Source organism: Akebia trifoliata, chromosome 11, assembly GCF_017979445.1.
Source record: "Akebia trifoliata isolate Shusen 1 chromosome 11, ASM1797944v1, whole genome shotgun sequence".
NCBI classification, from domain to species: Eukaryota; Viridiplantae; Streptophyta; class Magnoliopsida; order Ranunculales; family Lardizabalaceae; genus Akebia; species Akebia trifoliata.
The window spans coordinates 48,787,519-48,839,124 of record NC_141385.1 but is presented as its reverse complement, the minus strand read 5'-3'; the positions used below and the strand labels follow the sequence as shown (position 1 = coordinate 48,839,124).

General features: G+C 33.8%; 2 protein-coding genes across 4 annotated transcripts; one reads left to right on the top strand and one right to left on the bottom strand.

Moving 5' to 3' along the window:
• The first annotated feature begins 25,187 nt into the window (after positions 1-25,187).
• On the top strand, positions 25,188-30,243 carry LOC147392336 (putative alpha,alpha-trehalose-phosphate synthase [UDP-forming] 7). 2 transcript variants are annotated; one of them, XR_015182582.1, is made up of 4 exons: positions 25,188-27,677; positions 27,766-28,039; positions 28,592-29,410; positions 30,011-30,243. XR_015182582.1 is itself a non-coding variant. In XM_086457601.1 (3 exons), exons 1-3 carry the CDS (start codon positions 25,696-25,698, stop codon positions 28,907-28,909), a joined length of 2,574 nt encoding a protein of 857 aa, XP_086313727.1. In that variant the 5' UTR covers positions 25,188-25,695; the 3' UTR covers positions 28,910-29,522. The 2 variants fall into 2 exon arrangements, 1 of the variants encoding a protein (XP_086313727.1); XM_086457601.1 differs by lacking the exon at positions 30,011-30,243 and having other exon boundaries at positions 28,592-29,522.
• A 14,085-nt stretch (positions 30,244-44,328) lies between these two features.
• On the bottom strand, positions 44,329-47,752 carry LOC147392335 (protein GRAVITROPIC IN THE LIGHT 1-like). 2 transcript variants are annotated; one of them, XM_086459673.1, is made up of 4 exons: positions 47,414-47,752; positions 47,165-47,226; positions 46,920-47,070; positions 44,329-45,979 (listed from the first exon to the last, which is right to left on the bottom strand). In XM_086459673.1, the coding sequence occupies exon 4, from the start codon at positions 45,977-45,979 to the stop codon at positions 44,648-44,650; it is 1,332 nt and encodes a 443-aa protein (XP_086315799.1). In that variant the 5' UTR covers positions 46,920-47,070; positions 47,165-47,226; positions 47,414-47,752; the 3' UTR covers positions 44,329-44,647. The 2 variants fall into 2 exon arrangements, with proteins under 2 accessions (XP_086315799.1, XP_086315798.1); XM_086459672.1 differs by having other exon boundaries at positions 46,920-47,031.
• Positions 47,753-51,606: the final 3,854 nt, after the last annotated feature.

Sequence of the window (51,606 nt, the reverse complement as noted above, 5' to 3'; positions counted from 1 at the left end):
TGAGGATGATCTCTGTGGTGAGGGGATCATCTTTGCAAAAAATCATTCCATTCCAAAACTTCTAATCCCATCAAAGTGATTTACAAAAATTGGACGGTCTAAAAATTTTCAACTTGTAAACATGGGGCTAGAAGCTTCATAATGGGCTGACTTTTGACAAGGATGATCTCCCCCACCATAGAGATCATCCTCACAAAAAATCAGTCTATTCCAAACATTTTTGCCCATATAAGACAAAACACGTTGTAGTTTTATGAATAGCTTTATGTGTATACGGATCCTAATCCATTAAATATAAGTTGTCCGACTAGATCGTTGACAAACTTAGCTCCCAAGAGTATGCCTTCCTATGCCAATATGGGCCAAGTAACACTTCCCAAACTTTATGTCGGATCAGACAACCCCATGAGCTAATACCTTGACATATATAGGTCTCCATAGCCATGATCAAATGTCTAGATCGAAACCTGACGAATTTTAATCCGAAAACGAGATGAGGCCTCCATAAGACAAGGTGAACCTCTCATCCGATGAAATAGACTATCCAAATCCATTGTTCCTTGAGACTTATTATAGATGTTTAGTGGTCCCAATAGATAATATATAACTCAGAGAGAACATGAGGGACACTTTCGGCCATGCCAGGACAAATAAATTAGTGTCCCAAATGAGACACCTAAGTGGTTGACATGGAGAATTATTCATGAAATCTTGTACACATCTCAGCAGGCAAAAGTCCCTTTTGTGGTAGACCAATCATGCCCGACACATTCTTCAAATTGATCTCTCATTCATTAGCCTCTCAAATCAAAATCGATTTGTCTTCCAACATAAAACCCTCTCCCCACATCTCATAATTTTTCTAAAGTTCAGCATAAAATTAAATTTTTTTTGGATTATTTGGATGCTCGGTTATGTCATGTAAAATTACCAGAAATTTCAATATTTTAAGAACTAAATCATTACAACAACATATAATTATAAAATGTCTTATCCCGAAAATTCATGCTCGCTTAATGAACCCTTCATTCTATTATGTCTAAAGTCAATACCAATTATTATAGAAAAAAAGTTTACATTTAATTTTGTTAGATCGATTTGTATTTCTTAAAATTAATTAACTCTTTAATCACATTATATTTTAATTTTTTCCTTAGGCATCTAAGGTTTGAAAATTATTTTATGTCCTTGAGCTAGATTACATATTCATATTAAGGATTTCTACCTTAAATTATTTATTTTAATTTATTAAAATCATTATTGTCTCATCAAAGTCTTATATAAAATTTTTAATTTATTTTCATACAAGAATAGTATTAAATCTATATTATTAAGAGCTGGTTGTTAAAAAAATATTTCTTTTATGGAAATATATAGTTTGCTATCCCAAAAGTCCTATCATGAAAAAAATGAATGAAATTAAAATTTTTTTTTTGTTAAAAATTTGATGATTATTTCAAAAAATTCAATTGTATTTAAACGAATTTTGTCTCATTTTTATAATTAAAACTACAAAATTTTGTCAAACAGTTGATTAATCTCCATCAAACTCAAATAATCAGCAAAGTTTTGCATGCCTCGTGATTGACGTTAAAATTTCAGATAAAACTTTGCCAAAACAGATCAAAGTTGGTGACACATGCAAAAGTTTGCAACACTATACGTGGCAAAGCATGCCTACCATGTTTTCTTGAGATGGTCAAAGAGGCCCTGGAGTCTACATTTGCCAACTACGATTGTTTATTTTTAAGGAACAAGAGGGGCCCACAGTGGTGATTAGGTTTGTTGACTTCTGATCGATCAATCAGATGGCCATTTCTGTGTTTATCAAACGTCACAAAGAAAGAAATATATTAATATAAAAGAATCAAATGGGTACCTACGAAATCCGAAAAGGAGAACAAACATATAAAGATAATACCCCTTCAGGTTGTGGTGAATATTTGAGATACCCTTTATGTTTTGAAACAGAGAACATGCCCCCTTGACTTCCATCTTTTTAGAAGGACTAGTAGAAACTGACTTAAATGGCCTCATCTTCAACTTCTAACCCAAAAAATCTTTGATTTTTCTCCTAAAACTCCATTATTTTAAGCTCTTTCAACCTCAAGAGTAAATTATTTTAACTTATACGACCTTGCCTTCACTCCATCATCTTTAATTTCTTGAAGAAAATTGTTTATTTTCCTTGTCATGTTTGAAGGTGTGAGGTAGGGCTTAATTTTTTTTTTTTTTTACTTTAAAGATTGACAAAAACTAATTTTGAATAGAAAAATCAAAGGTTTTTTTTTTTTTTTTTTTTTTGAGATTGAAGATAGAAGCAGTTTAGGTCATTTTCTAGTAATCTCTAAGAGAAGATGGAGGTCAAGGAGTGTATCATTGGTTTGAAAACATAAGGAGATATCTCAAATATTAGCCATAACGTGGAGGGGCATGTCGAAATCACCATTTTTTTCATTGAATGATAAAATGGGCATGCAAATGTTGATTGGTTGAAGCATTTGGTTGACTTTCTTTCGATAAAATAGATCCATTAGAAGCATGCCCAAAAAAAAATATTATGAAATAAGAGCCTTTGTGTAATATGTGCGCGGTAGGCTTACGTACATGCTAAGTTAAAAAATTGTGATTAATTAGATACTTTTCTTCTTCGTCTTCTCTTTTTTTTTTTTTTTTTTTTTTTTCCCTAATGGATATTTTATTTAAATTCTCTTACTCAAGGCGGCAATTTTTGTGATTTCTTTAGAAAAAATAAAATAGAAGACCATGTGTTATTAAATTATGCTAATCGAAGAGTCAAGTTTCTTTGCCCCACTACTCAAGACAAGTTATATGGCCAACGACAAGTATTTCAATCTAACTTTCGTGCTTCGGATATTGCGCTACTCCTTTCCAATACGAGTTCTTGCTTGTTTTTAGATATCCTCTCCTTGTTTGTTTTTTCTCCCATCTTTCGCAATTATGAATTCTTTGTCAAAATTTCCCATTGTTAGAGTACACGTAATCGCTAACCCAACTCGGAAGAATTTAGGACTTTTCTCTAGAACCATTTGATGGTTGCAAATGGAGCTCTTGACTTGTCAGGATGATCCAAGTCAACTCTTTTTTTCTATATTCAAGGGCCAGAGTTTAGAAATGTAATTTTTACTCATATCTCAACGTAACATGTGTCAACAATAGATATTTTATATTTAATTGACAGGGACAGATCCTATGTAGTTCTTTTTTCCTATAATTATCTGTATTGAATTTTGATAGATGAAAGACTGCCACATCATATAAAAAGAATATTCCACTCATAAAAAATTGGAAGTTTGGAGACCGTCCATTTCAAAGCCTTGGATCGTGCTTAACAAATCTTTTTTTATTCTCATTTTTTTAAAGATCTGATCTACAACATAATCTTTACACAACTGTGATGTTAGATCTCCTTTTCAACATCTCATTCTCTGTTATTTTAAATTAACTATAGATAACTGCAAGAAAAAGTACTACAGAGGATCCACTCTCTTAATTGACACCACAACACTTATATTACTATATTAAGGCGTTTTGTAATTTTAGGGTGAAACCTTGATAATGTACAATAGGGAAAATTATCGTTTTCAGTTTCTTTCTGTCGACATGCTCATTCACTCGATTAAATTAAATCTAATGAAGAGCCCATGTTACGTGGACCCTTTCGGCTTACTTAATATGTAGTGTCTAATACTTAAATAAGATCTTTGACTAAAAGAATATATTCAATAATAATAATGAATTGCTATGTTGAGAGTTGATTTATTTTATTAATTATAATTCAACTTAAACTTGAAACTAGCCCACTTAAAAGTCAATGGTTTTTCTTTAATTTTCATTTTTTTAATTTAGACTTTTAGTTTAGGTCCTAGATTTGGAGATTTGAACATTTTGTGCCTTTGGTTGGGTATTCATTAGTAGTTTAATATAAGCTTTTAAACTGTTGAATATGAGTATTCGATAACCCAATCTTGCAAGCCCACTGCCCATGTGAGCTTGGCCCACTCTTTTGGCTGAAATGGATTTGATTAATGATTCCTAGTTGTTGGATTTAACATAGAGTTGAAAATCACCAATCAGTCTGATTTTGGTTTGTGGGACCAGCAAAGGTTGAAGGTGATGAATCAGTCTGAATTACATATCAATGCTTGATGTTAGAGGTGACCCACTAATGGAGGGTACAGATCTATGGCACCACTAATGCTAGGTATTAGGTAAGGCCTATCTGAATGAATTATTTTTAAAGAAAAAATAATAATAAATTAGGGATTATATGGCTCTTGTGCAGTTTTGAATCAAATATAAGCAAAGAAAGAAGGGGATGTATTAGTCAACTCTCCCAACTGACCTAAATGCATGCTTATGTTATTAAACAGTTAAATGGGATTTTTCGATTGTGAGAGTTCATCTGACATTATAAAAAATAAAAAATAAATAAAAAATACTTGAAATCACGTCGACGTTTTTGTCTTTTAGAGGAATGTTTCAATTAATTTTTCCACGACTTGTTACCAATTAATATTATCTTTTATAGTTCTTTATTTCTCTATCATCATTTTCTTCATCTTTACTATATTTTAGTTATGAAAATGTTTCTTGTTAGCTACTCATATTCAGCTCTAAAAAACACATATGTAATCTATAATCACACATTTAAAAAATATATATATTTATCAGTAACTTTAACCATATTTATAATTCTATTCCATCAACCGTTAACTATTCATCCACGTACCTATGATAGCTTTTGCTTTATTTAAACGTCATGGGACAATGCATCACGTTGCGTTGATTGGCATTCTTTGTTTCCATAGAAACAAACAGATCGATCTACGTTATGGTCTTGTCCATCATATCTTGCTTAGCTTACAATTATAGTATTAATTCAAGATATTTTCATAAGACATACATTGAAATACTTTTCATATTGACAAGGTTTAATATGAAACTTATATTTAATCGATAACTTTTATGTATATATTTTGATAAAATTTATGATTCATTTTGTAAAATATTTTATTGAAAATATTTCAACAAAATGTACAATTTATCAAAACATTATTTGTTTAAAAAAAGAAAAAAAAAAAAAAAAAAACCCTCTCTTGGTGTGTTGGTGAATATATATTTTAGAACTAAAAAAATCTCCATGTTGATTGCAATCTTCTCTTGGAGACTAATAAAAAATCAGTTTAAATATCCTTATTATGAACTACTAACAAAAGCCCTTGATTTTTATATGCAAAATTCATTATCTTCAACTTTATGCAGAACATCTAGATTCAATCTCCTTCGATCTTCAAAATTCAATAGGATTTTTTGGAAAATTGAAATTGATGGATTTTAAACAAAAGATTGAAGAGGAGATTGAAGGTGAGATCTAAAAAGTTAAAAAATTACCTAAGAATTTTTTTTGGTAACCCAGGAAGTATGCCCACCTTAGGTGAGACTAGTCTATCTTGGACTGCACGCTCCAACACATCCAGTACGTGTTACGATAAATAATCTGTCACATTTCTATGGAGGAGCATATTGAGACTCAAAGACACAACTTAAGGAGCACACCCAATAGTGTCTTACCAACTCAGCTGATGGGTTATCTTAAAGGTTTCATTAATTATCTATGTTGATTGAGATATTTTTATTTTTAAATGGAATAGACATCGAAATCAAAATTCAAAACCTCATGTTCATGAATCGAACCGAAATATCAATAGTTGACTTTGATTATATAAATCTATGAAAAGGAGACCAAATATTGATTTTGATAGATTAATGGACTCTTAAGAGTTTGGTAGTCCTGGCGGCATTTTGGGTATTTGGTCCTCCATTTGAACATTCTCCTTGAATTTCTCACAGAAAACTAAAATACGAAGAATTGTCTAGATTACAAGAACGCAAACTTTTGGCCGAGACGGCATGGAAAATAAGGAGTAGAAATAGGTCAAATATTCCTAAACAGATGGGACAAATCTGAGAAACCTAACAGACCAAACGGACGTTTGACGGCAAAAGCAATTGCCAAACTTTTTAAATTTCAACGACCATTTAAGTGTCGGTTGGACCGTTTCGGGATATTCCTCGAGATATACAGTGCTAATCACGAGGGACGTCAAACAAGCGACGGCAACGTGTCTTAAGTATTCAAACTTCGTCCCTTTTATCTCGCCCGAGATCGAGCTTCCGGATTTCGTGCTTTGACTTTATCTACTTAAAATCGTTTTCGCTTTATGATTCGCTCGAAATTACCAAAATATCCCTAATTGGAAATCAAACTTCGTTGTATGGCTCTTGTTCTATAGACAAAATGCCAGAGATCATCCTTTTGGGTCCACACTGATCTATTAAATTTTAAAAATAAAATAAAAAAAGTTTCTAAACTCTTAATATATATATATATATTATTTGAACTTCTCTTTGGTGAATTATAACAACCAATGTATTAAGCTTTGCCTTTCTATTGTTGAATCTTAGGATCTAAAATGGCACAAATATTCTTATATTCCTATAAATTGTTGAAAACTTAGGATTTATAAATCTAAATCGAGTCTCGTGGCATGGAATGAACCTCCGAGTACTTAATTCTAGGTTTTAACACATAAAATATATTCAAGTGATTCAAGGCATCCATTGGGGTTTTTATGCCAATAATTAAGTATGGGAAGTCATAATAAATGAGTTAGTCCCAAAACTAATGTATTTTTTGTTCAAATTACATGGATTCATTAGGAGGGAAATTATATGTTTAAGGGGTATTTTAAATATTTTACAAAACATCAAGTGACTCAACCTATTTTCTTCTTATTCGGAATAGATTCATTTCGATGCAATGTTTAAAGGTATTTTACCATACACTTTTAACGGAAGTTAAAACAAAATTCTTGAAAGAAAAACTTTTTGGAAAGTGGCCCTTATATGGTCCAAACTTTCAAATGGAAGACATTTTAGTCAATATTTTTTAAAATGTTATCTTTGTGATCATTTTTGGTACAAATTTCTTAGGACTTTTTAATTCAATATCCTGTATGAGCATTAATTACTTAGGGGCCATCCGTGAAGGTGTGCCCTCACTTACCAGGTGCGCATGATGTGCGGGTGTTGCACATGCCTCAAGACTAGTCATTGGATAAGAACATGGTCTATGGAATCGGCAAAGCTCAGATACATGCGTGGTCAACTATACAAGGATACCCGATTTAAAAAATAATAATAATAACCATTATAATGTCTTTGCGGTCATTTTTCAAAAATTAAAAGTCAAATCCTATACTAGGTTTACAAATATGGGAGCATGACTATAAGAATGGATTCTAGAATATTTTCCTATACAACTTAGATCCCAACTCCGAAGAAGATTTTAAAAAGCCACAAACCCTCCTAAAAATTAAGCAATGCTTTCAAACAATAACACCTCATCTCTAACGCCAAAGAAGATCAAGCGTAGAAGTTCCATTTTCCTTTAAATAATGCTTCTAATAATATGGACAGTAATCTAAAATAATAATCACTAGTGGCAAACAAAACCATGGTAAGCTCCTCAAGAAGAGTAAGTCAAGTGTTCAAAATCCCACGAAGCTATGAATTTCTTGGGGCCACCTTTCAAGATTCAGTTGATCCTTAATTCAATTTGTTGTACATTAGACTTTTCGAGAAGGCGGTGTGTGTGACCATGGGATTAGTCCCACCTGAAGGGTGGGGATACTTACAATACATAAAAAAAAAAATGTCAAATTACCTTTATAAACAATACATTTTGTTAACGTGAGCTCTAAGGGAAAATGTTAAGTTGCATTAAATACACCTTGTAGATAGGCATTTGAGGGTGTTTTTGTGTAGAAAAAAAAATTGAAGGTATTTTAGATAGTAAATTTTTTCCCTAGGCGTATTCAATGCATCTTAACGTGTGCCCTAACTACACCCATAAACAATATCAAAGCAAAAGATTCATTGGCAAAGTGTGTCTCCATTGAACAGTAGCATAGTGCTCGTTTGAGAAGCAAATTGCTTCAATGATGACATATTGCTGAGGATGAAAAGTAAAGAAGAATGGCGGAAGGTAAAAGCAGTTAAAAATAGAAATTATTAACCATTATAACTAAAACACTTATACAGTAGGAATCGTTTGGACATTTTTTTTAAACCATATTTGATGATGTGATGAAAAGTGGAGACAAAACACTTATTCATGATATGGAGGAAGGCAAAACAATAAATGGCTCAATAATAATATTGTTGGAGGACCTACCCATCATCTTGGCTAGTAATAATTCACTTCAACATTGGCGAAATTTACTTCATTTGGGCTCAATCACTTAAAACAAGGCGAGCTTTATTATAATTCAAAGTAAATTCTAAGGTCTAACTTCGATGGATATTCGGTATTCAACGAGTGGTTGAGATGGAAAGATATTCTACATGTAATCCTTGGGCCACAAATCCCAGCAAATTTCTATTAATCCTGAAAACATTTCTTGAACTCTTTGTGTCCACCATCGTTGTACCCTAAAAATTAAAATGGTAAAAAATATGTATTAAGGTTATGTTTGGTAATACTTCTAAAGTTGTCTGAAAATTAAAAATCAGACTTCATAAGTTAAATTCAGTGTCCCCCATTGTTGGTTCAAAACTTCTGAATCTTAATTTTGAAGTCTGAAATCTGAAACAAAATAAACGAAAATAAAACTTTTGAAGTCCAAATTTTAAAATTGGATTATCTCCATTCAGACTTCACAAGTGTTACCAAACACTGACTAATTAAGTTGTTAACTCAAAGGTGGACTGTGGCCACGTGCCCACTAAAATTATATCTTACAAGAAAAAAACGGTTATGTAAAAACGTGGCATCTTTCTAATGGTTTAATAGCTTAATATCATAATTTGATAAACAGCAAATGCCCACTGGTGGTGAAAGATAGAAGCAAGAACCAAGAAACCCGGCGGGCGGCTTAGATCACTAACACCTAGTTAGCTTCCACGAGGCGTACCCACCATCGCTCTTCTCCCACTAATTTTCAAAACATTTGACTTAGCCACCTAACTTCTTCCCCACGCCTCTCTCTCTCACGCGTTCTGTATAAAAATACTCGTTTTCTCTACATCTCTAGTCTATATATATCCCCACACCCCCAAAACTTCTCACTTACAAACCCCAAATTTGATTTTTTTTTTCCTCTCCAACAACAACAAAACCCAAATCTTAAAAACCCAAAAATCACATTTCCATCACTCATATGGCTTTCTTGAGGTCTTTCTTGGTTATATTCTTGGTGGGTTTGCTCTGTTTTTCACCTTCTTTAGATGCTAGAAAGCTTTTAAGTATGGAGAAGGTAAGAAAGGTAGCTTCTTTGGAAGACAAATTGGTTCTAAATGTTCTTCCTAAAGGCACTATACCATCGTCTTCACCAAGTAAGAAGGGTCACGCCACGGTTGTTGATCAAAAGCTCTTCTCTGTTCATCTTGCAAGTATAGATCGGGTTTTACAGTCTGTTCCAAGCCCTGGTGTCGGCCACTGATCTTCTTCATTTTCTTCAATTTTGTCCTCTCTTTTTTTTTTTTTTTTTTGGGTATAATTCTTTTGGTGGAGTTTGCTTACATTTGACGATTCCATATGTATGATGAAATGTACAGAGTACAGACATTATAATTAGAGGACTACTTTTATAATTTTTTCCATCTTTGAGGAAAAAAAAAAAGTATTATAAGAATTAATGAGAAATGTCATACTGTATTATTAAATACAGGAAAATAAAGAATTTTATGATATTTGAGATTTATCAGTGTTATTTTGTTTTTATGTATATAGTTTTTTGTTTTTTTATTTTAATGTCTAGCCTCAAACCTCGTGTGACGTTCTTCATCAAACGTAGGGTTGAGATGGAAGGAAATCTGTGTTCGTTTTCTTTCCATCTCAACCATTAACTCTGATTCTGTGGATCAAAGTTAGAAAAATAGAGTTTCTATCCCTACACCAATTTTTACTAAGAGCACCTCAAGATGTGTGATAATTTCATAAGAATTGTGGTGCTCTTAACAACAGTTGATGTGGTAATATAATCTCTCTAGAAAATCCTTTTTATGTTTTGGTATATAGTGTTCAAAACCAAGTCTATCCCTCAAACCTCGTGTGACGTTCTTCATCAAACGTAGGGTTGAGATGGAAGGAAATCTGTGTTTATTTTCTTTCCATCTCAACCATTAACTCTGATTCTGTGGATTAAAGTTAGAAAAATAGAGTTTCTATTCCTACACCAATTTTTACTAAGAGCACCTCAAGATGTGTGATAATTTCCTAAGAATTGTGGTGCTCTTAACAACAGTTGATGGGGTAATATAATCTCTCTAGAAAATCCTTTTTTCTGTTTTGGTATATAGTGTTGAAAACCAAGTCTATTGGCAGAACCCATTTCACAGCCAATTGGACCCTCTCCACTTGGAATTTAAAAGCTCCAAAACGCGTTTGGATCACAAGAAATCTGTTCTTTTTGTGGACTTTTTAGTCTCAAACAATGTTGGAGACAGAGCATCAAACGTGCAGGAGGAATAAACACAGATTACTCCAACTATGGTTAACATTTTCATTTGCTTAAATCTTAAATTGCTGTAAATTTCGTGCGCCTCACCTTTTTTTCACTCTAAAAATTAGTACAAAAGTTTTCCATAATAAAAAAGAGCTGCAAAAGTGTACGATGTTTTTGTGCCACGTATCAATAGTTTAAGTGGTACGATGTAGATTCTCTACCTGAGGAGTGGGAAGGGGTAAAAATCCCCTACTCCACATCTCATTTTTGGCTATGCACTACGTTTTTGGGCCCACTAAAGCACTTATGAGATCCAATCAATCAAACCATCTAATCTAATCTCTGCCTGTCTATTTGATCTTGTGGCATAGTGTGATGCCATTGTACATTATTTTCTAAAACTGATATTGTTTACTTGTACACTCATATAAGTCCCTTGGAAGTGAGATTATCATGATAAACTCCTTAAATTGCTTACTCTATCTAGTTTTTAAATTATTTTATTAAGTCAGTTTTTTATTTTATAAATTCACAAGTCTGAAAATCTTATTTCTCGAATGAGGTAACAAGATGAATAATTCAATTCATCTCGATATCGTCTTGAATATAGTTTTAAAACTCGTTTTGATGTCTTGTCTTGTCCATCAACGATACCAAGCTGTCTTGGATGAGTTTTTTGATTTATTCAACCCGTTTTGTTCAACAATGATTCGATGAGATAATGAATTGACTTAAATTAGTGACTTTTGAAAATGATTTCACCATTTGAGATGACTTGTCTATACATATCGTTTATGGCTGATACCAAGATGAATCAGACGAGTCATCTTGGTCTCAAACGAGATTTAAAACCACGTTCGTGAAAGAGATGAGATAGATGAGACACAAATCCAAAATTAGAAACCATGGAAAGAAACCCATTTAAATTAGGATTAATGTTTGATTAATAATGCGCAGAATGGCAAGTATATCATGCATGGATTACGTGTGCATCTCATCAGTCTTAGTCACTCTCAACTCTCAACTGTCAAGAGCATATTTTTACTCTACTCCAAACTTGGTAGTATAGTAATGGGAAACTGCCTAAGGCTCATCTCATACGTTAGAAAGATAAGCACTAAGAGCCAAGTTTGCATAGTTCATGAAACTTGTACCCTTTCTTCACGCCAGCTATGATGGTGGAAAAATGATGGTCTCCCACTTAACAAAATATAAGAAATTAAGCCTGTCACGTAAACCAAATTCATAGTTGGTTTGGGAGAATTGCATCATTGAAACTGGGTTTTGTTTGTTTGGCTCACATATATGGGTATATGGTTCATGGGTTATTATTTTGGGTTGAGTCCGACTAGCCTTAATAAGTAAGGGTTTCACCCTCACTAATTTGGGCTCAACTTGTGACATACAAAAACATGATCCAATGCTTCACGCTTGTTGATGATAAAAAATTTTGAACTTTGAAAAAAAAAATTCAAAAAAAAAAAAAAAAAAATATATATATATATATATATATATATATATATATATATATATATAGGGGACGGTTCAGCAACCCTAAAGTTTGCCAAGTTTGGTGTCAAACATTTTTCAAAACATGGGTTAAAAGCTTTGGAATGAGCTGATTTTTTGTGAGGATGATCTTTATGATGAGGAGATCATTCTCACCAAAAATCAGTTTATTCCAAAACTTCTAACCCCATCAAAAGTGATTTGCAAAAATTGGACGGTCCACGATTCTTCAACTTGTAAACTAGGGTTAGAAGTTTCAAAATGAGCTGATTTTTTGTGAGGATGATCTCTTCACAGTAGAGATCATCCTCACAAAAAATCAGCATATTCCAAAACTTCTAACCCCATCAAAAGTGATTTACAAAAAATGTTTGGCACCAAACTTGGCAAACTTTAGAGCTGCCAAACCGCTCCCATATATATATCATTGTTGAATTTCAATTTTAAATTTGAGAGTTATGTAGAAGTTCAGTAGCCGTCCATTGTCAAAACCTTGAATGAAGTTAAAAAAAATTGTCTTTTCAAATTATTTTTTTTTTATCTAAGTTTTTCGAATCAACTTAAAGGGCTGTGGTGTTGGATTGTTGAGGTGGTAATCTATTCGAGCAGAATGACCCTTAGTAAGGCTCAAATATTTACAAAGTTAGTTAGGAAAATGCTTCTCTTGTGGGCTGTAATTGTGGTTGAATAACATACTAGACTCCATGAAGTATTGGATCTACACTCTCAGTCAACAAAAGGACACCATCACCTTTCAAAAAAGCAAAGTGGTTGATTGGAAGGATGAGAAAAACCTATCTCTCCAACTTTTTAGTTAGGTGGAGAATTATATTTGATGGTCCACATCAAATTCAGAGCAGTCTCATACCATTCTTTTTTATTACGAATTGATTCTTAACCATGTTTAGACAAATAATAATAGATTCTATTGACACTGTAACCTGTTAGGGATGTGCTACACTGATCTGATGTATCTAATGCATTGTATCATATTACATTTTTTTATATATATAACTGGGGGTGTCCAGACTCACGTCCAACCAGGGGGACCGGATGAGCCAAGGATGGAACCAAGGCATATGGGATCCTCTCCCAGACACGTGCAACACCCACACATCACATGCACTAGGTAAGTGAGAGAACACCCTCTCAGGTGGCCCCGAGAAAATATTGCTCATACTAAGTATCGAGCACACAACCTACACGCTCTCACCGCATATTACAGCTTACTATGACAAAATCATTTGTGGTTTGGACCAATCCCATTATCTTTTGACCCAGTCTAAGGCTAACCTTACCACATTATCACTTCCTTTATCTTTGGAAATTCTTTAAAGATATCTTATTATATTGGAGAATAATGTTCTTTCAAGATATTTAGGAAAGTTAGCATATTCTGAAAATAATGAAATTTTTCCTAGAAAGAAAGGCTACAATTTCAAGATCAATAATATATTGAAAGGATTGAGAAAGACAACTTGGAAGAAGAATTCTCCCTTTTGATCATATAAGAAACATCTATGTAGGGTTATCGATGGGACGGGTTTGGTCTGGCCCGTCATGAGTTGGGTTTGGTAATGTTACTAGGTTGGTCTAGTAATCAGGCCTGCTCAAGTTAGGCCCAATTCATGTTTAGAGAAGGTTTAGTCTTGAGAGCTAGACCCATCAAGTGGCTCAATCCAATGATCCTTCCCAATATCTTACATTATAATTTTATTTATAATATATCATATAAAAATAATACACATCTTAGAGATCTTTATTTCAAAGTTAAATCCCGATCATTAGATTTCGTAGTTACATGGTCACGATATATCATGTGTTCATCACATAAGTCATTCTCCACTAGTCACGGGAAGCTAACTCATACATGTAGAATATGTTTTAAATCACGAATTGTAAATAGATTTGATTACTTCAAAGTCGGCATCTAACTACCACTGAATCATTTATGCTCGGTGCATTGACAACCCTGCTCATGTTGGAAGCATAGCCGAAAGGGGTGATCCTAATTTGAGAAAATCTTCATCTTTTCACTAGCGACTTTAAACAACGGTTGGTGAAGCTTACTTTGTGTGGTAAGTGTTGTTATATATAATATGGAAGCTTATATTGGTGTTATATAAATGCAACAAACAACAAGAATCGAACATAAAATGACGGTAAACCTAACCAAACATTGAATATTAATCAGACACACAAGGGCCCAACAAACCGTCCCTTATCACTAAGAACAAATGAAAAAGCACATAGTAGACACTAAAAAGTAAAAAAAAAACGCCTATCTTTTGAACAGAGAATATTAGGTACTCATCACTCATGACGACCGACCAAATCTTGACTGGTGAATCTGGAATTTATTAACTACAACTACCTTTAGTGTACTATTGTGTAACATATAGGGGCACGTGTGTCATTCATGCACAAATGTGAATGCCAATGCATCCAATTTTCTAACTTACACTGTTTCCAATATTTTTCATTAACTCTTAACATGGTCTGTTTGTGTTTTTTTGGACAGTCAGCATGAATCTCTCTTAAGTTTACAGCCACACGTGTACTTTTTTCACCAGCTTATACTCCATGATGAAATAATAGGAGTCCTAATGATAAGACTCGCCAGGTGGTATGGTCAATTGACTCCCTCACATGAACAATTTCGAAATTATAGATTTGTACATCTTGGGATACATGATTCTCTTGGGATACACTTTTTTATGAAAAAGTGCAATTATGTCTCTCAAAATGTATAAATCTACAATTCTCGAACTTTTCCATGTTAGGGAGTCGATTGAGTATATCACCTGACGAGTCATATTATCACGACCCAAATAATAGACACAAATATTTGAAGAGTTGTCATAATATGATTTCTCGTGACATGCTCAATTGACTCCCTGACATGGGTGTGTCAGAATCATAGACTTTATGTCTTGGGACACACATCCCCATAAATCGGTACAATTGTGTATGTGGAGATGTACAATGTGTATCCCGATGCATAAAGATTATGGTTCTGTCACACCTGCGTCAGGGAGTCAATTGAGTATGTCTGGTGGGGGAGTCATATTATCATCACTCATATTTGAAACATTTGTTTTCATTTAATTTCCACTCTTGTTGAGGCTTCTTTGAGTTTTGACTACCAATTTGGTTGGCTAGAGAGATCTAATGGCATAGACATGTGTGCGTGAAGTGAAGGGAACTTCAAATTTGACACGCCTTCTCTCTAGTCTTTGTAGGTTGGCGGGAAGTAATCAATGGTAAGAATATTAGGGAATTTTCAAAGCCAATAGTTTGGTCTTAGCCGTCTCCTGACTCTACTGCAACTCGTCAACAGTCAAAATTCTCCAATTTTTTTCAAAATATTCTCCGAACAAGGGACCAGTCAATTAAATTGCAGAATATATCAATGAATTAGTTGACCATTATCAATTAGTCATCGAATATGATAAAATTTCTAGCCCCTCAAGCTCAAATTTTATCTTCTTTCAACCTTCAAATCTCAAGAACAAGATGATATTTTTGTATTTTTAGAGAGGTTTATAGATGATGCGTTTTGGGAAGAAATCTTAAAAAATCTAAACTTTTCCAAATTTTTATGAAATTTTCTCAAACTTATCTGAACTGATTGAACTAAACCTTCACCAAATAATTGTTGAATCCAAACTTGGTTACTATGCTCGTCAGTATTATATATATACAATGTTTGGCTCTCTTTCGGGCCTCCCAACGCTTCCCCTATACATATATTTGGCTACACAAGCAAGGGGTTAGTGGTCAGTGTGAACATGGGTTCAAATTGCCATGATTGGACACATTCCAAAATATGTACTAAATCAAGTTTTATATGTTTTGGAAATTAATTATTTATTTTTTAATGGCAAGATAACAATTTTTCATCTGAGATTATCTCACCAAGAACAATCCTCTAAGGGTCACATTTTATTTTTTTTTGAAAATTGAGGTATCTGATTCATTTAGATCACTTGACTAAAGTACCTCTAACAATCCTGTAAGGGTTATAGTTTTTTCCGAAAATTGAGGTATCCAAGTCTCTTAGAACACTTAACTAATCATAGAAGTACATGCAGTCTCCCGCCTCCTCTCACACACATACACGCACCTGATAATTTTTGGGATAAATCCCTAAGAGGGGATTCGAACTCAAGACCTCCACTTTGTGAGGTGTGGTCTTTGGCCATCTCACCAACCATTAAATGGTTCTCTAAGAGTTCCATTGTTCATCCAATAACAACTAGTCAAACCTCTCGAACAAATAACAACTAACTAAGGACTTCATTAATTGTACCAATTATCTATTTAAATAAATGGTTAGGGGACACATAAATATCTTGTATTACAATATGGAAATTATTCAAAACTCTAAACTTGACTTGACTTAGATGTCCATCGAGTTAAGTCAACTCAAAGACTTGCTTGTCAACTCATTTGATTTTATTCATTAGTATTAAAAATAATATTTTAAATTTCATAATCACATGTATTGCCGTGTTTTTTGACAAAGAACATCAAATGTACATAATGAAGATCAAAAGGATTACCAAGTTAGATGTAATTTGGTCAACTTTCGAAGTCGATTCCTAGTTGATCAGGTCAATTGACCCTTTTCGATTATGTATGCTAAGTTACTTTGAAATTATACAAATTGAGTTGAATAAACTCAGTGGAGTTTCAAGGCATCTTGAAAGTTTTAGACTCAACTCTTTAAATCATTGTGACGTTGGTATTAATATGGGATGGATCAAGCTTTGCTTGATCGATAACTTGCTAAGCCCAGCAAGCCCAACACAGAGCATGAAGTTTCAAAAAAATCCAGGCCCAATCTGGGTATAACTAGAAAAGTAATTAGGTTTGAACCTAGTCCAGTATTATTTACGAAAAAACCCCAAACTAAGTTAAATATGAGTTGGGCCTTAAATTTTAGGCAATATAGATACAGGCCCAATGGCCAACATGGCTCATTAACCCTTTTTTCATACCACCATACGATAGAGAGATTAGCCCCATAAAACTGATTTCTACTATGAAGTTCCAACAGTAAGGGATGGACCAATGGTGTTAGTGAATCCATAAGGGAAAATCACTCTGCATTTTAGGGGGTAAGTTGGAATTTTTTTGCACACACCTCGAGATTTGGGCTATGATCTCGTTCTCCATGCAAGGAAAGGTTTCCTATATATCGATCAAACTCCGACGCTCAAGTCAGTAAGATCACATGAAAATAATTCATGTCGAAAACTAACTGAGATCACTGCCCCCTCCTTTTTCTCTTTTACTCATATTCGTCTAATTTCTCATTTAATTCTCGTGGGACATTCTTTGGTATTCTCATATAATTTCAACCTTTTCATCCAACTTTTTTTTTTTATTTTTTTTTTTTAAATTTATTTATTGAACAGCTGCAAAAAAAAATTTCACGATTTTAAAGATATGATTTAATCCATCTCCATTATAATTTGGAAAAATCTATTTTCCTTTGAATAACGAGAAACGTTCACCAATTAATTGCAGAGTCCATCCCAACAATAAAAGTTTGTTATTTCGGGGCAAAACCAACTAGCCAACTACGTTATATGACGACTGGGTCACATATTACTATCATGACCATGGCATCCCAAAACTCCCATGTAGCATTTTGGGACCATTCACAGTACGAATGTTTGGCCCTTTTTTATGTGTAGATGCAAATTTAGTATAATTAGTATTTTTTTATATTATTTTTTGTCTTTTAATTTTTAGCATTTTTCATAATGTTCTTGTAAGAAGTGTTCAAGTTTAATAACTATTTGTGTAAGCCCATTGGAGAATGCACCCAAAATACTAAGCTAAAGATGTAACCTGAGCCCACCCAATTTATATATGTCGTTACGTGCAAGCCCGATCTAGCCTAAACTCAAAATGAAATATGGCCTGCCTCGCATTGGTGGGAATGAAAGGGAGCTCGTGGGATCAAAACACAATAATTGGGACTAGTCGGGGTGGTGAATCAAAACTTGTCAAATGTGTTGTATATGTGAGAACACCTTTGTGAAGCTCACTTAGTAATTTGATCAAATACCTTATATGACGCACCTTTCAAGATCTTGTTTGATAATGACAATGAAAGATAAACTCTAATAATAATAATTATTACAAAGAAGATAAACAATCATACAAAAAAAAGAGTAAGAACACTATACCCATAATACGAGATTTTACATGGTTCACCCATAGGTTATGTCTACGGTTACAATGAAGAAAATGGGGCAAATCAATTCATGGAATCACCTTTATCACTTACCTTCACCTATATCTAAATCTCAATTTTCCTAAATCTCTCAATCTCTTATCTTCTAAGTTTTTTTTTTCTTCAGAAAAGACTTACTATGCGTTTGGATAGAGCTTCTTAACAACTTCTACTCCTGTGAGGAGCTAGCAAACGTTTGGATAGTTTTTTGCTCTTTGTTGAGAAGTTCCAAGAACTTGCTCTTTCACGGAGAGGTTTTTTGCTCTTGCAGGAGAGATGGAGTTTTTGCTCTTGCGCGAAGAGGTGTATCCACACAGGGCCTTAGATTTAAAAAAATAATAATGATTTTCTAACTAGAAAGTCTTTACTCAGTCAATACTCGGCTTATGTGTTACGAACATGGAACCAAAGATCTATTTCCTTGGGATACACAAATGCAAATCCCCATAAAAGATGTGCATTTGTGTATCACAAGAAGAAAAAAAATCTACGATTTCTTAGAAGTACCACAAAGTGGGTCACTTGCATAAGTTACAAACCAAACCCAAACTACCTTAGACCGGTTTAAAACAAAACATACTTGGACTGGGCCTAATTAGTTTTTGAGCCGTACTTCAACAAAATGTACTCGTCCCACTTGTTATTGGCAAGTGGGTCGGACATGGTCTTGGCAATGACTCACATTGACACCCTTTTCAACAATACACAAGACGATTCCTATCATGTTGCCCAGCTCTAGATGATTATTTTAGAAAGTTTTTTTTGAAAAAGAAAAAAAAACTTATGAGTTGGGCCATTTAAATTGGATTTGGGTATCTGATTCTCTGTTTATATAAAAAGTTTACCAAATAAAAATAAAAATAAATAAAAGGGTTCATTCTAGAACCTAGAATGTAGATCTAGATTTGGTTGAGCATTCTTGAAATGGGATATGGATTTTGGTTCACTTCACATGGACTGTCACATTGGGCCCATATATACTGATGTACTTGGTACAATTGTGTTCTTTTGCTCCAGCTAGTTAATGGTACATGTTGGAGCACGGCTGTTCTATTTTGGTGAACAATAAATAATGTGGGTTCTTAAGTGGATAGCTGTCTGTTGGTATACTAACCATTACCAAAACCATTTTTGCTAAATAACTTACTTACCAACCAAATTCTATCTAATACTAGTTGGGTGGCATGTACAATTACAAAAATTAATATTGGTGGCCAACTCTTGTACGGCTGAAGACGAACATGACTCGATGGTAACTACAAAGTCTCCAGAAGGATCGTAACTTATTACTAGCGCACTATGACTTTTCGGCCCCACTTGTTGGGATGAAGCTTTGATGGTGAAAGAGAGTGCCAAGGGATTGAACAACTTAACATGCTTTGATCCAACAATGTGGTAACATTGCTAGGCATATACTATGCTCCTCGAGATTTACATTGGTGTAGAGGGAGCATTAGTGTTCCCAAACCCTGAGGATAAGGGATGGGATAAAGTGGTACCATATACTTGGTAGGAATTTGAAATGCATTTGTTAGAGAAAATGACTCAAATACTTAGAAAGAGCCAAACCTAACAAATCCAAACTGAAAATAACATCACGATCAAACGTATCACATCGACATATAATTGAACGTGTGATTCATAAAAATAAATAATTATGAATATTGAAAATCAAGGAAAATGTTGGAGCACAATTAAAATGGAAAAAGAAGCAGATATAGATGTTTTTAAAATAAAAATAAAACAATTAAAATTATTAATATATATATATATATATATATCAAGGGACATATGAAAAAACATATGTAAAAACAATGTAACATTAATAAATTTTCAAAATATGGGTTAGAAGTTTCGGATTGAGCTGATTTTTTGCGAAGATGATTTCTATGATGGGAAGATCATCCGGAAAAAAAAAAAAATCAGTCCAATCTGAAACTTCTAACCCCATTAAAAGTGATTTAGAATGTGGACCGTCAATTTTTTATCAATTTTTGTCAATAATTTGTAAATCACTTTTGATGGATTTAGAAGTTTCAGATTGAGCTAATTTTTTGTGAGGATGATCTTCTCATCATAGTGACCATCATCGCAAAAAATCAGCTCAATCCAAAACCTCTAACCCATATTTTGAAAAATCATTATTTTTACATATGTTTTTACATATGTTTCTTGATATATATATGAATTTTATTTTATTATCTAAGTCTCATTAACAGATACCACATCGATTTTTAAAAATGAAGAAAAATAGAAAAATAGAAACATGAACTAATCATATTATAGATCTCGAGGTGTTGGCTTTACTAATTATTAATATAAGTGCAAAGAAGAAACCCTTTGAAAAGCTTGTGTGAAAGCACAAGGGACATGTGAGTCATACTTCAAAAAAAGGAAAAAAAAAAACAAAAAAAGCAAAGTTCCATAGCATTTATATCTACACACCTTATCTTCTCTTCATTTATTGCCTTTTCCTTCTTTGTCTCTTTTTTATCCAAATGGATGCGTTGTCCTTGTACTATTCTTTGTTGCTCGCTTTAAAGCATTTACCTAATCAACTTTCTATCCACTCCCAATTCAATCCTTAACTTATATTAAAATGGCGAAATTATCGGCACTATTAGCGAATAATTTTTTTATATGAGAACTACTATTGACACTCCAACTTTTATTTATTGTATTCTAATTTATTAAATTATTTATTACATCATAATAAAGATTAAAATATACTATTCAGACGTGAGAAATTTACCTGGCAGACCTAACTGTTGTATTTTTATTACTCCCTTCGAGTTTTGACCACTCCAAGGGAATTTTATTTTATGAAATTTGTTACCCACCAAACCTCACTTTATCAAGTTTGTTACCTAACAAATCTTGGAGTGGGGATCTATGTCATAAAATTCAAATTTATACTATTAATTTATTACTTAACATACCTCGAAATGGATTTTAACTGCATTAATTTGTGGCATCCAAAAACATGATCTAGTGTCACAAGATTATAAAGGACAAAATTTTAAGAACGATGAAAATAAATTTAAAAAAAAAATTAATTTTCACAATTGAATTTTATTTTTAAATTTGGGAGTTCGATAAACATCCATTATCAGCACCTACGATCAAGTTCAAAAAGACTTTTTTTTTATCTGAAATTTTAATTTATTGCATACCAACTTTTACTAGTGCCACACCAATTCCTATATAAATTACCAAAGAATCGCACAGTTGGTGTGGCGTTAGTAACTCTTTTTTTATTTATTGAATATAAAAAATATCTAAAACATCGTGTATTCATGCCCCAAACACGTGCATAAATCAAATAAAGCTTGAATACGTACACGTGTCACATCAACTGCTCCTAAACATCAAACGTACAGAAAAAAGCATGCAGTATGCATAGCCCTAAGATTGAATTGGTGGGCCATAGGTACACCATGCAAGAACATGATTTTATTTATTTATTTATTTATTTTAACATCAATCATCAGTGACCTAACATAATTGGCTGTTTAGGGTCTTCAAGAAGATCCAAATTCAATTCAATAATAGTTGGATATGGATGACGAATTAGATTAGATATATAAAAATTTAAAATAAAATTCATGTATTTAACTAAAATATATTATATAATTTTATATATTCTCTCACATTTTATCAAGGAGGGTCCCTATCACATTAGAACATGATCTAAAATCAATCTGATAAGATATTGAATTAAAATTTTATTAGATAAGTTATTTATCGGAATCTAAATCCCTAATCTGGATTCGAAGTAATTTGATAACAAGCCCCTTGATCTCGATCTTATCTTCAAATTATTCTACCTCTATAATATCATTTGAATCTAATCAACTTTATCTTCAATCCATTCATTTGCAGTATTGCATTAATCCTTCAAAAAATAGATATATATATATATATTTTAATGACAAGGGTATCCGAACTTACCTTCGACTAGTAGAATCGAAAGAGCCAAAGGCTAAGCTAAGGCATGTGAGCTCCTTCTCTCAGGTATGTGCACGCTTGCACATCACATGCATCGGGGTTACGGGTGGTCCCGTGGAATTAATACTCATACTGGGTATCGAACTTATGACCTAAGGACTTTCAACATTTATCGATTTAAAATGGCATCTCTTTAAAAAAAAAAAAATTATCTTTATTCTTAAGCTTTGAAGGTTGAAACAAATATAATGTAAGGTTGAAGATGAAGATAAAAAAGTTATAGAATCTCAATCTTGCGCAGAGTCTCAATCCTATAGGTATATAAGTTGTTTACATGGCATATTTTTATTGGATAATAAAGACATTGGACTACATGCCGCATAAAGAACAACTTGATTTGGAGCGAGATGTATTTTAAACTCAAACTAAAACATGCCGAGTAGGTAGTGTTTTTATTCCAAATTAGGGATCCTCATTCAAAGTTTCATGCCAAAAGGTCAAAGATGGCTAAATTTAAAAAGAAAAATTAAGAGGTTTTTTTTTTTTTTTACTCATTTATAAATTAGGGGCATTTAAGTCATTTTACATTAAATAGATATATTCTAGTTTAAAAACACATGGTTATCCAAATATAAAGAAAAACTTGAAGGGTTATGTCTAAATCACTATTCATCGATTGGTGCCCCTTTGACTTTGATGAACTTTTTATTGACTGGTCCATTTTTGGCTTTTGTAAGATTACACCTTAATTGCTCACTTGCAACATTTTTCTCACTCCAAACAACCGACAATCCCAAATTTTTTTTTTTTTTTTTTTCTAACATGACCAACTAAAGTAGTTAAATTCATGAAAAAAAAAGGAGATAAAAAAAATCTCTTTCGAACTCACACATAAACCGAGCTCTACTTCTTTCTAGGTATGCTTGATGGATTTTATAGATTTATAAAATTTGAAGAGTTATTATTTCGTTTAAATGAATATTATTTTTATTAGATGTATAGGAGGGCGTATAAGGTTTTTAGTAAACTCGAATGCGATGTTGAGTTTATTGAGCAAGAAATGTAATCTAAATTTTTATCGATTGGGCAGAGCATGAATGTTAATATCCCATCGATTATGTAATATTTTTTATGCCTACAATGCCAGTAGTTGTGCCTTTACAAGCGTGTTGTGTTGTTCAGAGTCGGTCTTACAATATTTTTACTTATTCCTATTAGATTGGTAATTGGCCTAACATTAGTGTTTCCAAGATTTTTCACACACCAGTCTCGACATCACCCCATCTATTATATTCAATTTATTAAAATAATGTTTTTCTTCTCTTTAATGTTCAACTCCGTAGAGCATAGTTGATTTTACTGTTAATTTTTAAGAATTTTATTCCTGTTTAACCAATATGCGTCGATCACATAACACTCTTAAAATACATTGATATCCTTATTTGAGTCAACTAACTCTAATTTCTTGGGTAGTAATTTCCTCAATTCGGAAAAAAAAATCTTCTCCAACTTTTCATTCTTAGGTATGATAAACCCAAGTTGACGAAAATGATTTTTGGGATATTTTTAGGCAATCAATTTTTATTGGATATTCCACTATATAATATCCTCCAAAAGTTATTATTGCCCAACTTTATGGTTTTTAAAATTACCTTTTAATAATTTTTCGCTAATTTTATTGGACACATAAATTTTTATTTTTATTTTTTATGATCTTCACTAAATATGGGTGGTTTGGACACTCTCTCTTAAATATTTGAGATACTTTTTTATTTGTTTTGAAAAGTATTTTTTGACCAGGATCTTCTCTTGTAAATTAAGAAAACGACCTAAATACCATCTTCCTTAATCTTTCGACATGAATCTTTGATTTTTTTTTTTTCAAAATCAATCATCTGCAACTTTAAAATTTTATATGCTCAACTTTCGAGTCTCAAGAACTAGATAAAATTTTTACAAAAATAAAAAACGATGAAATTTTAGGTAAAAAAATAAAAAATCCTACAAAAGGTTAAAGTGAGGTTTAAAACACTAGATCGAAGATGAAGTTACATAAATAAAATATTACTCAACATAGAAGTTGAAGAAGAATCATGGGTTTTTGACTAAAGGTTGAAGATGAGGGTAATTTGATAATTTTCAATTATTCTACATGAGAAGGGGGCATATCATAAGTTTGAAAAATTCAGTGGTATCTCAAAAATATTTACCAAAATATAGAGGGGTATTAATAAATGACCCTTAAAATTATTCTTAATTTCCAAAACTACCCCCTTAAGGATACGGTCTTCGTTACGTGAACAAAAGGACCACGTGCGTACTTCCCCAAAACCAATTAGACTAGTTAGACCAGCTAAGACGAAGGACAACTTTGAACTAAATTAAAATAATGGTGTCAGTAGATAGATACTGTCATCCCTAGAATCTTTATCGTTCAATGTTTTTCGTGATTTATTTATTATAATCTCTAGGAAAGTAAAGGGCTATAACCTAGGGATGACAATTACCTGGGATCACTGAAGAACTAATATCCAGTACTACCACACGTCATGTCTAACGTCATCAAAAGCATCCACGTTATCCTCTGGTCCCTTGCACCTTATCCGAAGTACGGGGCCTTCAAGTCCTTCCACGTGGCATGCGTCGCCCGACCGCCTCTTATGGTGGGCCCATTAAACACTTGACGAAGCCACGATCTAATGAACCGGCCGTACATACAGCTGTCACTTTAAGACGCGTTTTGAACTTTGATTTTAGATTATAAGATCCAGCGTGGCAAAAGAATAAAAGAAATAAACACGTGATTAGTCACGTGGTAGGTGATTCCGTGATGCCAGCTGGGATTCGCGTGGAGACGGTTGGCCGACCTTATCCCATTTCTTTCTTTTTCTCTAAAATAATATTTTATTAAAATATGCATTTTAAATGAATTAATTAATTTATTTTTGTTCCCTGAATATTCAAATGTTCTGGCTTTACTCTCAGAGAAAAGAGAGAGAGAGAGAGAGAGAGAGATTTTTATAATGTGAGGTAGAAGAGAGGACCAAACAAACCCTAAAGTTTCATCTCTGTAGAAACCCTAGAAAAATATTGTTTTTCAGATCTTGATCTGTACGGAAAGAGAAACACAGAGGTTAGTTTCTATCTTTTACTTAAATTTTCAGCTTCTGTTTTATCTTTGCTTTGATCATGACTTCAGAAGTAAAGATTTGATCTTTTTGAATTTTCTGCTATTGGGTTATCTTAGATCACTTGATTTCAATTTCAAGATCTTTGGGTTCTACTAGATTTCATATATCAGTTGGTTCTCAATTATATCTTAGATTGTGAAACTAGTTTTAAGGCCTGTTAGATTTGATAACCATTTCAAGAACACAAAGGGGATATTGGGTTTAGGTTTTTTGGGTGATTGCGCATTTGAATATTGTTAGGGTTTGAACAAGAAAGAAGAAGAAAATGTTGTCAAGATCATATACTAATCTGTTAGATCTAGCATCGGGAAATTTCCCCGCGATAGGGCGTGAAAGGAAGCGCCTACCACGGGTAATGACCGTTCCGGGAATAGTTTCTGAGCTTGATGATGATCAAGCAAATAGCGTGTCATCAGACGTACCGTCATCGATCTCTCAGGATCGGATAATTATCGTTGCGAATCAACTCCCCGTCAAAGCTAAACGACGACCCGATAACAAAGGATGGAGCTTTAGTTGGGATGAGGAGTCCTTGCTTTTGCAACTTAAGGATGGATTACCTGAAGATATGGAGGTGATCTATGTTGGGTCATTGAAAGTTGACGTCGATGTGAATGAGCAAGACGATGTGTCACAGATTTTGTTAGAAAGGTTTAAATCTGTACCGGCTTTTCTTCCACCCGATATTTTAGCGAAATTTTACCATGGGTTCTGTAAACAGCAGCTTTGGCCTCTTTTCCATTACATGCTCCCATATTCGTCTTCTCATGGTGGCCGTTTTGATCGGTCTTTATGGGAAGCATACGTGTCGGCAAATAACTTATTCTCACAAAAGGTTATCGAGGTGATAAACCCGGATGATGATTATGTCTGGATCCATGATTACCATCTCATGGTCCTGCCTACCTTCTTGAGGCGTCGTTTCAATCGATTGAGAATGGGGTTCTTCCTACACAGTCCATTTCCTTCATCTGAGATCTATAGAACTCTTCCTGTGAGAGAAGAAATTCTCAAGGCGCTTCTGAATTCGGATTTAATTGGTTTTCACACCTTTGATTATGCCCGTCACTTTCTTTCTTGTTGTAGTCGGATGTTGGGTTTGGAATATCAATCAAAAAGGGGTTATATTGGGTTGGAATATTATGGAAGGATGGTCGGGATTAAGATCATGCCAGTTGGGGTTCACATGGGTCAAATTGAATCTGTGTTAAGTCTCGCCGATAAGGAGTGGAGGGTGGAGGAGCTAAAACAGCAGTTTGGGGGGAAGACCGTATTGCTTGGTGTCGATGATATGGATATTTTTAAAGGGATTAATTTGAAGTTGTTGGCAATGGAGCAGATGTTGAAGCAGCATCCTAAATGGCAGGGAAGGGCTGTATTAGTTCAGATTGCAAATCCCGCGAGGGGGAGAGGAAGAGATCTCGATGAAATACAGGCTGAAATACAAGCAAGCTGTAGGAGAATCAATGAGGAATTCAGGCAACCTGGTTACGAGCCAATAGTGTTCATCGATAGGTCAGTTTCGATAAGTGAAAGAATGGCTTTTTACACAATTGCTGAATGCGTCATTGTCACAGCTGTAAGGGATGGGATGAATCTTACTCCATATGAGTACATTGTTTGCAGACAAGGTGCATCTGGATCAGAATCCAGTTCAGATTCCAATGCCCCCAAGAAGAGTATGTTAGTGGTGTCAGAGTTCATTGGGTGTTCTCCCTCGTTGAGTGGTGCAATCCGGATAAACCCTTGGAATGTTGATGCAACTGCAGAAGCAATGAATGAGGCAATCTCGATGGCTGAACCTGAGAAACAGTTGCGACACGAGAAGCATTACAGGTACATTAGTACCCACGATGTGGCTTATTGGTCACGGAGTTTCTTGCAAGATATGGAGAGAACTTGCAAAGACCATTTTAGGAGGAGATGTTGGGGAATTGGGCTGAGCTTTGGTTTTAGAGTTGTGGCACTCGATCCTAATTTTAGAAAGCTTTCTATCGATACCATTGTGTCGTCTTATGCAAGGGCCAAGAATAGGGCCATATTGTTGGACTACGACGGCACTGTGATGCCCCAAACCTCCATTAACAAGAGCCCTAGTGAGGAGGTTATCTCAATCATAAACACACTCTGCGGCGACCCAAGAAATACCGTTTTCATAGTCAGTGGAAGAGGAAGGGACAGCTTAGGCAGGTGGTTTTCTCCATGTGAAAAGCTTGGAATTGCAGCAGAACATGGATACTTTGTGAGGTATGCTATTCTTCTTGTTTTTAATGACACTCGATTCCATCTTGAAAATTTCATTGATGAAAATATATTTTGTTGTGTAATTTCTTAGATGGTCAGTGAACGAGCAATGGGAAACATGTGGCCAGAGTATTGATTTTGGATGGATACAAATGGCTGAGCCCGTGATGAAGTTGTATACCGAAGCGACTGATGGTTCTTCCATTGAAACCAAGGAGAGTGCCTTGGTTTGGCACCATCATGATGCAGACCCGGGCTTTGGATCCTGTCAGGCGAAGGAGATGTTAGATCATCTAGAAAGTGTGCTTGCAAATGAACCCGTTGCTGTGAAGAGTGGCCAATTCATTATTGAAGTGAAGCCTCAGGTAATTTCTATCTTGGTCATGGATATGCTTCTTTTTTAATCATGTTGATTCTTGGTCAAGGAATTCAAATTAGAAAATGTTGGTAGCCTAGAGAAATCATAGTGACAAAAATCTTTGATTTTTTTTTGAAAAAATCATGATTTTAATAGTTGTCGATTAAATCACAATTTTTTCCAAAAAATCATGATTAATTGACATTTTTAGAAAAAATCATAAATTATTTTTATTTTTAGCATTTTTTAAGTGTTATTTTACCATTTAATATATGAAATACATATTTATTACATTTTTCATACTTAAAAAATATTTTTATTTTTTAATTTACCTGATGTTTTTTTCCTACTTTATCAAGTTTTTCTGAAGCTTTCTCTTGACGAACTTTGCCCCAACCCCTTCTTTGTCACTATGAGAGTAATGAACAGAAACTGCTCACCCTGAGTTATCAGTTTCAAATCTTACCGTCAGGACCAAGGCTTGCTTGCTCATGTCATCTCAATATATAAGCACTAATTGATCTTAAAAATGACAGAATTCTTCTTGTGGGTTTTCTAGGGAGTTTCTAAAGGCCTAGTTGCTGAAAAGATCTTCACATCAATGGCCGATAATGGGAGGAAGGCAGATTTCGTTTTATGTATTGGTGATGACAGATCGGATGAGGACATGTTTGAAATCATTGGCAATGCGATGACAAGGGGAATACTCTCCTCCAACACTGCAGTGTTTGCTTGCACAGTTGGGCAGAAGCCCAGCAAAGCCAAATATTATTTAGATGACACAACCGAGGTCATAACCATGCTTCAAGCCTTAGCTGAAGAATCTGATCCACCACCCTCAACAACCACCGAAATTGGAGTCAGAAGGTCTCTTTGAAATCTTCCTTCATGTCTTCTCCTTGTCTGAGCCAACTTTCAGTTATATTTCTCCTATAAGAAAATCCAGATTCGAAAATAATGGAAGAACAACTCAAAACTAGAGGAGATAGCTCAGACTGGAAATGACTTGTTGGAAGAAACCAATAGTGGCCTTTAGTTTGAATGGTGGTGAGCACTGCGAAAAACAGAAGCAAGGGTGGCTTGGGAATTTTTTTTTCTTTTGTTGTTAATAAACAGTGAAGGATTCACATTCTGGACATGGGTTTGCTCCATATAAAACAGAGAATTTTCTTATTGTCAAACAGTTGGGAGGGGTTCTTAGGAGATACAGGATTTGTTCATGAAGGAAGTACTAATGCAGAACGGAAGAAAATGTCGTCTTTTTTTTCCTTTGCTGCATCAAAGACACAGAGGCCACCAAGCTCGCCAAAGGCAGTTTTCAGGCTCAAAGCATGAGCAGTATGATACTTCGGTTGCATAATAGGGTTGGAGGATATGGGTATGTGCTTCTCTTTCATTTTCCAGCTAAATAACTTTTATGTATGATGATTCATCGGCTGGTTGATTGGATATCCTGTTGAAGATCACTGATAATAGATTTGTTTTTTTTTTCTTGCTTACTTGCTTGAGTGAAATCTTTTGGTTTTTAAGTACTCGTTCTATTGATTGAATTATTTGAACATATGAATTCTGAAGTAATCTATTGTTTCCGCCCCCCTCCCCCAATAAATATGGAAATTTCATTAAAAAAAAAAAAAGAGAAGCGTGGTCGAGATGAATAACTATAATGCAAAGAAACTAAGAGACTGAGATTCGACGAACACAATCCCATCTACCTACCCACCAATGTTCCTTGCTTACATGATGGGTTAGACGTGTTCCAGTAAGGGCTTGCAAACAATTTTACTTGCCACAATGCACATATCTATTGACTGCAGAAGAAAAAATAGTAGTAGTTTGGCACATTTTGCTAAAATACAGAAGCAACTCTCCTTGTCTGTACTTTTTGTCTTGTTTGCAAAGGAAGGGGACCCATATGTCACTGCTTAGAGTACACAAGCTTGTGTAAACATCACTCCTTTTTTCTGGGATTGGACAGGAGTAAAGAGTATGACTTTAAAAGAATTGTATCCTTCAAAGGAACTTGATCGTAGAAGTCACTGTTACATCCAACACAACAGGTAAGTTGCGACGTACTTTTCTGATTTCATTAATTAGAATAATGAACCATGTGATTATTGCATGTTTTCTTGCTTCACACCTGCACAGGACCACTTGGTTATTCTTATTTGTAATGGAAATTGATGAGAGTATACGTATTGTTTTGAATCACGTAGATTAGAACATTGTTTTAACTCGAGGGAAATGTGTTTATCGTATGGGATGATTATGGTAATAAATCGTACATATTTTTGTTGATTTTTGGCGCCTTTGATACCCAGATAGTTGCAAGCGAAGAGACGAATGCCAAAGAATTGAAATAAGGTAACAATACATGACAAGCTGACAAGAAAGAATTGTATGGGCCATTCCTGACTTTATGAAATTTGTAATATGTATAGGCCCATTCAGTAAGAGCTTATAATTATCCAAACATCTCAAATGGATAGCCCATTTACTTTCCCATGAGTACCAAGGTAAATTGCATAAGAAATCAGAATTAATAAGAGCTATTTTCATAAATGTTTTAAAAAATTGTAGCGGTCAGTGGGATAGGACCTGGTAGCTTTAATATGTGGAACCAAATGAAAAAAAAAGAAAAAACTAAATTATCTGCTCGGTTCAACCAGTTTGACAAGTGAACCGGGTGACCTTTTTAGGTTTGGGTTTGTGAATGGACCGTTCCAATTTTTGGTAATTTTACCCTTGAAACTGATGACATGCTCCCTTAACCAAAGATCCTCTCTTTTACAAAATGAGTTAGGCTTGTGTGGCTCGGTAAGATTTGAGTTGTTTGGTTCACATGGTTTGTCATGTGGACCCGGCATGCTTCGGCTGCTACCTGGGCTGCGAGTTGGGTCGGTCTACTCTAGAGTAGAAGCAGGTTCAATTCATGTCGTAGAACTCTCAACTTGAGCTCAGCATCGAACACAAGCTTGAACATATAAATTTGGGTTGAGCTGGGGTTAGCCTGAATTAAGTAATTTTGGGCGGGTTGGGGTCGTTGAACAAGCCTAATTTTGTTTTGTTTTGTTTGGTTAGCAAAGAAATTTTATATCTTATACAAGAAGATATCAATATAAATTCTTTTTTAAATATGATATAATATCTGATTGGGATTGCTGGAACGCTCAACCCGAGCTGAACTTGAATTAAGGTTGGGTTGAGTTTAGGGCCTAGAGTCGTCCCACCCAAGTTGTGGCCCTAGTTCATGGCCTAGAGAAGGTTTTTTTAGCTATCCCCAAATCTTTGAGATAAGGTTTTGTTTATAAACTGGAATTGGGACAACTTTTTTTCGGTCTACACAACCCAATCAGACCCAAATCTCCCTTGAACACAACATCTCGACTTAAATGTCTCGCATAAGAGATGGATACAAGCCAATTATGATTCTGAGCCATCTGATTTTAACAATCTTCCCCTCACAAGAAGTAGCATTGTTCTGCAAAGTTGACGAACTTTGTGGTAAATGTCTTCCAAACAAAATTAATTTGCAAAGAACATCAAATATGACGCCTCCAATTAACTAAGTTTCTGTTTGGAAGAAAATAGTTGGGGGGTTGAAAGTTGAGAATTCACAGAAGTTGCTATATTCTTATGCTGTTTGGAAAGCCCAACTTTAGAGAGTTTCGACTCTCCAGATCTTCATCTCATTTTTTGAACGAGTTACTACTCTTTAACTTCCTATTGAGAGCTTAGTGACCCAATCGTTGTGTTTTGAGGTACCGTTTTCACTCTCAAACCTTGTTTTGGCACTCTGGGAGTTGATCATTCTTTAGGGAATTTGCTCTTTATGAATAATTTCACTCCATCCATCATATTAAATATTAAATATTTTTTATTTTTTATATTATTGAATTTAGTCCCACACCGAACACTTATTGCATTGCTACTCTCCTTATAATCTTTTGGGCTTCTTCACTCATTGTCAATTGGTTTTGTGCTGGACCCCCAAATTTATCATATATATATATATATATATATATATATATATATATATATGATAAATATTTTTTAAAGTAAGGTTAGAAGTTTTAAAATGAATTGATTTTTTGTGAGAATGATCTCTTCGGTTAGAAATTTCAGAATGGACTAATTTTTTGTGGGGATGATCTCTATGGTGAAGAGATCATCCTCACAAAAAATTTCTCTTCGGTTAGAAGTTTCAGAATGGGTTGATTTTTTGTGGGGATGATTTCTATGGTGAAGAAGAAATCATCCTCACAAAAAATCAGTTCATTCTGAAACTTCTAACCTTAGTTTACAAGTTGAAGAATCATGGACCGTCCGATTTTTGTAAAAAACTATTGAGAGGGTTAGAAGTTTCGGAATGAGCTGATTTTTGGAGAGGATGATCTCCTCATCATAGATACCCCCCCTCCCCCCTCACACACACACACATACACACACACACAAATCAGCCCATTCCCAAACCTCTAACCTATACATTGAAAAAATGTTTGGCTCTCTTTAGAACTACGAATGCCACCATATATTAAGGGTGCAACTTAATCTTGTTCAAACCAAGAATCAAATCAAACCGATAGCTTTGAGATGTTTTGATTCGGTTTGGAACAAGTTGTCGTTCAGTTCTCGGATCAAGCTTGTATAGAATCGAACCAAACCGAGAATTGAATTCCTATGCAATAAATAAATAAATATATTATGAATTATTTTAAGAGTTAATAGATAAACTAATGACTTCTTGTAGATACATTTGAAATTTATTGTATGAAATTTTATGTTTGTTTTTTTATTAAAAAATATTACTTACAATTTATAGAATATTGGCAATTCGTAGAACCGAAATGAACCAAACCAACTTTAATTCGGTTTGGGCTGGTTTGGTTCCAATGGAATTTGGTTTGGTTCTGATTCTTATTTCTTAGAACCGACCTATGTTGGTTCGGTTCCAATTTGACCTCAAACCTAAACAAATATGTAAAAAAAATCATTTTTTCAAATTATGGGTTAGAAGTAACGGATTGAACTGATTTTTTGTGAGGATGATCTCTATGATGAGAAGATCATCCTCACAAAAAATCAGCCCAATCTGAACCTTCCAACTTGGGCCGTCGTATTTTTACCAATAATTTGTAAATCACTTTTGATGGATTTAGAAGTTTCAAATTGAGCTTTTTTTTTTTTTTTTTTTTTTGAGGATGATCTCTATGATGAGAGATCATCTTCACAAAAAATCAATTCAATCTAAAACTTTTGACCCATATTTTGAAAAATAATTATTTTTACATATGTCCCTTGAATGCCCCAATATATATATTTTCAAACCGAACAAATGATACAAATATAAACTTAATCTCTCCCAAACATTGTTATTCCCCAAATAATAATTAAAGAAATCATAACAGTGTTTTGTGGGTCTACATCACTTGATCTAGATTGGAAACCAAACCTACTATTGATCTACACCATCAAATCGAAGCATGGTTTAGATTAACAAAGTATTGTAGTTAAGGGTAAATTCTCATAATCCCATTGTTAACTTTCAAAAATTGAACTTTAGAAGTCTAACTCTAAAAAATACGATGTCATGAACCAAACAAATCTTAAAGGAAGCAACTAAACATGAAAAGAAACCAAAAAAGAAAAAAATTGAAAATAGATGAAACTTTGTATAAAAATTTAGACCATTGGAGTTCAAAATCCAGATATATCTCAATTGTCCATTAGTCTAAAATCTTGAAGATCATCGACAGCCATGACATGGTGTTGGTGAAAGGTCATGGTGAAAGTGAGTTGAAGTGGCCTCACAAATTTCGGATCCATCTGATCATCCTCTCTCCCCCAACAACATTGGAGTGGTCCTTGTGATGTTGACTCCACAAATCTAGCCTGCTATTGAGACTGGAGAGTAGCATCTATGTCTCCACTTGGCTAACTATGCATGGTATCTATCTATGCATGATGGGTCCCGTTCAGCAACAAACATTTTTCAAAACATGGGTCAGAGGTTTTGGAATGGGCTGATTTTTAGTGAGGATGATCTCTACGGTGAGGAAATCATCATCACCGAAAATCAACCCATTCCAAAACTTCTAACCTCATCAAAAATGATTTATAAAAAATGGACGGTCCACGATTTTTCAACTTGTAAACTGGGGCTAGAAGTTTTAGAATGGGCTGATTTTTGGTGAGGATGATCCTCACCGTAGAGATCATCCTCACCAAAAATCCAGCCCATTCTAAAGCCTCTAACCCATGTTTTGAAAAATGTTTTGCCAAAATGGTTGCCAAAATGTTTGTTGCTGAACATTTCCCATGCATGATATATATATATGGGTCGCATTCCTAAGACTCATATTGTGACTCACATCGCGACTCACCATTTCAGCCGTTCGATATTCGTTAAATCTACGGTCCAGATCGCGACCCATTTTTAAAACGATGAAGTTTCTATATTTACGACCCTATATATATATATATATATATGGGTCACGTTCCTAAGACTCATATTGAGACTCACATTGCGACACACCGTTTTGTCTTATATGGGCAAAAATGTTTGGAATGAGCTGATTTTTTGTGAGGATGATCTCTATGATGAGGGGATCATCCTGGCAAAAAATCATCCCATTCCAAAACTTCTAACCCCATCAAAATTGATTTACAAAAATTGGACGGTCTATAATTTTTCAACAAAAATTGGACGGTCTAGAAGTTTCATAATGAGCTGATTTTTGGCAAGGATGATCTCCTCACTATAGAGATCATCCTCACAAAAAATCAGCCCATTCCAAATATTTTTGCCCATATAAGACAAAACGGTGTGTCGCAATGTGAGTCCCAATATGAGTCTTAGGAACGCTGTTCTATATGGGTCACGTTCCTAAGACTCATATTGGGACTCACATTGCGACACACCGTTTTGTCTTATATGGGCAAAAATGTTTGGAATGAGCTGATTTTTTGTGAGGATGATCTCTATGATGAGGGGATCATCCTGGCAAAAAATCATCCCATTCCAAAACTTCTAACCCCGTTTTGTATATATATATATATATATATATATATATATATATTTTGTTGGTAGGCATTTAAAGCGAAACTTCGAGAGTTGTACCTTACGATTATGACGACGTGAAAACATTGAGCTGTCTCTATATTCATTATAAATGCTGAAGTAACATTAAAATGTACATCGATTCTCACATCTCTCTGGTGGATGTATGTTCGAAATTATAGATGCTTTTCATCGAGATACAACTGAAAAATGTGAGAATCGATGTACTGTGCAATGTTTATAGGGTCTTGTTAACGTGTATGTAGAGGGCACACGTTAGAGTGCAATAAATACACTTCGAAAATTGGATTTAAAAAAAAAAAAAAAAACCCTTAAAAAAATCTTTTATTATCAAAATACCCTAATATGCTTAAGCCCAAAGTGCAGTTATTGCATTTTAATGTGTGCCCTAAGGGCACAATTTAACAAAATCTCAAAAATAAAAATAAGTAAGAGAAAATTATTATAAAAAAGATTAAATATTTAATTATTTACAAAAAAAGAATCCATTTTTTTTTTTTTAAATTATCCAAAATGAATTAAGTCGATGGACAATTCAGCGTTTTAGTAACTTGCTGGACTGTTCAACGAAGCTAAATTGTTGGGGGTGTTAAAATAAATAAGAGAATCTAGTGTTTTAATTATTTGGAGGATATTTTTTGGTAAAGGCCCCCCCCCCCCCCCTTAAAAATTGAAAAAAAAGAAGGTTATAATGCACGTTTTGTCAATTTGATGGCCAATCAAGTGAGATATACCATCGAAATCTTATTGCAGAAAATATTGATAATTGGTAAATATAATAGTCGCACATTAGGAGCTACATGATTTTTCTTGAGGATATATCATCATTATTGAAGATTAATTTACTTCTTTTCTTGACTTTTGAGAACCTTGCGAATGCACTCCAACGATCAAATCAATAATAATTTGATAAAATATTATAATAAATATATTTAATTGGAATTTTGTACATCGGCTTTCTTATAATTCTTATTTATTGGATTTCGTTTTCCATTGTTATGGTATGTTGTTTTTATCACTCTCAAGGATGTTGACCCATACATATTGCCACATTTCATGCACAACTTCACCTACATGTTGCAGGTCATGTCTCGGCTGGATGTTATGACCATTTAAACATTACACACATGCATTCAATTGGAGATTGCACTTCTCATTGTTTTGTTCTAAAGAATTCGAGCCAAGTCCTTGTGGATTACACAATCGCTAGGTTTCTCTCAACGATTATTAGTCGACCAACAAACTTAGTGGACTCAATGCTCCCACAAGCAATTAGTAAGGGTCAAATAAAAAATTTCGCTATCTACCAATCCACCTTGAGATATAAAAAATTCATTGGTGATTCTGAAGATCTAGTGAAGTATAATGCAAAAAATGATAGAAAAATAGAGAAAATAAAATAGAATAAAGAGAATCGATCTTTACATGGTTCGATGAAGATGCCTACATCCATGGGTTCAAAGAGTCATTTCCTTATAGTATTCCAATATTTCATAATTGTCTTTTGTCATTTTTCTTAAATCACTCTCTCCCCCTTTACAATGGTTTAACCCCATTTAAATACAAAAGAAACCCTAATCTTATAAATGAGTCATAATTTTTTTAAATTATAACTGTTAGATTTGTTATTAGCCAAATAAAATAATTATCTAAAAATGGAAAAACTTTTTTCGCTTACGCTTCTTTCCTGATTAGATAGAATCAAATCCAAACAATGTCACGTGGCATGATAAATGCCTAGAGATATGTGTTGATTGAATGGTTCAGATGAGAAGTCTATTTTATCCTCTCACAAATGGTAAAAATATTTTTTGAATAGATATAATTTCAATTTTAGCATCCCACGATTAACATCAGATTCAATGAATCATGGAGTGATTTTTTGTTCATAGCGTTGTGAGCAAATTTGCTCACAATCCAAACAATCATTTGATATGTGACAATAATGACATAAGCAATAAAGAAAAAATTTTCTCTCTCATTGGTGCACATTCTCTGCCCACAAATTTAAATTTAAGATTGCAAATCTTTAAAAAAATCATGGGGCCCACATGGATTATCACATTGGCTATCGAACATCACAATTTTCTAGATTTCATGAAAACTAATGGTAAAAAAAAATTTCAAGCTTGATCCAACAAGTTGAAAATGGACGAGTACTGAAAACCCAAATTTAAAATCAAAATTCAATGGTGATCCAATCAAGAAATTTCATTTTTCCACCAGGGTAAGAGAGATAAATTTTCCCCTATTGCTTACATCATCTACATCATAAATCAAATGCTACTAATTTTTTGACTCGAAAATTTTTACTCAATATATACTCAATTGATGTGGTAAGGACACAGAAATGATTTTGTACCCTTACCACATCAGTTGAGTACAATAGACTGCGGAAATTTTGTAATAAAAAAATCATTACTGTATATCAAACGGGAGATTGGTATGTGGGCAAAAAAATCACTCGTGAATCATGCATTCAATTTTTTTGTCCCCTTAATTTAAAATTAATAAATTCAAGCTATTGTCGTTTGGTTTAAAGTACTGAACCCCTCAGCTTGTGAAAGTCTTCACATCATTGTCGTTCGTTAGATATTGGCTTATCTACAAGGTAGGCCCACCAATTATAAAGTCTAGAAATGTGACTCCCTAGGCCACGTGGATCATAATCTATAGGTCCATGGGGACTAACAATTCAATTTCTGGGATAGTGTTGTTGCTCTCCATGTGCCTTGCATGAATGCATGTCCCATGATGATTGCTTCATTTCCATCATGTCAATGGGTCGGGTTTGGTTCAAATCTACTGATCGGATAAGAAATTTATTAAATTTGGACTCGATCCAGACACCATCTGATCAATCATTTTAAGTTTGGACTTGATCCGATATGATATGTGTGGTCCAATGATCCTGCCTTCCTTGACTGTTATGAAACTCTCTTTCTGGATACAAGGCCGATTTGTAAGTGTCATTGCACTCTAACAATCAAATCAAAATAGATTTTATAAAGTTCTGATGTTAAAGAATGTAAATTGTATATCTTAGCATTAACTGATTACATATTTATAATCATGAGGTCTTTGATTATATTAAATTGATTGTATTAAGAATCGTGATGATCTGACTACCTCACGTGGCACACTCAATCAACTCTCCTGACGTGGTTAGTTTGGCAACCGTAGATCTGTATGTCTCGGGATACATTTTTTTAATGGGGAAGTGCAGTTTTGTATCCCGAGACGCACAAGTCTGTGGTTCCTGAACTTTTCACTTCTAGAGAATCTATTGAGTGTGCCACATGGGATAGTCAAATTATCACGATTCTTGTATTAATTATACAAGATAGGTAGAACCATTTGCTCCAATTTTATTACAAAAACTCCTTGCTTAGCAAGTTTGTTACCAAATAAACCTTACTTTATGAATCAGACTAGTTAGTACGATTTCAAATCTTATTAAGGGTCTTTGAGTTCACATGAGTTATCAAATTGACAATTTAACAATACAGTCTTCTAGATTTCACGAAAAACTCATATTAAAAAGAAAAAAAAAAAAAATTTTGAGCTTGAAAGAATGTGTTGATAATGGATGGTTGCCAAACTCCCAAATTTAAAACTAAACTACAATGGTAAAAATTAACATTTTTTTTTTTTCAAAGTTCTTAGAATTTTGTTCATTATAACCCTGTGACATCATATTTTAGGATGCCACAAATTGATGCAATTAGGATCCACTCCAAGGTATGTAAAGTAATAAATTAACTGCATCAATTTGAATTTTATGACGTGGGTCCTCACTCCAAGGTTTGTTGGGTAGCAAATTTCATAAAGTAAGGTTTCCAGAGAATTGTCAGAACTCCAATGGAGTTTTTGCACTAAAAAATCAACAGTTAAGTCTGTCGGGTAAATCTCTCATTATACAAATGTTGACACGCATCAGTATGAAATCGCTTCGTTTATTGATCATTCTCCATGCTCCTCACATGCCGTTACAATGTAATCCAACTCAAAATTTGAGACATACAATCCACACGAGGATTCATATGGCCTCCCTCTTAGAAGAACTTGTTCGGCCAATCCTCTCAATATCATTCCCGATTGGAAGTGGTCTCGAAATTGTCTGTAATTCTCTTGGGTTGTCGTACATGGGGATTGCACCTTGTTTTGGAGCCTCCGGCCACAAATAGCCCCGAAGTTGGTTTGATTTTCTCTTGCTCCAATTATATATATATTGTTTCATATTTGATTTGATCCAATAAATTAATCAATATTTTCAAAGCGTTCCTAGTCTTCTCACCCGATTTATTCAATAAACATATTTATTAGAATATAACGCCTAAATATATGTTATTTATATATTTATAAACACGTTATTGGATCGAGTTTGGGTTGGGCGATGGTTGATCCAAATTGATCCAATAAGTAATCAAATTGAATTCTTATTAAATTGGACCCTTTTCAGAACCCAAATCCTTGATCTTGCTCATTGTTTTTGGATCAGATTTTGATTTCTCTGATTTGTATTTTGGATCCGCCTTCAAGATCGTAAACCATGGATGGGAGTCCAATAATGGGGAAATCCCAATCAACACTAAACTTTGAAGGACAGATCAAATTAGCTCTCTAGTTCTAGTTGGTATTGAACATTAAATGAATACTTTAACCCCCAACTGTTTCTTTACATCAATTCAACAGCCAGGATTTGATGAACTAAAATTATTCCTCAAACCTAAATGCAGAAGTAGTCGAATTTTTTTATTTTTTTGGTGTTAAACTTTATTTTAGGAGATCTAAAGTTGCAGATTTTGTACTGCCAGGTGTTTGGTAGATATCCTAATCCCAGTCTGTTTTGGGCCCATTGCACCATAAATGTCTTACCCAACTTTTATTAGGGGTGGCAATCTTAGTACGAGCAGGGGACATAACTCGAAAATGACACAAAATTAATGAATTTGGGTGAAGTTTAATTGGATTTGAATCATAATAGTGTCAACTGTCAACCCGTTATACAATTATTAAATGGGTTGGGTCTAGGTCAAGGACGACAATCCACGTAACCTATTTTGACAAGTTTAGATATTCTATCATTAATGTATAATTTCAAATTTATTAACAATTATTTAAAAAAAAATTAAATTACCCATTTTCTTATGATAAAATTTAGTTTAAGTTTTTGATACTTAATTTATGCTGGTAGATATTGGTTTATAGTTGTGTAACTTTATTTTTAGTAAGGATATTTTATTTTTCGTGATGGAAATGAAACTTATTTTCTCTAATAATGATTAGAATTTTATTAAACAAATTATATATTTGTTGGATCAGCTATACACGTTTATAGATGGGTTGGGTTTGGATTTAAGTTTTTGACACGATTATTAAATGGGTCAGGTTTGAGTTTGATAAATTTTCATAATACCCTGACATCAGCAAGACACGAACACGACCCAACCCGACCCATTGCCACCCCTAGCTACCAGTTGTTAGACATTTAAATCAAAAATCAGATTGATTGGTGATTTTTGTTATTGGATTAAAGCATATTTTTCTCATGAAAAAAATGTTTGTGTAAGAATAATAATTGAGTCTGTCTTCAGTTTTGTATTGGACAGAGCATTTATAAATCCATGGACCAAGCTCTGCATATAGGAGGGTCTGGAGTATGGTCAAGAGTACATTGTCAGAGATTTGCTACGATTGGACGACTAGAATAATATGAACACGAATAAAGTGCTAATCAATTTCTATAGGCATGTTCCATCTACTCACATAAAATGAAAATTATGGTAAGGTATGTTTTTATTTTTATTTTACTAAGAAAACGGGACTAGTGATCAGTAATTTGTAAGTAAAGAAAGGTTTTGAACACAAGCCGTGATATCAACACTCATTGACTTTAATCAACTTAACATAACAAACTAACATCATCTATTGTAAGGTTTGTTGGAATACATATATATATATATATCTCGTACATTAATGTTGATAATATATAATATTCATAGTCAATGATTATGTTCTACATTCGAACTTGAGCATGAGAGAGTGATTGCCATTTGGAAGACTGCGAAATGAGATTGTATCCTAAAGAAGAGGAACTATATAAATATCCGTCCAATGTCAAAATAAGTAAAAAAAAAATTAAAACATTTTTTAAATCTATAAAATTGAGAAGTTTTTACTCACCCAAAATCAAATGCCAAAGCCCAAGGTATATTTTTGTTGACTAATGATTTTCTGACGCCCCTCTCTGATACACGCTTCTTTACGTAGCACGTGCTAGAACTATAGATTCTTTTCTTCGGGATATACAATTACACATATTTATGGGGATATATAGCTGTGTATCCTTAGGGCAAAAAATCTATGATTGTAGCCCATGCCATGTCAGGTGGCGCATGGGGGTATGTGTCAGAAAATCACAATTCATTTTTGTTATACACGATTTATTTCTTAAAAGGAGCATGAAAAGACATGGGCACGTCTCAATTAAATATTGAAGTGCACCAACAATACTTTAATACGATGTACCATCTTGTAAAAGTTTACCATCTTTAGAGGAGATTTCAACTCAATTTTGTAGTATGGAGTTTGTTGTGCAATTAACTTCTAAGAATGCCCCCAATAGATCTATCTTGTTCATCATCTAGAATCTCATTCTTGTGCAATGAGGAGAGAGTAAATCGGGGCACAAAATTTCCTGAAAATTCAAGGCCTTAAAGGTATGTGAAACTCTTGTAATTAGGCGAGCCTTGTAACGTTAAATTAACCCATTAAACTAGCTTAGATACATTGGTTTTTTATTTGAGAAATAACAACTAATAACTTCATGTGGGAGTTCAGGACGATAATAAATATTGCAAAATTATATAGTTGTTGAATGGGTAGATATCCCGAAAGGTTGATGTAAGTAAATCGATCTATTAAGAAAACTACGACCTAAACACCTCTAGCCAAAAGTCGACATTTTACTATTATGATAGAGCAACATTTTGGTATGTGATCCAAATCTTGAGTTGTATGGCTCCATTATGTTGAAGGTCTAATTTCCAGTTAAAAATGGATAAGAACATTCTCAAAATATTCACCCACACCATCGAACCACAACATTTCAACTTTGCTGAAAATAAATTTTCAATTGAAAACTTAAGATTGAAATTAGAAAAAATTAAAAATAACCAACTTACTAATGTGAGATTTGTGATTCAAAGGGAAGATTTCATGTGTAATGTGAAAAACCATCCAAAACAAGATGAAAAAATATCTAAATCCAGATTTGGAATTAATTTGTGTAGTCCTGTATAAGTCTAAGTGTATTAAATGTACTAAAGAGTGATGGGCTTTTAATACTATTAGTAGATTGGATAAAATTTGTAAATTATTGTGGTCTAATTGCATAAGACAAACCTCAAATGATGATATTTCACAAATAGAAACATACTTCATATTCAAGTCACTCAGGAATCTGCCTTAATTAATCTGGACTTCGCCGGACAAATAGCAATTTCCCCATTAATAGGTCCTAATTGAAAAAAAAAAAAAAAATGGTTTTAGAGAATATGAATGTAGAGTCACTTTATTTTTGAAAACTTAGCTACAATAAAATTCTTATGGATTGTCGGAATTTTTTTTTCTCCGCTAGGCGGACAAGGTGGATTATACTTCGATGAGTCGATTGATCTTCCCCATTTTAATTTTCTTAGAAAAATGATCATGTTGAATACACCAATAACAAAGCCTTATCTTAAAGATTAGGTGCTTGGTTAAATGAATCCCTCTCCTTCGCTCATGATTTTTAAACTTGTTCGAGATCGAGACGTATCGTCCGAATTAAGTCGGTATCGAAGCTGAACGAAACCAACTTACAAAGTATTTTGAGACGACCGCGAATCGTGAGATAAGCAAGTCGTCTCTGATGATGTTTTTCAATATCTCAAGCAACACAAACGGGACAGTGCAGAAAAAGATTAACTCACGAGTTAAACGGGACGTATCGGACGAGATTTTCAAAATCTCGTCCAAGTTAACCGAGACAAACGAGTTAAAGCTTCAACCCTCTATTCTTTTACCCCCAAATCGAATTTTTTTTTTTTTAATTTAATATTTTTTTGAATTCATTTTTTTAATAGGAATCATTTTTGAATATTTCATATTTTTTGAATGGTTAAAAATCATTGTCTCAATGTCGAACGAGATGAGATGTATCGTCCGAGTCAACTTGATATCGGAGCTGAACGAGACGAGACGTGAAACCGAATTTAAAAACCATGCCTCTATTCCATTATATATTAAGTCTAAGCCTTTTATTATATGTTTTCATTGTTTCATCCCAAGTGTTTATCGAATGCTTTTAGGATCTTCATCTTGAATATTTCATTTAACTGGGGCTACAATTGATCTTCGTTGAACATACTCATACATGCAAACTTTCTTTTAATTTATCATCTACTAGAGCTATTCTTATATTTTTCTGAATGCATCTATTTCTAATTTTTTTTCCCTAGTCTTCCCACATCCATCTTGACGCCCCCATCACCACTACTTTCAATTTCTTTTTCTAATAATACAATTTAATTTTTTTTCCGATAATCCAGTGAATATCTCCACATTGGTAAGAGACTAAGTCTGCCTGGAGCCGCAGGAGAGCTCACAACTCCCACTAGAAGGATTATTCAGAGGCTGCATTTAATTCCGAACTCATGATTAAGAGGGGCATACTTTTGTCGCTACACCTTACTCACCAAACCACACCCCTAACGGGCTCAGCAACTCAATTTATTGTTATGCTTCACGACTATAGAACATTCAACTTAAAAAAGCAGCATTAATGATCTTACTATCGCCTTATAAAATTTTTCTGATAATTTGATTGGTATGCATTTATCACATTGTAATCCAAAAGCACCACTTTACCAATCCAACTCTGATTCTATAGTCAACATTTTCTTCAATCTATTATTACTTACTATAATAACACCTAGAGACAACAAAATAACTGACTTTGGAAGAATATCTATGCCATCAATTTGGTACATATTTTTATAAAAGAAATAAAATTTATAAATATATTAATCTTGATTAATACAATAGAATGATGACTAGATCTTTACTTGTCATCCTTTTTGAAATAAAACCAAAGATTTATATATAAAAACATAGCATCTACTCCTTCCATAACCTAACACATGTATACATACAAAACATGTCCATAACACCTCTCTTACAAGTTCCAGTTCTGTCATTTTGGTGGTATTAACAACAAAAACTCCAAAGAGAAAAAATAACAAAAGAGAAAATATTTTTATATAGAATAATATATCAAGTATATTTCTCTCACAAACATCCACACGTTTTCCTTTCTGTCATCCCTAAACAAATGTTGAGAGAGAGCAATTAACCCTGTCTTGACCCCACAACATGTAACCAAAGATCACCCCTTTTCCTCTCTAATTCAAATTTCCAGATCACCAAAAGCCCCTCAACAAATTCCCTTTCCCTTTGTGGGACCTCCTGAAGACTCGGGCGAAAATGACATCACCGATATGACCCACTTGACGCCGGAGATAGATACACCTGACATTGTATGACAGTCTTGCCAATCTTGAACCCGGGCACGATTGTAAAAGCTACTTCAGGCGTGTTGTCAGATGAGAAGAACGCTTCTTCGGTCAAACTCTCCATGTACACCTCTGAAAATCTACACCCTTTTCTCATCTGAAAGATTGAAGCTTCGGGTTTGAAGGAGAAGGCTAAGCAATGAAGAAGCCAAACCCATTTTGCCATTTCAGCAAATGTGGCAAAGAAACTGGTCTCTGGGTATTTCCCAGAATTCAAGAGATTTCTCTGATTTAGATCACCGAAGAGTGACGATTCCATCTTGTGGTGCACTAAGTGTAGGTACTTAGCTCGGCAGAATTTCCCAAACGTTGAATGGGGATTTCGGGCAAGAAATTCCATTGGTCTTATTGATTTCAGCTCCTTGAATGCTTCAAAGAAATGACCTTGTCGTTGCTTCTGTGAGGGCACGGACTCATTTGGAAGAGAAAATTTGGGAAATTGAAAACCATCAAACATCTCTCGACACACGAACGACTCGAACGCAAAACATCTATGCTTTGATTTCACATAAATGATATTGGGATTGATTGAACTCGCAGCAGAATCAAGATCCCACCCAGAGGATTCCATCTCATGGATCATCAACTTCACAAATCTTCGAATCGATTTAACAGCAGGTTTCAATACTGCAATAAAATGGTTTGGATTTAAGCCCGATAAGTGAAGATCATCAAGAACAGATAGTGACCCACGAGGATTTAATCTTTGTTCGAGCGATCTGTTCTGCCTTTCGGATTCCACCAATTCATCCCTAAGAGGGGCCATCTTAGACTCCTTGATCTTCAGTTGAGACTCAAATTTCTTCCCCATGATCTCATATGTCTTTATAAGACTCCGCTGTTCTTGAATTTCTGCCAACAATTGTGTTACTTGAGGCGACGGGTCGATCTGTTTCTTCACATAAAACTTCTTTAATTCCGATAAATTCTTCAACTCCTTAATTACAATCTCATCTGCTGCTTGGATTCCATCTGCATCATAAGGCGACTGAGCGATCTGAAGCTGAGCATAAGCAGCTTTAACAGAAGAAATACTCGCAAAGAGCTTCGCGAGAAGTGCTTCCGTTGTTGCTCTGTTTCTTACTTTCTCCTCATCCTTGAGAGATCGAGAAGAACAACTATCATCTTCAAACTTTTCTTGTAATTTAGACTTGTGGGTTTTGTTATTTGGGGCAATTCGATGTCGAAGAACCTTAGCAAAGGTTCGAACTAATCCATTCGAAACTGGTTCTGGTTTAACCGAATCCATCTAAACAACAACAACAACAACAACAACAACAACAACAACAAATTCTGAGTGTTTGAACTTCGAAAAGGAAAATGGAGTGATGGAGGGAAAAGCGATTGTTTGCTTTAACACTCCGATCGAGGAAATGGAATGTAGCTTTTGGAAAATTAGTTTTCTTTATTACTTTTTTTTCTTGAAGATTGAAAAGGGAATTTTAAAAGCGGGAAAGAGAGAGAGAGAGAGACGATCGAAGGACAAAAAGACGCGTTTCTATAAATCCTCTATGTCGAGACATTCGATTAAATATAATTACAGGATTCCGTCTTTTCTGGGTGTTTAAGAGGCATTAAATTATTACTAATATTTCATTAATAATCTATGCATAATACAGCAAGGAATGATGCCTTGTGGGCCCATACTACTATTTCTTTAAGATTATTTAATCTAGACCATTGAAGCAGTGGATTCCATCTCTTGGATCTGATAAGATAATTAGATTGATTAATGTTGGAGGTGGGGCGCGCGCAAATTAGTATTGTAGTGCGCTGCAGCATAATATCATATAACAGGAGGAATCAATTTATTTATTTTTAGAAATAAGTGGAACTGAAACGAACCTACCAAGAAAACTGCAAATAATCGACGAAGAGTTTATATAATAGTTCCGGCACCATTGAGGTTGGTTGTTTGGAGACCAACAGACTGTCCACGTGGTCCACATTACTGTGGACCCAACATACAAATTCAAATCCAACGGCCAAAAACGTCTAATCAAGCTGATTTACAGTGCCACATGGGGGTATATTGATGTTAAGCTGGGTTAGCACTATAAATGGTGGATGGTACGTAGCACTGTAAGCTTCTTTAGTTCCGGAACCACCAGATTATCCTCTAAATAATCCAATATATTTTTCTAATAATATGTAATTATTGATTAAACACCACGTGAAAATGATCGTACCTTCAGAAATCAGAACTTCTGAGAAATTGCGACTGCCTCTCTGTTTCTCTTCATTTATCGTAAAAAACCAGAAACCCTCTAATGGCGACCTGTTAATACTGCTTCTGCAACTCTGCGACTCGACCCAATAACAGAAACAGCTTTAAACATTCTATTAAACCAAAAAACAGACAGATACATTAAAATAAAACGATAGAAGAAATCAAATCAAAGTTCCAATCTTTTTTCATTCCTCGCAAGCCTACCTCAGATTTCAAAATATTAAATAAAAATCTCTCCTTTGAAGACGATCTCTCTCCTGTAACACCTGCGATTCAAATACCCAAAAACCCTAAACAGATGTCCAACAAAAAAAAAAAAAACCTTTTGCAGCTTAAATCTCAAAACATTTCTTTATAAATCTAGGGTTTTCTTTAAAAAGGGAGAAAAACAGGGATTAGCTAAAAAAGGTCTTTTTAAATCTAATAGAAAAGGGTTTACCTAACGTTACTTACCTTTCCAAGAAACTTCTTATTTTGCAATTTTGGAGATTAAAAGTAGAAGCTTTGACGGTGTTGGAATCTTCATTGATGAAGAGCTGGCATTTGAAACTTCTTCAAGAGGGAAGAAAAAAACTTTTCCTTTGACCAGATGACTTTGTGGGAAGAAAATGACCCAAAACATTAAGCCCTTAGAGTCGTAGTTTTCGATTATTTATAGAAGAGATGGGTTTCTTTTCGCCATTTTGGTGAGAAAATAGAGCTCTAGAGGTGTGAAAGAACAAGAGAGAAACAGAGCCAGAGCGGGAAGAAAGAGACGAAAAATCCCAGACTTAAAAAAATTGTCGGAATGACCAGACATTGGGAACAGAGATTAGAAAAACCCAAAGGTTAGGTCAATTTTTGTAATTTTGAATTACTCTTCTACCCTTACAATTATAACCTATTTACGAAAACACCAATGATATTTTATGAAATTTAACCAAACAAAAATTGATTAGTCACAAGGTGACGTGGCAAAACTTGTGGCTCCTTGAACTTAGAAAAAGATTGCTGGCTCGAAACAATCGAATCTTTCAATCATCACATGTACAGTTTTAGTGGGACCCCACGTGTTGTAAACCCACACTAGATTTTTAGTCGGCAAATTCTCAAATAATTACGAAAGTTTTCGATACCTCTAAAATTTTATTAATAACGTTGACACAACTACTTTGAATTATTGATAAAATATTATCAAATTATCAATAATAAGTGCTAATTTTGTCGATATTAATAAATTTTTAAAATTATTTGATAATTTCTATATATATATATATATATATATATATATATATATATATATATATATATATATATATATATATATATATATTTATTTATTTAAAAAAAAAATTTATACTTAAAATTAAGAATTTTCAAAGGTGTTTTCGTTTTTTCAATTATAATAAAATTAAGAATAATGATGAATACATATGATAAATAAAATGCCACTAATGTGGTAGGGACATAGAACCGTAGATTTTTTTTGTCTTATGTATTTTGAAGAAAAAGATCTATGATTTTATGTCATTGTCATGTCAATCATGTATAAAACGTATATGATTTACCACATGCATTTATCGTAGCTTTAATATTAAATAGAGTTGTGATAATATTACTCCCTCTATGACAAACACCCTCATCACAAAATCGTAGATCATTTACCTCGAGATATATAAGAAAAAGATTTATGATTATGTATCTTGAGTCAAATGATCAACAATACACTATTAATTGAGAATAACATTAAAGTGACTTCAAACTAGAACCTCATATCGTATTTCTTGATGAAAAAATGGATGAAAATCATAGATACTTTTTCACTCTTATGATATGAGGTTCCAACCTGAGGTCCCTCCAACACGACTTGTTAAACAATAAGTGCCCTCCTAACATAAATCCAAAAGACGTCGACTTGAATTGGATCTGTGGGACTCTCTGTCAAATATTACGATCAAATAAAAAGATCAGGTGCATTTATAAATTTCGAAGGTTACGATGATCTAGTCAGCTTATTTTTGTTCCAAAAGGTCTTCAAGTGGACCTGTCTTTTGGTATCCCATATGGCACGTATAAACATAGAATATTGGATTGTCTTCCGACGGCTGAGATGAGAAATAAATTTTCTAGGGATTCTACATGGATTACCTGTATTTGTATGTCGCTTTCCATATCAGTCGTCGTTGGACACATTAGTCTTCAACGTAGGTGTGGGCCTCTAGAAAAGTCTTATTGTTAATGGAGGGGTATTATTGTACTTTTACGATATTATTGGCAGAGTGGTCCAGCTGGATATAAGCGGGACAGGCTCATCTCTATAACATGTAATTTCTCGTTCGTTAGTGGCATTGCGGGATTTGGCGGGTAATTGTTTGCTCACAATGATGTGACAAAATTTGCTCACAGCCCAACAGAAGTTTGACATGTGGCACAAATGAAATCAGCAATAAAGAGATAATTTCTCTATCCTGCCTGCATGTCTACCCCCACAAATTTTGATTTTAAGATTTCTTGGGACCACATTGATTATTACATTAGCAATCCAACACCACAGCTTCTTAGATTTCACGAAAAAACTCAAATATAAATTAAAATCTTATTTACGTAACCGGTCAATTATACTCCCTTAAATAGAAATCTATAATAAATTGCTTTAAATAATTTATCTTCGCTAGCTCATCAAGTGGGCCCACATATTAAATTTACAAAAAATTAAAATACTGATGAATGTTAGTGACATGATGGAGGCACATTAGTCATTTTATGAGGGTGTTCTTTTCTCTTTTAACGTCTTTTCATTTGCTTTTGGACTTAAGTTTTGTCTTATGGTAATGGTTAATCTAATGCCAACGATCAAGTTTATATTAATTTTGATAAAATAATAAAATTTTAAATTTAATTTTTTTATAATATATTATTTTAAATTAATTAATAAGACAATCATCAATCAATTGTTAAATCATAATGATCTGACATCATCGTATGTGAAACTTTTTTCTTAATATTGTTTAACGCATGCCTCAACCCATTCACCATCGGCATGAGGATTCTTTCGTTTTCCAGAGTTTGCTTTGATTTTACATTATTATCATTTTGATAACAAGATTTTGAATAATGGCCCATCCCTTTATTTATTGTGATTTTCAAGATTAAGGAGGTTTTTTTTTTTTATTTATTTTTTTATAGAGGTTTTAGATCTGTAGGGCTGACTAGTAGGGACAAGACAACTGACCTCTTTGAGCACCATATCTCGCCTAAATCCATTATGTACATGTAATACCCTTACAAATCACACATACCAGATAAATAAGGATAAATCCTAGTGGATGGTTAACGAGGGAGCTTGAATTCAAGTTGTGATCAAGAGCCCAACTTTAAATCAAGGATAGATCAAATTGGGCAATTTTGATGGGAAAGCATCTGATGGCTTACAATATCAATCAGATGGATTTTATAGAATTAAAAACTTAACCTAATTTGATAATAACAAGGTCAACTTATTGACCTGATTGAAACTGATATCATAATTTTTTTAAGCCATTTCTTTTATTTTAGATCTTAAGTGATTTTATGTGAGCCTATTGATTGGCATGATCCCCTATAGAGAGCCATTTCTCTTGGAATGTAAGCTATGTATTAGTGGTGGAACTCTTGTAATCTCCAAAAATGGTTATCTTATTCTTCAGTTTGAAATTAGAACAAGTCCATCACAATGACCCAAGAATGGAATGTGGTCTGGAGTACACTTTATGGAGGGATTCTAATATGGAAAAGGTAGTTTTAATAATTTTAAAGATATGGCTATTTTTATAATTAGATGCTGATCAACCAATTAGTTTTTAACAATCATTTTAATTTGCTTAGGATTATAATGAGAGAAATATTTTTTACATGACGAATGATAATCTGGTGCTCTCTTTTTCAGACGCTCACATACATTCCATGACCTGGCCGTTATAGAATCATAAATCTTTTTATGGGTATCCCAAGGCAAATGATCTATGATTCTATGATGGGGGCATAGGGGGGTATCTGAAAACAAGAGTATCAGATTATCACAACTTATTTTACATTTATTGTTGTTTTTTAACTTACTTTTTCTTCAGTCGTGATGAATGTACGTGGTTGACGAGGCAAAGACATAGAATCCTAGATCTTTTTCTTCGAGATACACAAGGAAAAAAGATTTACGAATCTGTGCCCTTACCACATCCGTGCACAAATCATGTGCATTGGCCATTATTCATTTTTTTACTTTTTATCGATAGTGTTAAGTCTATTTTCCACTACCTTTTAGTCTAAAAAGGACAAAAGAAAAAAAAAAAAGAAGTTGAATCTGTTTTGACCTTTTAATTAAAAGCGAGGGTCACGCTTATTTCACCAAATTTTAAATAAACATCTAATGTACTTTGCCGAGTAGAATGCAGATGCAATAACTGAAAAGAGGAAATGTGAATAACATGCTATAAAGAATTGAATTTATGATGAATTTTACAGGTTTGTTTTTTTATCAATAACTCAACATCATCAAATGGCATTGTTGTACATTTTGACAAAATTACAAAAATATTCATAATTAAGTATGCGAAAGGAGGTAGTTGAATAAGTTTAATAGATTTAAATTGTTAGAAAATAATTTGACGAAATTATAAAAAAGTTGTGATTTT

What these genes read in the sequence shown, in the direction of transcription:
- LOC147392336 (XM_086457601.1), top strand. Translation starts at nt 25,696, where the DNA reads ATGTTGTCAAGATCATATACTAATCTGTTAGATCTAGCATCGGGAAAT. An exon ending in GAACATGGATACTTTGTGAG is followed by an intron (nt 27,678 to 27,765) that starts GTATGCTATTCT and finishes GTAATTTCTTAG; the next exon opens with ATGGTCAGTGAACGAGCAAT. An exon ending in TTATTGAAGTGAAGCCTCAG is followed by an intron (nt 28,040 to 28,591) that starts GTAATTTCTATC and finishes TGGGTTTTCTAG; the next exon opens with GGAGTTTCTAAAGGCCTAGT.
- LOC147392335 (XM_086459673.1), bottom strand. Translation starts at nt 45,979, where the DNA reads ATGGATTCGGTTAAACCAGAACCAGTTTCGAATGGATTAGTTCGAACC.